The 71,686-nt window shown below is 42.3% G+C and overlaps 1 protein-coding gene and 1 long non-coding RNA gene across 4 annotated transcripts in view; both read left to right on the forward strand.

Moving 5' to 3' along the window:
- Positions 1-1,168: 1,168 nt before the first annotated feature.
- On the forward strand, positions 1,169-30,761 carry PTP4A2 (protein tyrosine phosphatase 4A2). 3 transcript variants are annotated; one of them, XM_080800119.1, is made up of 6 exons: positions 1,169-1,458; positions 17,020-17,712; positions 20,444-20,536; positions 25,124-25,254; positions 27,376-27,450; positions 28,269-30,761. In XM_080800119.1, exons 2-6 carry the CDS (start codon positions 17,617-17,619, stop codon positions 28,375-28,377), a joined length of 504 nt encoding a protein of 167 aa, XP_080656245.1. In that variant the 5' UTR covers positions 1,169-1,458; positions 17,020-17,616; the 3' UTR covers positions 28,378-30,761. The 3 variants fall into 3 exon arrangements, with proteins under 3 accessions (XP_080656245.1, XP_080656244.1, XP_080656246.1); XM_080800118.1 differs by lacking the exon at positions 1,169-1,458 and adding an exon at positions 1,761-2,137; XM_080800120.1 differs by lacking the exon at positions 1,169-1,458 and adding an exon at positions 13,313-14,289.
- Positions 30,762-67,816: 37,055 nt separating this feature from the next.
- The window catches only part of LOC308342408, an 8,163-nt gene continuing 4,293 nt past the window's right edge, over positions 67,817-71,686 (forward strand). The window contains exons 1-2 of the long non-coding RNA XR_013966782.1: positions 67,817-68,055; positions 71,336-71,412. This is a non-coding gene — a long non-coding RNA (uncharacterized lncRNA). The remainder of the gene's footprint in view (positions 68,056-71,335; positions 71,413-71,686) is intronic.

A 71,686-nucleotide genomic window follows, 5' to 3' on the forward strand; every position in this document is an offset into this window, starting at 1 on the left:
ATTCATTCATTTGTTCAACCATGTACTAGGTTGCCCCAAGTAGGTCAGTCTAAGGAGGGAAGAATCACGAAAATAGGCGTTTACAATACCCTGTGATGAGTGCTAGGATAGCCGATTGCATAAGGTGTTTTTAGACTTTAGTGGAAGAACCAGTGACCAGGAGACTCAAAAAAGTTTTGCGGAGGATGTAGTTTTCTGTTTCAAGTCCGTGCTTCCAGGAAGTGGAAAATGCTGCCTGCTGGAGGCAGGCAGAACGCAAGCAGCAGCTGAGCCGGTGCTCCTCATCCAACGGCCTTGATTCTGATCTGCAGCCCCTCCTTTCAGGGCCTCTCAACTCCCACACAGTCCTGCCAGCCAGCCTTGCCCTGGAATACCCTCTCCTGGGCCACCTGCTGGTGGTGAACATCTTGGGTTCTGTTCTGTGGCTCCATGTGGCTGAGTCATAAGACCTTTCTTTTTACTGCTAAGCTCTAATAGAAGCCTTCTGGTCAGGAGCAATGCCCCAGGTCTACCTTGTGGGGACAGCCTAATGATGTCTACTGACCATTGCTTCTTCCCACAGGGCCAAATGAACTTGTGTGTGGTCGTGGTGGAAGAGAAGCAGCCCAAGGGGCAAGAGCCCCTTCTCAATAGGAGCTGGTTCTGGGCAGGTTGACTTCCTAGGGTGGCTAGGAAGAGTTATCCCCCCACCCACAACTCTCATGGGTGAGCCTCCCCTCTTCCTCCCAAGCCAGCCTTCCGTGCCTCTTTCTGGCTGCCGTCAGACCAGTCAATGGCCCAGACCAGTCTCCCAAACTCACCGGTGACCACATTTTCCAAACCGAAACTCAAAACTCGTGGTCTGACAAAGAATTAAAGAATTTCTGGTCACCTTCCAAATGCTAGAGAGAATACTGGAATCTCTAGGATAATCTCTGTCGTTAAAGGGGACATTACGTTGGAAAACTTTAAATTCAGGATTTTCTCTTTATTGGGCATTTCTCATACACCCTATCATTGATACGTGAAAAGAGCCTCATGAAGTAGCTGGTAACTATTTCTATTTAATAATTTAGAGTACTAAAAGAGAGGAAATAACTTGCACAAGATGCTACGTACCGGAAGTTTGAATTTTGGTCTGTCAGGAAGGGTTCATGGGGTGTGTGTGTGTGTGTGTGTGTGTGTGTGTGTGTGTCGCGCGGGGATGGGACCGGGAGAGGCGCAGAAACAAATCTTCGCAATTGCAGAACTGCAGACGCACGCACGCACGCACGCTATTTATTTGGGGCCTCGAGGAAGGGCAGCCAAGAACTGAGCTGCCCTGGTTGTCACTTCTGAGTTGGAAATCCCCGAGCAAAGGGCTCGATCTCCGCCCAGTCCCATCAGGATCTGGCCCCAGTCCTCACGGCTCGGGATGCGGGAAAAAGCCCTTCGACCTTGCAGGTCACGTCGTGGCCGCTGGCCCTCGCCTCTGCCCAGGTGCGGATGGGATTGGGGGGGCAGCGGCGTGGGCGAACGACTCCTCTGGCCACGTTCCGCCCCCCCTTCCCGGTCACATGGACGCGCCTTCCGCAGCCGGGAGTGAGGAGAGGAACGAACCACGAGGAGGAGCGGGGGAGGCACCGAGGGCAGTGGGTCAGCACCCCGCGGGGCAGGTGGGCGGGCCCAACCGCCCCGCGAGCCGGCACGCCAGCCAGTCCGCGGGCGCGGGGGGCGGGCCAGTGGGCGCCCGCGCCGCGCCCCGCAGCGCCCCCTGAGGGGCGGCGGCGGGAGCTGGTTCCGGCTGCGCGCGCAGCGGTGGTGGCGGCGGCGCGATCGGCCGGGCTGTAACCGTCGTCCGTCCGGTAGCGGCTGGAGCGGCAGCGGCGGCCGGGCACGGCGCGAGGCGACGCCACAGGGCAGCGGCGGCAGCGGGGCCAGCGGCGGCAGCAGGAGACGCAGCGGCGGCCGCAGCAGCAGCAGCAAGACGGACTCGTGGACACGCGCCGCCGCCGCCGCCGGGCCGGGCCGGGTGTCGCGCGCCGAGGCTGGGGGGGAGTCGTCGCCGCCGCCGCCACCGCTACCGCCGCCGCCGCCGCCGCCGAGGTGACTGAGGAGAGAGGCGCCTCCTCGCTCCCGCCGCCGCCGGACTTCAATGCCCAGTCCCCAGCTCGCCAGCGTGAGTGCGCTCCTCCCGGGCGGCCCCCGAGCCGGCTCCCGGGGCCTCGGGGAAGGGGAGGGCGGGAGGCGCCGCAGCCATTAGTGCAGGCCCGAGACACGTCCCCGGAAGGAGGGCCGGGCCGGGCCGGGGGCGGGGGTAGCGCGGCCGGGAAGCGTGGAGAACGGGGGTGGGTGAGGAAGGGGGACGGTGCGTGTGGAAGAATGTGGAGTGTTGTGGGGGGAGAATGTGCGTGCCTGAGGGGGCCAGTGTGAGTTGGGGAGAGGCTGGGTGTGCATGAGGGATGAGAGAAGGCGGAGTTGGGGGGGTGTGGATGAGAGAGTTGGGGGCCGTGTCCGGGGGCAGTGTGAGTGCCAGCAGAGTGTAGAGGACAGTGGGGGTGTGGGGGGGCGGGGGGGCAGTGCGCGTGGGCGAGAGGGGTAAATGGGGGAGAGTGAGGTGGTGGGAGAGGGAGAGCGTTGAGTGTTCGGGGCAGAGTGGGGGAGTGTGTGGGGGGGAATATGAGTGCAGTGTGAGAGAGGGAGGCTGGGGAGGGGTGAATGGCAGATGAGGGAACGTGGAAAGGGTGTGCCTGCGATTGTCCAGTGTGTGAGCGGGCATCCTGGAGGCTCTCCGTGATCGTGATCGCTGTGTATGGCGATAGTGAACCCTGGGGTCCTCGGTTAGGGAGTTCTTTCCAAGAGCGTCGTGCCCCTGGTTTCTTGGGTTCCAGTATGAGGAAGCGGTATAGGAGTCTATCCCAGGGGCAGTATAGTCCTCTGGCTCTGGGATTTTTAAATGAAAGGTCATGCTTTTCGGGGGGAGGGAGGATAAATGTTTTCCCTATGTTTTATGACATCGATACAAATTTCTAAATTTACCAAGGACGTGGTGGCCATCCCATCCTCCTCTGGCGACCTGAGAGCTAACTAAAAGAATCTTGTCTATTGCCCAGGATCCTAGGCTCTTGCCCTTGGAGTGTTCAGAACCATAGACTGTTTTATAAAGTACTGCTAATATTTCAGGTGAAAGGTATTTTATCGTTAGGTAGGTGGAAAGAATTTTTATCAGATACTAACTCTTCTTTACCCTTCTGGAGAAGAAAAAAATAATGTAACATTGATGATGAAGAAGAACCAGAGGCTAGTTTATTATTCCCTGGAGTTTGTCAAGAAACATAAAAAGCGTGTAGCAGTTCTAGCATCACTGTAGGCTTGCTTGTCTGTTTGGAATCACCAGACTACAACTGCTACTGAGTTAGAATATGGTAGTTATTTGCTGCTGTGCTCTGTATTACAGAGTAGTTTCAGACAGGAAGTGAATGAAGTTATGCCTTGTTCAGCATGCAAAAGGAAATTAAGGCTAAGAATGACACATTTTTAAGGCTTCAGAATCACTTGCCAGCATGCCATTGTGTTGAAGATGGTGAGAAGTTGTTTGCCAGTATTCTAATCTTGACATTTAAAAAATTGTTTCATATTGGGTAGTGAATCAATATTGTTATGGACTTTTGCCAGATTCTTGTGTTGTGGAATTAGGGGCTCTTGATAAAAAGTACCTTGTTACGGATTTTACACTTTAATGATGAGAAGGTTCTTAGAAGTTGGGAGTCTTTCAGTAGGATAAGCAAAGATGGTGGTCCTTTTGGTAGTAGACATAATAGAATTATAGGCCAAAACATAATTAGAAGTCCAAAATTATGTTTTTCTTAGTGTGTCCTTTTCAATCATTAGCATGCTTTGTGCTTTTAGAAATAGTGAATACTATTGCTAATATTTAGTGGGAGACTGGATTCATTATTTTTTTTTAACTTTTTAAAAATTTTAATTATTTATTTGACAGACAGAGATCACAAGCAGGCAGAGAGGCAGACAGAGACAGAGAGGGAAGCAGGCTTCCCGCTGAGCAGAGAGCCCAATGTGGGGCTTGATCCCAGGACCCTGGGATCATGACCTGAGCTGAAGGCAGAGGCTTTAACCCACTGAGCCACCCAGATGCCCCGGATTCATTATTATTAAGGGCCTCCTACGCACCGGGCATTTTTATACACTCTGTATAATTCTCGCAGTTACTCTAAAGGGGGTAGGGGTCCTCATTTGCATTTATTTCCACATATTGAGTGGTTTCTATTTGCTAGGCACTTGGGATACAGTGATGAGGCCTCAATGATTTACAGTGATGAGATGAAGAGATACACGGGCTCAAAGAGCTTAAGTAACTTGTCCTAGGTCATAAGATAGTGAGAATTGGAAATGGATTAAAAACCCAGGTCTGTATGACTCCAAAAGTCCTTGATTTTTCCACTCTACCATTATGACCCTCACAGTAGGTTGTCTCACTTTGAGGTTTCTCAACCACACAGTGACCTAGCAGCTCATACAGATGAGAAACGTTGAATTTAATGCAGAAGACTAGATGGCTGGAGGCAAGGGGGTCATTTAGGAGATGCTGACTTGAGGCTCTTTGGGGCCTAAGCTAGGCTTTTATGTGGGTGGAGATTCTGCCTTGAAACTCTTGGGGCCCCAGGGTGTGTGCTTTGAGACATAGTTTTTATGAGGCACCTGGGATGTGTCTGGGAGAAGAAAGTCTGATTAAAGAAACCCAGCAGTCTTTTATGTTTTTTATTTTGGGGGAGAGAGAGGAAGAGTGTTATTTATTGGGGTAAGAGTCAACTAGGACTTGTCACTCCTATGTGGAAGTCTTTCTGTTCAGCAGTATGAGATACTTAAGAGATTGTGAAGATCAAGTGAGAAAATATCTGTAGAAGCACTTGTTAATTATAAATTGAACTACATATTCAAATTATTATTACCACTAAGACCTTTCTCCTAAAGCAACGGTTTGTTATATTTTGCAACTGGAAAAAGCTAACGTTTAGGACACCTATACAAATGAAAAATTGTTTAGAACTGCTGAACTGGGTCTATTCTGACTCAGAACAGCAAAAGTCAAACCACTCCCTCCATGAGTCAGTCAAGTAATATTTAATTTGAACTAACCAAATTTATAAGCAGAAACCATTTATAACATCATTGAACTTTGGTGGCACTAGGGAAGAGTAAATGTTTGAATGCTTTTGCATATAACTTTTTAAAAAAGTTTGAAAGCCCCATATTTGTATTTCCTTGAAAAGACATTTGTGTGAAGCAAGGTAAAATATTTATTTTTCTTAAGATTTAATTCTTACGCTAACATTTTGTCTTTTCAAGGTGGTATTTCTGTATGTAGTAGTTGTAGAATTTTGACTTGTAAAGTTTAAATTTAGTAGAGGTTTACTTAACAGGGTTTGTACTGTTCCTTTTTTTTGGAATGTGGGATTGGTGACCAGTGGAGTCTCTAGAAAAAGCATTTACAAATAACATGCAGAAGAGCAATACATAAATTTTTAGTTGTTACTCTTGCAAGAGCCAAACCTAAGTTAGAATGAAATCCAAGTTAGCTTGATTTCTTCATACACTGTAATATCGGCTATACTACTTATAGAAGTTGGAGATCTTTAAAAATTTTGAGCAACTGGAAGTCAACATCCAAAATTTTAACATGGTAGACTTAGTTATATTTACCAATAGGGCAGTGGTAGAGATCTTGAGGTCTTAGGACACCTTGTGAAATCCATCATTATACTTTAGGTTTCAATAGTCCCTTCTTGAGAATCTTATAATGCTGAATCATAAAACATCTTACTTAAAATTCATAATAATCTTTTGACTAAGTGGCACTTTCACTCGTACAGATAAGGAGATTGATTTATAGAATCAATTTGTGAATTCCAGGTTTTGAAATCCAGATTAAAGATATCAGTAAATAGATGGCAGTGGATAAAAAAAGTTTTCCCTTGGGGGTTAAGGTACTTAAATATCTTGCTAAACTTTATTTTTGAGTTAACTCTTGTTACTCTATAGGAGTTAAGTGGACATTAAAGAAGTTGGCCTTTTTGTCTGAAATTTAGTTTTTTTTTTTGTTTTTTTTTTAAAGATACTTCAGTTACTTGCATACTTTTTTTTGTTCTTTTGGGAATGTTGCTGTTTTGAGATTTTTCTTAGGACACTAGTTGGGTTATATAGAAACTGATGATAATTTGCTGAATTTATAAAGTGAGAGTCTCTGATGTTGCACTTCACATAATTTTGTACCTTGGGTTTGTTAGTGAACAGTGGATACCAGCAATTAAAATTTTTTTGGGAAATGGTGATTTGAGTCTGTTAATCTGGAATGTTAGAAGAGACTTTTATCCATTTTCATCTTTAGGGGTATTGTATGCGTAGAGGTGTCTGGTAGCTTTCTCTAGTTATCTTTTGTTTTATTGATTGAACCACATTTTCTAGCTCCTTTGGCCACTGTCTTGGGACTTGCAGCCCTATAGAATTGCTTGGTGTAGAGATCAAGTAGATATTATATGGTATTTTTGTTTTTTTTTTACCTCCTTGGAGTTGTAGAGGTCTAGGCTAAACCAGAAACTGTCACTATTCTAGCACCTCTAAGAAAGAAGCTACACAGCACTGCAGGCACTGTCCACTTTCACAGTTACCCTGTGGAGTTACCAGAACCCAGGTGGGAAAATGACCCTTTTGCACTGCCCGTGTTAACGTTGTTTCCCCCGAACTATCTCTTCAATCAGCATAGACTGACAGAGTACAAAATCTTTCCTGGAGAAATGACCATGAGGAGTAGACATATTATACCAATAGTTTTTATATGATTTGAATACTTTTTTTTTTTTTTTAAGTTAGAGAGAGAGTGTGTGTGCACGAGTGGAGGAAGGAGCAGAAGGAGAGGGAAAAGCAGACTCCTGGCTGAGCAGGGAGCCTGATGCAGGGCTAAGTCCCAGGACCCCGGGATCATGACTGAGCCTAAGGCAGACACCTAATTGACTGAGCCACCCAGGCACCCCAATACAAATGTTTTTTGTATGCCTGCACTGATTTCTTACCCATAGGTTCTGTGACACAGCATCCATTCCATTGTAAGTGGCTTAGAAACTAAATCTCATCATTTGAATATATATTTACATTGCACAACATTGCCTTTTTAAACTCTAGAGAATTTTAAGCTCTTCTGCGACCCTTTCTTTGCTAGTTGAGCCTGTTTTGAAAAAATATTTTGACGATTAGAATGGTCTTTACCTTTAGAGATATTTAATTCCTTTCATAGTATTTTTGGGTTGAAATTTCATTCTTCTCAGGAAATGTTAATTCTTTTGGCATAAAATGCACACATGATATATTTGCTTTAGCAGATCAGATAAATTGCTTTGTGTTTTTATTTCTGCAGTGGTCAAAAATGTTGGCTCTTAACTAATGTATCGTTTGACAGGAATTCAAATTCACAATCAGTCTGCTTTCTTGTAGTTGTCTTTTAGTTTTAGTTGAGATTTGAGCATAACTTTTTGGGGGGGCAGTCTTTTACAGGAGATATTCACTAGATTGTATCACCACAGTGTCTGTAAATTGGCTCTGTCTACATATGTTGATATTTATTGTTTTTAGTAGCAAAACAAATTAATGTGTTTTCTACTTTCCATTATTGGTGAAAAGTCTGTCATGAGGGAACAGAGTGACTGGTTAGTGCAGAAGGATATGAGTCATCGGCAGGATTTGTCAGCAGATTGAGAAGGATGTGATGGAGAAACAATAGATTCTAAGTGACATTACTCTTCATTCCACATGTGTGGTTACAAACAAGTTTCCTTTTGGTGATTTGTTTAAATTATTCCAATAACTTACATCTTTCTAGATGAGAAGCACTTCAAATTTAAGTCATAGACTATGTCCTGAATTGTTTTTCTAGTGAAATGAGATCTCTATTTGGAGGTTAGCAGCAAGTAGAATTTAGTTAAATTCGCATGTGTTTGCTAGAAAACAAATTCACCTATGAGGTAGGAGTTAGTAAGTTGAGAGTCTATTTTTATGAAGCTTGTTGTTAATTATGGAGCTGCTCAGTTGATCAGAAGATGCCCACCAGTGTGACATATTTGTTTTCTATCATTGAGCAAAGAATTGCTCCCTGACTACTGTTCATACTTTTAAATTCCTGAGAGTTTTTATTGCATTTGAATTGGTTTGAAATTCTCAGCATGGTCAAGGCCTCCTAGAGTTATCTAACCAGAGACTCCTTTCCTTTCTCTATAAAAGTTTTACCTTTCCTCATAGGTCCTAATCTACTCCATTCTACTTATATTTTTTGTCTTCAAAGTATATAGCATTATTATGAAATTTTAATGTCCTTCATTAAATATTTTTCACCCACATGGATTCTTTTAGTATCTTGATCCTGGATAGTGTTTGTATGGCATGCTCAAAGAGCTCCACAAATGCTTGTTGTAAGATTGGGTGTGCTGCATTTTAGTATCATTCAGAGGTGACATATTGTCCTCCATCTCACTAAGCATTTGGAGGAAGAGGACAAGAAAGATTAAATTTTGCATTCTTTAAATGGGAAGAGAATAAAGGCGAATTCATGTTGAACTAAGCTGGTGAGCAAAGAATAATTATCTCTTGACATGGCATTATAGAGGTATTTCACCATTTCCACCATTTTAACTTCACTTTTGTGTTTTTTTTTGTTTGTTTTAAATTAACATATAATGTATTATTTGCCCAAGGGGTACAGGTCTGTGAATCATCAGGCTTACACACTTCACAGCAGTCACCATAGCACATACCTTCCCCGATGTGTTTTAATGTAAAACAACTGCTTTCATTGTATGTCTTTTAAAGACTGTGAATGTTGTGTTTTATCAAAATAAATCGGACAGTTAGTGGGTAGACAGTATATATTTTAAAAGGCCACTAGCAGCTCCAAATAAAATGATTTGTGTTCTTGACTGTTTATCTTGTATTATACTCAGTACATAGAGAGATGGCTGTGAAGTGCAGTGTGATTTATAAAAAGTTTAGGAGAGGAAGTGAAGTGTAACTTAACCGGTTTTAGGGGAAACTTGGACCAAAATGCCCTAACAGCAGAAAAATTTCTGGGGCTCAAAGAATTTATGCTGACAAGATGTAATTTGGAATGTTTTTATTCTGTATCCTGTACATAGAGAGCTTCCTTCCCTCCTTGTTGGTGGTGGATATTTGAATAGGACCTTTAAATAATGCTCAATACACTTGACAAAATGGGGAAATGAAAGAGTTAAGCTGACCTATAAACTGCTCGCTCCAAAACATGTATTTTAAATAATGCTAACAATAGCCTGGAAGTTCTTACTTTGCATGCTGCTCCTGTGCTGTAGGTTATTTTGAAAGGTGATTCAAATAACCTTTTCCCAAGTATCTATTTTGCAACCTCAGGGAACTCACAGCTGTTACAGTCATTCTAACTGTCCTGATATAGCTCAGAAAATATTTCAAAGCGGTGTTGACAGGTTGAATCCAGGTGTCCTTTTGGATTTTCTTTCCTTTCCTTTTTTTTTTTTTTTTTTTTTAAGATTTTATTTATTTATTTGACAGAGAGAGAGAGAGAGAGAGAGAGAGACAGTGAGAGAGGGAATACAAGCAGGGGAAGCGGGAGAGGGAGAAGCAGACTTACTGGCCAGCAGGGAGCCCGATGTGGGACTGGGTCCCAGGACGCTGGGATCACAACCTGAGTGGAAGGCAGACGTTTAACGACTGAGCCACCCAGGCACCCCTTTCTTTCCTTTTCTATTCTTTTCTTTATTTTTTTCTGGATTTTCACTACTGAGTTTGCTTTTTTTACAATTGAAGTTCAGAATCTCAAATACATTTCTTTATTAATGAAATAATTGACTTAGTGGTTCTGGGTTAATGTATATATAGTGATGTTGGAAGCTAAATTAAAATGATTAAGACTTAAATTGTTCTCTGGGAAAATTACTTAGCCTTTTGAGGTTAAAAGAAGGATGTAAGAAAGGAAGAACACAAATATTAGAATTTAATTATATGGGAATGCTGCTGAATATGAGATAGTTTTTATCATGTAAAGGAGGTTACCACAGTTATTTAGGAAAATAACGTGCTTAAACTTTATAATAAAGAGGCTTGGGAATCTGAAAGTGCACATAAAGTAAAATCTTTAAGCATAAAGCCCATGAAGAGGGATAGCCATGATGTCTTTGCCTGGAAATGAAAAGTGTAAATGAATAGAATCAATTTAATAGAGCTAAATGTTTAGCTTAATTTTTTAAAAATTCACTGAACTCAATAATATTAATGCCCAATATTAGAATTGTGCTGGTAGGATTTTTTTTTAAAGGATTTTTAATGTTATTACTGGTATTCGAATAATTTTTTTTAGAAAAAGTGAAAATTGGCCATAGTCCTGTTACCTTCTTTTAAATTTTATTTATGGAAGGGAAAATAAGACTTTTGGTCAAGAAATTCAACTGGAGAATTGCTGATCTTTAGAGAAACAGTACAGAATTGAAAAGTAAATATTTTCAAGTGTGGCATGAAAATATTTAATGCAATTTTTGTCTTATAGTTATTTGTAGAGGTAGGAATTACTAGAAAATTACAAGTACTTCTAATCACTAGGGTACACATGAATTTGAAAACCACTCCCTTTTCATTTGAGTGGGAACTGGGCCCACAGGACTTCACTAACGGTCACTGTTCTCAGAAGCAGGTGCAATTGTTGGTTAATTGCTTTCCTTTCCTTTCTGAGTGGCAGGCCATGTATATCATGCTGGTTCTGAAATGTTACAGTATTTTCCCACAATCAGGGTCATAATTTCTTTTTATATAAGTGATTATTGATTTCTGTACTGGAACTTGATTTTCAAGTTCCCTCCTTAAATGAGGAAGTAGAAAAGTGGGAATAACCAAGAGAGTAACTATGAAACTTTTTTTTTTTTTTAGCAGTAAAGAAGCTATTTTTACCTTGTTTACAGATATTTTGGACCCTAATTTGTGTAGAATTTAATGATACCTCTATCCTTATCAGCTACCTGGAACTGTATAGTAGGGGAGGGGAATTAACATTAATTTAAATTGTCTAATAAATTCAAGGAGCCAGACGTATATAGTTTTAGTTTGATAAGTGGAACTACAGGGATGAACAAAAAGAGAGAGAAGAACTATTATTTCCACAGAACTCTGATAATTTGGGTGTAAGTTATGAAAGATGAGTAGCTTTCATTTTGAGACCAGTTAACTAGAAGATTAATTAGCAAAGTTAAGATCATTTTAATAAGTCTATAAGATACATTTTTTCCTCAACTGGTCAGAATGCAGTAGATACAGTAGTACTTTACAGATAAAATTCCCTTATACAGACAAATTCCCTATTTTTCTTCCTTGATAGTTGTGAGGATTTTATTCATCTGTTGTTTGAATAATTTCTGAATATTAAGTTAGGGTTCTTAGAGTTACTCAGGGCCTTGAGTCTTTTCATAGACCCCATATCCAGTTTGTGGACAAATTTACCTTAAAGTCTATCTTTTTTTTTTTTTTTTTAAAGATTTATTTGTCAGAGAGAGGGAAGAGAGAGGGTTGTTCATAGAACACTCCAAGCATGGCCCCACCTCATAACCTTTGCAACAGCTAATCCCTTTGCCTAGAATGCTCCTTCAAATATCTGTTTGGCTCACACCCCCAGGTCTTGGATAAAATGTCACTTTTTTCAGTGAGGCCTTTCCTGATAGCCTTATTTAAAATTAGAAGCCCTCTCCTTTCTGGCACTGCAGTGTCCCCTCCTTTGCATTTTTCTCCATAACAGTGGCATATTTTATCTTTTTCTGCCTACTGAGAATTTTCATTTACTGCTCTTGCTGCACTTTAAAGAGTATTAGGATGCATAGTATGTGTCTAATAAATAACTTGAATTATTAATAAATTCTTAATTAGCCAAATTGTAAGGAAGATGTTTTAACTCTTCATGAGAGTGAATTCTTTACTCTTGATAGGTTATTCATACTTATTTAAGAGAGGTGCAGGTGTCTTTGTTGAAGTGAGGTGAATTTGTTTTAGGAAAAACTTGTTGCAAGGTTTTAGCTGTATATGCAGTATAATGCTTTCATGTTGCCTGTTTGTACAAACCAAGCTGACTCAAATTTGCATGACTTCCTGTAGAATTTCTGGTAAGAAAAATAACAGTAAATGTATGCTTACTTGTTTTTCCAGACCTTTGCTTTGAGATTTTTTTCTTAGATCTAGACTTCTTTATTGTATATTTATATTATAATGTACTGTTTTAATTTGGTGAATCCTGGCATAACCCATCAAATTAGAGAGTTTATTTTATCATTTACTTTAACTCGGAAATAGAGAATTTCTCAGTGGAAAACTTGATATGAGTGGATTGACAGAATTTTTAAAAGGATGCCTAATAAGTTTGTGTTGCCCTCAAATTCTCTATATTTATAGTTGAACTTAGAATTACAGTTGCCAAAGAAGAACCTGAATTTTACTCAGTAATTTAATATCTTTAACAAAGAAGAAAACTGTCTGGAATTGTGTAGGAACAGGCCTGCCTGGGACTAAGAGTGACTAGCTCTCTCAAGGCTCTTTATAATCCTGTGGTTATAGCACTTTTGAGAACGTGGTTAAATTGTAAATCATTGTAGGGTTCTTTATCACCCTGGAATAAAAAGAAAAAGGTAATACATGTCCATGGGAAAAGCAAAATATTTCAGAAGCGATGTATTATGATAAAGTAAATCATGCTTCTGGCCTCCACCTCCGGTCCCCTTGACCCTGACAACCAGTTATCTCTTTGTAACTTTCCAGATAGTTGATGGGTATGAAAGCTATACATTACTCACAAATATTTCTCTATATACTGTTCATACCATCATGTGCTCTTTGCAGTTATTAGAGTCTCTTAGCCATCTTTCCATATTTCATACAGATCTGTTTGATTTTTTTTTTAACCTCAGCATAATGTTCCATTTTAAGAATATATCATGATTAAATGATGGTATTATATTATTTCATGCATTTGATTCTCATTTCATTTAGATGTTAGCACTGGAGTATTGACACAGGATATTTAAACTCTGACATACCTCTCTTCAAAGTTTAAAGTAGTCTCTGTTGTGTTATTGACTTAGTCTTACTAGTAGTACATTGTCTTAGCTTGGTTGGCCTCTTGCTCACTTGCTCTTCCAGCTTCCCCTTTCTTCATCTTTTTCCTCTTTCTCCTTCCTTCTCCTTAATTTAAAAGAATTTCTCTGTCATAGACCATTCCTTCTAATCCTGCAGTGAAGTTATCTTCTTTGGTTAAAAATGCAAATATTGTATAGGAAATGGGAATGTCCCAAATTCAACATTTTAAAAGTTAGGTTCTATAAAAGATAAAATTACTTAATGTCAGAGAGATGGGTTTAGAAGAAAATTTTCCTGTAAGATGTGTAGGTGCTGAGTTTATGGTAAACTATAGGGCTTTGTTATTTTGAGTACCTTCCAGCTGTGGTGGGTTATGGTTTTTTTTTTTTACAGACTGCTTTGTTTTCTTATGTCTCTTACACAAATTAACATTAGTTTATCTGAATAGACAGGTGCAAGAGTATTTAACTGTTGATGTGTAGTTGAACTCTTGGGGCTGGGAGATGGAACAGAAGCTTGTTTTTATCATACATCTTTTAACATTAATAGAACATACTGTTTGATTTGGCGGAAATTCCTTTGCTGGGGATTTTGTTATTTTTGTTAAGAATTGAAAAATTGTAAATTTTTTTAAGAATTGAATTTTGTTAAGAATTGAAAATCTAATAATGAATTATCCTTATCCTTGGAAGTGGTCCTTCCAAAAGGAATAAGATGGGATAAAACTTGTTCTGTTTGCTAAGTGGACAAACACTGGAGACTAGGTAGAAAACTTAATGCTAGAGCTGTAACCTTTCAAAACTGGCCATCACTACAAAGCCGGTCTTTCAGTGCCTTTATTCAGCTGACACACATATTAACTGCGATAACATCATTAAACCAAAGGGATTCAAACAGGTTAGAATTTCCTTGTGTTTTGCTTTTCACTGCATGCAAACCATTGTTCTTTGAGTGGTTACTTTAATAATCTTTTCTCCCCTTATTTAAGGTCACAGAGTTGCAGATCAGCATCCACGCAAATATTTGAAGAAAAGTTAGAGTTACATGAAAAAGATTATGACCTGAAAAATATGTGGATACCTCCATAGTCAAAATTGAAGGAAAAATGAATCGAGTTAGGAGACCTGGGTTCCTGTCTTTGATCTGCTACTAATTAGTGATGTGGTCTTAGTTAAGTCATTTTAACCTCTCTTGCTCCCAAACATCATTTTTTTCTTTTTTCTTTTTCTTCTCTTCTTCTTCTTCTTCTTTTTTTTTTTTAAAGGTCAGAGTCATTGCTCTAAGTTTCTCCTAGCTTTAAAATTTCTTGACTGTACAAGGAGTACTTTATCAAATGTGTAATCTAAGGTTTCTATTTTGGGGTTCCAGTTAGGAAAGTGGTGGTATATATTTTTATTTTTCTTAGTTTGAGTATTAGAAGTTTCATGATTTTACTGTAGTGTATAATTTCTGCTGAGGTATTGAAGTTCCTAGAATGCCGTTTTGAATTTCTAATTTCTTGCATATCTTTCGTATTTTAAGAACATTTGAGTTTTGTGCTTCTGTCCATGATAATATTGTTACAAGTATGTAACTTTAAAAATACAGTGTCATAAGAATATCATAAAAAGACTTGTGGATAGAATAGGCTTGAAAGTTTGTAGGCTTTGGTTCTTTCTTACAATTTCTTTTTTTTTCTTTTTTTTTAAAATATTTTATTTATTTATTTGACAGAGATCACAAGTAGGCAGAGAGGCAGGCAGAGAGAGGTGGGGATAGGGGGGAGCAGGCTCCCTGCTGAGCAGAGAGCCGGATGTGGGACTTGATCCCAGGACCCTGAGATCATGACCTGAGCCGAAGGCAGAGGCTTTAACCTGCTGAGCCACCCAGGCACCCCTTTTCTTACAATTCTTAATTGTATTTTTGTTTCCTCCTGAAATGGTTCTGTGGTACTTACCTTTCATGTCTTTTTCTATCTGGTCACAGTCATCTTTTCAGAGACTACTAAATAAGCATTTATTGGTGGATTAGAGAAAATGCAAGGGAAAGAACTTAGACGTTGTCCCTATTTCCAGAGCTGTTTATTTATTTATGAAGATTTATTTATTTATGTAATCTCTACACCCAACATGGGGCTCGAACTCATGACCAGAAGATCAAGAGTTTCTTGCTGTACTGACTGAGCCAGCCAGGTGCCCTCAGAGCAACTTATGATTTTGTTGATACTCTGACTGAGCTAACTATAAAGATTACTGTGTTTCAGTACAGCAGGCCCAAAATAATATTAAAAATTCTGCCACTTTTCTTTCTCACCTTGTTTTTGGTATGGGGAGGAGAATGCTGTGTTGAATCGATGACCTTTAGGTGCTTTTGTACTCTTGAGATAGTGATGTGATGTGAGAAATAGTAAAAAGGTAAACTGGACTAGGAGTGCCTGGGTGGCTCAGTCAGTTGAGTGTCCTATGCTAGATTTCTGCTCAGGTCATAATTTCAGGGTCGTGAGATAGAGCCCTACATCAGGCTATGTGCTGGGCTTGGAGCCTTCTTGAGATTTTTTTGACTCTCTCTTTCAAAAAAAAAAAAGAGGTTAACTGGACTAGAAATGAGAGGATGGGATTTATGCATTAGTTGAGGCAGTAGGCATTACTGTACATTGGAATAAAAAACCTTTGATTAACAAGATATTCAGCTTAGAAAAGTCACTTCTCTTTCTTCATTCCTTGTAGGTAGTAACAACTACTTAGAGTTGTAAGGAAAATAAGTTTTTTCAAAAGTACTTTATGGATTGGTGTTATAATTGGGGGCCAGTGCATATCCTTTGGATAGAAAGAATTAAATCCTCAAAGTGGAATTTTGGTAAATACCCTTCATCCATTTACAGATGTATCTTTTCTTTTTCTTAAGATTTTATTTTTTACTTGACAGCACAAGCAGGGGGAGCAGCAGAGGGAGAGGGAGAAGCAGGCTCCCCGCTGAGCGGGGAGCCCCACATGGGGCTCAGTCCCAGGACCCTGGGATCATGACCTGAGTCAAAGGCAGACACTTAACCACAGAGCCACCCAGGTGCCCCTACAGATGTATATTATTTTAAGCAAAGTGTCTCTATAAAGGACTGAACCATCAAAGCAGAAGAATAAAATCATTGTGAGCTTTATGAAGAGTCTATGGAGGGAAGCTTTCTTTAAGGATCTTTTAATAACTCTTTTTTTTTTAATTGAAAAATTTTTAGAAGATTTTATTTATTTATTTGACAGGGAGACAGCGAGAGAGGGAACACAAGCAGGGGTAGTGGGAGAGGGAGAAGCAGGCTTCCTGCTGAGCATGCAGCCCAGTGCAAGGCTTGATCCTAGCACACTAGGATCATGACCCAAGCTAAGGCAGACACTTAACAACTGAGCCACCCAGGCAACCCTAATAACTCTTTTAAATGAGCTTGAAAGGGGTGCCTGGGTGGCTCAGTGGGTTAAAGCCTCTGCCTTCGGCTCGGGTCGTGATCTCAGGGTTCTGGGATCGAGCCCCACATCGGGCTCTCTGCTCGGCGGGGAGCCTGCTTCCCCCTCTCTCTCTGCCTGCCTCTCTGCCTACTTGTGATCTCTGTCAAATAAATAAAAATCTTAAAAAAAAAAATAAAATAAATGAACTTGAAAATAAGGTCACTTAAAAATGACTTTAGTTACAAATAATCTTACTAATACAGAAATTTCATTGAACCCCTTTTTGAAAAAGAAAGACATACTTTTGAATTTCTGACTTTTAAAATTCTTGGTATACATTTTTATTATTGTCTTTGTAGATGACAGTAATTAAGAATTGGTGGCATTTCAGATGTCTTTGGGTTCATAGAGAACGTATTCTTGACTTTGAGTATGTTTACTGTGCTGTCAGTCTCCAGTTCATTTTACTTATGCTTTTCTCCTCTAGGTTTTTCGTTGGAATATACGTTGCACATTTATGGCGATTCTGAGCGTGAGGGCAGACTTCTGCCAGGCTCAGCACAGCGTTTTCGCTGACAAGTGAGCTTGGGGGTTCTATGTGCCATAATTAACCTTGCCTTGAAGACTCTGGACACCAAGACTGGCCTCAGAAATAGTTGGCTTTTTTTTTTTTTATTACAAGCATATTTCTTTTAATGACTCCAGTAAAATTAAGCATCAAGTAAACAAAAGTGGAAAGCAACCTACACTTTTAACTTGTCTCACTAGTGCCTAAATGTAGTAAAGGCTACTTAAGTTTTGTATGTAGTTGGATTTTTTTGGAGTCCGAAGGTATCCATCTGCAGACATTGAGGCCCAAGTTGAATTTGGATTCAAGTGAATTGAATACTTCTGCTTACCTTGAAGAGAGAAGCTTCTTAAAGAATAAACAAGTTGAATAGAGCAAACACTGATCGATAGTAGGCATTTTAGTGGTCTTTTTTAATGTTTTCTGCTGTGAAACATTTCAAGATTTATTGATTTTTTTTTTGTCATCTTCCCCGTCACACCCATACACGCACGCTCACACTTTTTATTTGCCATAATGAACCGTCCAGCCCCTGTGGAGATCTCCTATGAGAACATGCGTTTTCTGATAACTCACAACCCTACCAATGCTACCCTCAACAAATTCACAGAGGTAAGACTGCAGTTTGGTCTACTTTTTGGGTTGATTGATCGGTACAGTTATAAATGAACGGCATTTTGAAGGAATCTCTTAACACAAGGCTGTTTATTTCTTTGTTTGGAATTTGGATCGTCCTCCTACCAATCTTTGTTCGAATTGGGTTGAATTAGTTTACAGGTTTTTAAAAGAACATTTATGGAATTTGGGGAGACTTTAGAAATTATCTAGGTGTTTTTCAGTATCCTTTCTACATAGCAGTTCATCATATTTTTAATAATAAAAATAATTAACATTTATTGAACACTTAGTATGTATCCAACATTACAATAAGCAGTTTTGTGCATTATATCATTTTCCACTCAAAATAGCCCTATGAGGTATAGGTACTGTTATTGTCTTCGTCCTCTAGATGAGGAAACTGAGTTTCAGGGCAATATGGTCATTTAGTAATTTACCTCAAGGTATACAGCTTACGGTAGAACTGTCTCTGACTCAGAAACCCATGTCTACCTCAAATATTCTAGCCTCTTTTGATAAAAACCTACTCCAGAACTACTTAGCAATAGTCACCATCATATATAGGATTAGAACCTTACAGGGAGGAAAGGTATTTTAGATAACATTTTTATGTCAGTCAGATCCTTCATTTTCTCTGCTATATTTATGGAGTAGTCTTAGAGAGCTGAATGAACTCCTACGGATCCTAAATCCACCCCTCTCATATTACAGATGGCACAACAGTTCAGAAAAGGTTTTCACTTGCTTAAGGACACAAATATTTACTATAAAAATTTCTGTTATAACCTTTCAGTGAATGGCCACTGTGGAGTTCATTTTAATAGGATTTTATCTGTATTTTGAAATGTTTTAAAATTACTGACTCCATAGTTGTTAATACTAACAACTTTTCCTGAGTCTGTTTTAGAAGGCCTTTCTGTGAGAATTAAATTCCTTTAGCAATTAAAATAACTTTACTCTTTAGATAACCAAGTGATAGATGGACACTTCTTATAGGATAGCATTGTTCCTGCTCATTTATACTTAATTTCCAGAGCTTCTTAACTTTGTGTACACAGTGTACAAGTTGATTCCAGGCCTGTGTGCCCTTAGGTTGTTCAGTCACCTTTAAGCCTGGTTGAATTCTGTGATACTATTTTCAGCCTATGGATTCCTTGGCCATAGACTCCAGAAGTGGCAGAGGCCACTGTCCTTTAACTATAAAAAGATGTTGGTGGCCCACTGAAGATAGGTGGTCACTGGATTAAGCATGCAGTAGGAAAATTTTTAAAGGAACAAGGCTGCTGCCTTTTTTTTTTTAATGATTATTTATTTATTTATTTGACACAGAGAGAGAGATCACAAGTAGGCAGAGAGGCAGGCAGAGGGGGAGGGGGAAGCAGGCTCCCTGCTGAGCAGAGAGCCCTATTTGATGCAGGCTCCACCCCAGGACCCTGGGATCCTGACCTGAGCCCCCAGGCGCCCCAAGGAGCAAGGCTTCTGGCTGTGATGGTATATTTGTAGGCTTCGTAATAATGATACCACTTTTAAATCTTAATTTCAAAATTACCTCTGTTTCTCCATTTTATTTTATTTTTTTAAAGATTTTGTTTTTAAATTTGTATTTTTTTTGAAGATTTTGTTTATTTATTTGACACAGGGAGAGAGACAGTGAGAGAGGGAATACAAGCAGGGGTAGTGGGAGAGGGAGAGGGAGAGGCAGGTTTCCCACTGAGCAGGGAGCCCAATGCGGGGTCAATCCCAGGACCCTGAGATCATGACCTGAGCCAAAGGCAGACACTTAATAACTGAGCCTTCCAGGCGCCCCTAAAGATCTTATTTTTACGTAACCTCTATATCCACTGTGGGGCTTGAACTTACAACCTCAAGATCAAGAGTTGGATGTTCCACTGACTGAGACAGCCAGGTGCCCTACCTGTGTTTCTTTAAATTAAAAAAGCAGTAAGTACTTACTGTGTAAAAATCAGAAGATACACATAAACAAAAGATAGTTTGAAAATTCTTAACTCTTAATACCTGGCTCTGGATGTTTTTCTCTGCATATATGTGTATATTTATTTATATACACATAATAGGATCACACACACACCGTGTGTGTGTGTGTGTGTGTGTGTATTTAAAGATTTTATTTATTTATTTGACAGATCACAAGTAGGCAGAGAGGCAGAGAGAGAGGGGAAGCAGGCTCCCCATTGAGCAGAGAGCCTGATGCGGGGCTCCATCCCAGGACCCTGAGATCACAACCCGAGACAGGCGCCCCAGGATCACACTGTGTTTTAAAAAATCTTCCCCCAACCTTTTTAGTATTATTTTTATAGCTGTCACAGTATCCTGTATGAATGTGCCATACTCTGTTACCCTGTTTTTGGACTATTCATGTTTCCATCTTTTTACCATTCCAAACAGCCCATGTTGAACACACTGGTACCAGAATCTTTGGGTATATCTTTAATTACTTTGTTAGTATAAATTCTCAGAAGTAGAATTTCTAGGTCAAAGTGTATTGTGCTTCTATAGTTTTTGTGATATGTTACCAAATTGTCCTTTATAAAGGTGATTGTGTTGATGCTTCCAGTAAGAGCCTGAGTATTCATTCTATATGTTGCCACAATGAGAATGATTTTTTTTTTTTGTCTAAAAATGATGTCTCATTGCTTCAGTTTATTTTTAAAGTTTCGGTTGCAGATTCTAAAAGTATGATCCCTTATATTTGTCTTCTTTAAAGGAACTTAAGAAGTATGGAGTGACAACTTTGGTTCGAGTTTGTGATGCTACATACGATAAGGCTCCAGTTGAAAAAGAAGGAATCCACGTTCTAGTGAGTGTGTAGTGTTTTCATCTTTCACTACAAACAAGTAGTACCTTTTAAACTTAACTATTTTTAAAACCGGGCCCTCAGTAGTATGCTTTTTAAGCTTATAGGAGATACAGTGTTGAAAACAGTCTTTAAAAATTTTTGAATTGGCAGTTTTCTTCATTTGTGCCCTTAAAGTCTATGTATGTGGAGTATTTTCAACAAATGAAAAGCAAAATTGAGTGTACACTTATTTTAAGAAAATGGAAATTTACATTTTGTTTTCTCTAGTATATTATTGCAATATTTAGCTTTTGTATCTAGGCTGCTGGTTTGAATCTAACTGAAAGTAATTTCCATCAGAAATTCTTAAGTCACATGGAAATACAGTTGGCTCTTGAATGTGAGGTTAGGGGCACCAACCCCCCCACATAGTCAGAAATCTACGTATAACTTTTGACTTCCCAAAAACTTAACTACTAATAACCTGCTGTTGACCAGAAGCCCTACCAATAGCATTATATAGCAAAATACATTAACATGTATTTTGTATGTTACATGTATTATGTGCTATATTCTTACGATAAAGTTAGCTAGAGAGAAGAAAATTTTATTAAGAAAAAATAAGAGAAAATATTTATAGTACTATACTGTGTTTATTAGAAAAAAGTCTGCCTGTAAGTGGACCCACACAGTTCAAACCTGTGTTGAGGGCCAGCTGTATTCTTTCTGACTTTGCAAGCACTAATTAGTTACTTATTGTTTTGTGGATAAACCGATAGGGGACAGAAAAGCCTGGAGAAGAGGTTAAGATGGGAGAGGGCATCTTGCTTCAGAGTAATCAGCATAGTTTCTGACACTTTGTGGTAGGTTTCTAAGAAGGTTTTCTGTGATTAGGTTTCTTTTATTTTCAATTTGAACATGAAGTGATTGGAATTATTTTAAGTTCCTCCTTAGTCTCTAAGTACACTATTTCATTTATTGGAAACAGGAGCCTCAGATTAGGTAAAATTTTGTACCTTCTTGCCTATAAATAGTTTTCTGAACCGCAAGAGCATGTAATGAAATGACCTTGTAGTCTTAGGTGTTTTAGTAGAGTTCTTTGATTTAATTGTGGGAAGACAGTGTTGTAGGAAGAGAATTAGAGTTTTAAAGTAGTTGGTTAGGAAGAAAGTAATAAAGAAGATAGTGGTAGGAGGTTATGTTCCTTTTTTTTTTTTTTTTTTTTTGAAAGGTAGTTCTGTAGTCTTTATGCATTGGTGCATTGGTCAGTAGTTGGAAAGGCAGTTCATGCAAAGAAAATAAATGTCCTATTGGTAAGGCAGTGGTCTCATATCTGATCCATAAAGTTTTCTCACCTCCATTTGGTGAAACACAAAAACTAAATAGCCAAGCATTGTGTTTTTAAAAAATGTATTTTAATAGAATGGCGTGGTAATAATTTGCTTATATTCCCATTTCTAAAGGACTTTAAGGTGCCCTGGCTGGAAGTCATTGGGGATATGTATAAAATGTAATCCTGTGTTTAAAGATATAAAAACAAAATTTTAACTTCTGAAACTAGGCTGACTATGAGTTCTTTTTCCTATATTGGGAGTATGTTCTTACAGTGGGCAGATGAGAAATCACTTTGTTTTGACAGATGGCATGGATGAGAAAATGAACTGTGGGTTGACTATAGTTTGTTTGAATCAGTAATGTTGGTAAACACTTTTATGAAGTGGAAGTGAACTAAAGAACTTGAACTAGGTTGTTGAAGATAATGGCGAGTCTGGGATTTATTCTATGCCATTAAATCGACACTTTGGCTTAAATAGCTGTGATCAGATAAAATTAAAAATCTAACGTTTAGAATTAAGCTTGGAATTTCTTTCCTTTTTCCAGAGATTTTTTTTTTTTAAGATTTTATTTATTTATTTGACAGACAGAGACCACAAGTAGGCAGAGAGGCAGGCAGAGAGAGAGAGGAAGCAGGCTCCCCGCTGAGCAGAGAGCCCTAGGCGGGGCTCGATCCCAGGACCATGGAATCATGACCTGAGCAGAAGACAAAGGCCTTAACCCACTGAGCCACCCAGGCGCCCCCTTTTTCCAGAGATTTTAAGTGGATTGTTAATCTACTTCTGCTAGGTGAAGAAAGTTTGGAATATTTTGTGGTTTTATTTATTTATTTATTTTAGAGAAAGAGAGAGAGTGTGAGTGGGGGGAGGGACAAAGGGAGAGAAAGAATCTCAGGCAGACTCCATGCTGAAACCAAGTCAGATGCTCAACTGAATGAGCCACCAGGTGCCCCTGGAATACTTTATAAGAGGATATCCCCAAAATTAGACCTTTAAAATCTTTTGACTAATGTTCTTGCAAATCAGAGGCATATTGGGAAAGACTAATGGTGTTTCAGTTATGTCATTTTGAAGTTCAGACAGTTCTAAATAATTATTTTAATGATTTTTTGATAGAAACTGCTTTATATGAACAAGTGAAGCACATTTCACATTATTGTTACTTAACTGGGTACATTTTAGGGAGTATTAGAGGGAATAAGCTCGTATTCTAAGGTACTTGCTTACTGGTTTTACTGCTGTTTATAGTTAAACTTAGTGACATTTATAATGATAACATTGACAGCCCTTTAATTATGGGGTGTAGTTGACAAATCAAACATAATGTGTTGTCACGGCTAATGGGCTACATGAAGTGTTCTAGTGGTGCCCGTAATGAGTGCAGAATCAATTTAGTGCTTTGTCACTTTTTTTTTCTTTTTCTTTCTCTAGCATCTTAAAGTATCCTTATCCAGCCTCATTAGAGTAATCTTATGTTTTAAAAAAATTCCCAGTGTTTTTGCATTTCTGTCCTTGAAGCTGGATGGGAGTAGGGGAATGCAAAATGTGAATTCCCTTCCCCTCTTTCCTTAAAGCTGATTTATGTTGGTATCTTAGGCCCTTTTTCTAGGTAGAAAGGAAGATAAACCCTGCCTAGATGCTCATGGGGTTGGTCTTAATTAAAAAACAACCCAAGGGGGGTGCCTGGGTGGCTCAGTGGTTTAAGCTGCTGCCTTTGGCTCAGGTCATGATCTCAGGGTCCTGGGATCAAGTCCCGCATCGGGCTCTCTGCTCAGCAGGGAGCCTGCTTCTGTCTCACTCTCTCTGCCTGCCTCTCTGCCTACTTGTGATCTCTCTGTCAAATAAATAAATAAAATCTTAAAAAAAAAAAAAAACAACCCAAGGGGTGTCTGGCTGGCTCAGTCAGTAGACCATGCAGCTCTTAATCTTGGAGTCGTGAGTTTCAGCCCCACCTTGGGGGTAGAGATGACTTAAAAACACACACATAAACAAATTGATGAATGTAAAAAGAAAAAGGGATACTTGGAAAAAAGGCATTTGCTCAGGTGCCTATCCTGTGGCACTGTGCTCGTTAAATGGGATATGTATAATTTAGGCAGAGCTTCAAAAATATTTAGTACTTGGCTATTTATTTATTTATTTTTAAAGATTTTTTTTTTGTTAGAGAGTGTGCATAAGTATGGGGAGGGTCAGAGTTAGAAGTAGACTCTTCGCCAAGCAGGAAGCCAGATACATAGGCCCCTAGGTTCATGATCCAAGTCGAAAGCAGATGCTTAACTGACTGAGCCGCCCAGGTGCCTCCCCACCCCATTTTTAAAATATATAAGCACAAAGATGGTAGTATATTTCTGTTATGATATGCTAACTACTGGAGATTTCTTATGAGAGAGCCTTTCTCTAAAGAAAAGGCATCATAGCTTAGAGCTCTTTAGGGATAATCCTCAAAATATTTGTAGAGATCAATGAGATACTACTTGGTATACTTCTTTGCCAAAGGGGGCTTTTAAATTATATTGACAGGTGTTGTATTCTCTCATACTTTGCCTAGGCCTTAATAACAGTCTCCATTATGTCTAATTATTGCTTTATTCAAATAAAAAATATTTGAAGAACACTAGTTTTTTTTTTTTTACCACTCTGATAAGAGATTTCTGTAAGATAAAATTAGATGCTTACAGTGCTGACATGTCATCGAGAAGGTTAAGTTACTTGGCACACAACAATTTTGATCTTAGAAAAAACTTCAGTAGTCATCAGAATTGTGTTATTAAGAATAGGTATATATTGGGGCACCTGGGTGGCTTAGTCGATTGTCTCCCTTCAGCTGAGGTCATGATCTCAGGGTCCTGGAATCAAGCCCTGTGTTGGGCTCCCTGTTCAGCAGGGAGTCTGCTTCTCCCTCTGCCCTTCCCCCTGCTTGTATACTCTCTCTCTCTCTCTCTCAAATAAATAAATAAAATCTTTTAAAAAAAATGGAATAGGTATGTGGGGGCAACTGGATGGTTCATTCGGTTGTGTCCAACTCTTGATTTTGGCTTAGGTCATGATCTCAGGGTTTTGAGATTGAGCCCTGTGTTGGGCTCTGTGCTGTGCATGGAGCCTGCTTAAGATTCTCTCCCCCACTCCCTGCATCCACATCCCCTTAAAAAAAAAAAAAAGATATATAAAGTACAGTTAGTTCAGTTAGATCCACCCTGTTTCTGTGCAGCTGTTCTGCATTAGATACTATCCTGCAGAAAATAACAGTGTAATATAAAAGATCTTTTCTTTCCAGGATTGGCCGTTTGATGATGGAGCACCACCCCCTAATCAGATAGTAGATGATTGGCTAAACCTGTTAAAAACCAAATTTCGTGAAGAGCCAGGTTGCTGTGTTGCAGTGCATTGTGTTGCAGGATTGGGAAGGTAAGCTCTTACCTTTCTCTCTCAGAGTTCATTATCAAAAATTTCACTTTGGTAGAAGTTTTGTATTTATTACACCAAATACTAAATTACTTGGAGGAAAAGGAAATGAGAGCAGAAGCTGGTTTAATGGTTTCTTAAGACAGCTTTTTGTGTTTCGTGGGTTGTCTGCTTCTGACTTAGTGGATGGTGGCTCAGAGATTGTTTTGAAACTGATTTAATGTAATTATCTTATATTTGAGCTAAAAATTGGTCTTAATTCAGTATGAGTTTTTTTCCTCATTATTTCACATTCTAAAAGGCTTTGAAAATGGGTCTTTGAAATGGGCAACAAAATGGAAATAATTTTAGATTCTGAAGAATCTATATGTGGTTAATTTTGGATTGAGATGAATGGGAAGTTAATAGGTACAGAGCAGATGGCTGAACTTTAAACTTCTGAAAGGAGATGTACGGAGAACGAAAATTAACTTTGATTTTAAAACCTTTTTCCTTGAGCATTGCATGGAATGGTGTTGCAACATTCTCATCAACAGCAGATTAAATGCCAATTTATCATGTGCACTTTGACTCAGAACATTAGTGCAGGCTGCTCTTGCCTCAAGGTGGTGGTGACTCAGATTATTAGTCCTGCTCAGCCCTTTGTTTGCCCTTTTCCTTTTTTTGCAGTTTAGTGTGGTACAGTTTCTTCTTTCAGGGTCAGAAGTTCCAGTCCTTATTCTGAAGGGTGAAGGTAGTGTTCTAACTTGACTTGGGCAGTTTTATAACTGGCAGCTATCCTAGCAGGTAGTCCAGAGTTGGTACCATGTAGTGGACATTTTAAAACATCATTTCCCTTGCTAGATTTTTGTCTGTGTGTGTATTACTATTATTTTATTGTTAAGGAATCTACTTTTGTGACTGTCTTGAAACCCAGACTGGGTGTTAACAGTGATGAGTCCTGGAGGTAACTACACTTTACCTGGACTTTATGGTTATAACCACTGTCTTCTCTCTCTACCTCAGCTGTAAACCCAGACTCATGAGGCCTCAATTCCTGCCTTCCTGTTCCTGGAAGATGCCAGATCCAACTATGTTGGAGACTTTTTCAGAGGAGAAGACAGCTTTGTCTTCCCAGAAGACAAACCCTCTACTTTGCTTTATGAAGCAGATAGCATCCCCAAACCACAGACAGGTTGAGACCCGCTCAGGCCTCAGTGTCCCTTGTTAGATGTTAAAAAAACAAACCAAAAAAACTAAGCCCACGTACTTACAAAGAGATCTGTTCTTAATGATCAATTCTCTAACACCCTACTAGCTCCAGAAAGGATTTTGTTGAAGAACTTTAGCACCTTTTTAGCATTTGATGAGGAAAAGATATTAAAATGGGTTTGTAATGAATTTCTGAGACACTCAATATAGATGACACATTTGGTCCTTTTTTTTTTTTTTTACTGTGATGTTGGTTAAAGACCAGTGAAGAATTTTTGATGACATAAAATGTGAAAATTTGAGATAATAACGTGATGTTTTAAAGAATAAAGATTTTTTTTAGAAAGAGTGCATGCCTGCAGGGGAGCAGGGAGGAGCAGAGGGTTAGGGAGAGAGAATCTGAAGTAGGCTTCACACCCAGTATGGAGCCCCCCACAGGGCTTGATCTCACGATGCTGAGATCATGACATGAGCCAAAATCAAGAGTCCAACACTTAACCTTCTGAGCCATCCAGGCACCCCAAGAATAAAGATCTCTTAATGAAGATACAGAATTTAGTGCTTTACTAGAAGTGGATGACACCATAGACACTCTCCTTTACTGTATAGGGAAACCAGATATTTAGTATAAGGGAAAAAAGGAAAGCTCAAGCTTTGCATTATTTTGGTAGTATGTAATCCTGGGTTTTAAAAAAAGTCTTTCAGTTTGCCTGGGTGGCTCATTCGGGTAGGCGTCTGCCTTTAGCTCAGGTCATGGTCCCCAAGTCCTGGGATTGAGCCCCGCACTGGGCTCCCTGCTCATTGAAGAATCTGTTTCTCCCTCTTATCCCTCACCCCCTCTCAAGACTCTCTCTCAAATAAATAAATCTTTTTAAAAAAATTCCTTTAATTCCAAAGACTTGTGGATATTTACAGATGGGTTTCTCTCTGTAGGGCACCTGTGCTGGTTGCACTTGCTTTGATTGAATGTGGAATGAAGTATGAAGATGCAGTTCAGTTTATAAGACAGTGAGTATGAAGTTTTATGTTCAGAAACGCATAAAGCAAGACCATACAAGAAGAAGGAATTTTGGAAAGTACCCTTTGTGGTATGGAATAATTTGTTGGCTTAAAAGATTGTTTGGTTGAAGAAATCAAAAGGAACAAGTGATAGAGAGGCTTATATTAGTACTGTTGGCTCCCAGATTTAAAGATTTTCTAATTTAGGTGGCAAATTTGGACACTAGGATATGTCCAGTATATAACTTGAATATCTAGGAATCTTTAAAATGAATAGCTAGATAGTAGTCTTAAGTGATCTAGTGACTTTTAATGGATGTCTAAAATAACCTTCCAAATGTAACTATGACCAAGAGGCAAGGAAGAATCTATAAAGAAGCAGTTAATTGCTTAGGACTCTTAGTGACCTGTTCAGGCACAAAATCAGGATGGTATTGCCCAAACAGAATCTTGGCATCGGTCTGGACTAATGAGCCATGTTATTTTGTTGTCCATAATTCTTAAGCAGTCACTATCTTGTCCTTTCTCTTTCAACCTTTTCTTTAAAAAAAAAAAAAGGAAAGAAAGACTGTCATAAGAGGGCATAAAATGTATGGTAGCAGCTCTAGGAAGGTGACATATTTCAAGGAATGCCATCTGGGCCTGATGCTTCATATACTGCTTGCTCACTCATCAGCCCTTCCTCTGAAGAAGTGATACGGTATAGGAAATATGCCCTTTTTCAGCTGTGTGGAGTTAGAAAGGCCTTAGGCCATAAATAATGCATTTCAGGGAGTCAGACAGCTCTTTTTTTTACATGATCAAGTTTGTCATTCTTGTATTTTCAGAAAAAGAAGGGGAGCATTCAATTCCAAACAGCTGCTTTACCTGGAGAAATACCGACCTAAGATGCGATTGCGCGTCCGAGACACCAATGGGCACTGCTGTGTTCAGTAGAAAGAAGTGTAAACAAAGGCTGACTTGATTGTACATTTAGAGGGAACTCTTGGTACCTGGAAATGTGAATCTGGAATCTTAACTGTGTCACCAAAGTAGTGATGGATTCAATACTCCTCAACCACTTTCCTAATGATTGGAAAAAAGCAAACAAAAAAGAAATCCCTCTATAACATGAATAAAATGTTTAAGAAAAGAAAAAGAGAAAGAAAAAGGGGATTAATTCAGTGAAGGATGATTTTGCTCCTAATTGTTGGGAGTTTGAATTTCTGCCAGGATTGAATTATATCAAAATCTCCTGTCTTTTTTAACTTTTCAAAATAGGTCTCTAAGGAAAACCAGCAGAACATTAGCCTGTGCAGAACCATCTGTTTGGGGAGCACACTTTTCCATTATGCTTGGCACATAGATCTCCCTAATGTGGGATTTCTCTTTCTTTCTTTCTTTCTTTCTTTCTTTTGTTTGGTGGTGGTGGGTGTATATTTTCCCACTCTTCTCTTCTTTCCCCATCCCTCTTTTTTCCCCTAATACATGTTATAGATGGAATAGGAGAAGCCCTTGTTGCTGTAGATGTGTGTGCAGTCTGGCAGCCTTAAGCCCACCTGGGCACTTTTAGAAAAAACAAAAAACAAAAAAAGAAACAAAAAAACACCAAAAAAAAAAAAAAAAGCAGTGGCATATATATTATATGATCCAGGTGGTTTTTAGTCTTTACTGATGATGGGGTGTTCATGTTAGTTTCTTTTCTTGAAAACCCTATTCAACATTAGGCAAAGTAGCCAAGAGCCTTTTGTTTTGGTTTTTATTTTGGTAAATTAGTGGGGAAATGGCATTTTAAGAATAGTCTTTCTTCTCAAAGAACTTGGCTGAGAGTCGAATTTTTCTCTTTTCCAACCAATGAAGCTAAGTGGGTATCCCAGAAACTTCTGTTTTCTGAAGGGGAGCACTCCAGGCCATCACTAAAGATGTGTCCAGGCAGAGAGTTAGCACACCTTCTACACTTTCTAGAATTGTGGGTTTGTAGCATTACTCTGATTTTCTGTTAATGATGTTGGAGAATGCTGGTAGTTTAAAATTTTTATTTAGGACTTACTCGTACTATGAATTTTCAGGAACAGTAAAAGGAATAACAGCAAAGATAGGATATTTTGGACTTGAGAAATGCCTGGGATGTGTACTTTCCAAACCACCCCCTATATGTACAGTTCAGTTTAACCACTGATTGCCTTGTTATTTCCTTACTAGGTTCTTTTTGGGATTAAAAAACAAAATGCTGGTTTAAAACCAGCAATGCCTAGTGAGTGTGTGTCCACAGGCCATACAGGGTAGAAGAGAGACAGAAAGCAACCCAATGAGTAGCAAAGAGATTGTTGTTGATGCAATGGTGTACTGTCATTTTCACGGTTTCTTTGCCAGGTTCAATGTGCTGATCTAGAGAAGCTGTCTTCTCCTTTGCAGAAGGCAGTAGTGACCGGGCTGCATTGACCAAGCAAGTTGAAGTTCACCATCCAGGGCTCTTGCACTCGTCATCTAAATATTACTTAGTAGTGCTCTGCTTCTAAGGATTTGAATAAAGGCTTAGGGTCATCTTGTCTTGCTGGAATTTGCTATGCAGAGCCACAAACTTCCCGTTTTTTTTTAGGATCAGCTAGGCCAGTAGGAATGGACTGGGACCTTGTCTCACACTGATGATACCTCAGACGTTGGCTGGCTATGTGAACTGCCTATTTCCTATGCCGGAGTTGTTTTGATTTTTAACTAAATGAATATCTGTAGATTCTCTCCTCTCCCATCCCAGAAAACAAAACAAAATAATGCTTTTTGAAACTTTTTAGAATTTTATAGTGAAAAATGATGGTACTCTCCAAAATTCTTTGTTTTAGAACCTGACAATAGATTCCTTTACATAGGTTCAAGATCAAAACAGCATCCCTCTAAACTCAGACTGTCTATTGACTTCAAGGGTTTTGATCAATACAGTAACAAACTTTTTCCCTTTAACATGCTCTGATTTTTGTTTGTGGGGAGTGTGTGTGTATGTGTGTGTATATGTGTGTGCAGTGTCCAGCAGTATCAGTGCCTGCCTGAGATAGGAAAATTACATTCCTGGTTCTGTATGAGAAGAAGGGTGTATAAAGCGACAAGAAACATTATCCCTCATTTTGTTTTAAATTACATACTAATGTTAATTGTTCTCAGAACTGGATTTTCTTCCTCAAAATTAAAAGTTTTTTTTTTTCCTTTTGGATTTAATGAAGTATTGCTAGCTGAAGCCAGTTTGACATGGTGAGAGAGATGTCAGACTGATGAAACGTGTGCAGCCTGATTTAAAACCAAACCCCGAACCCTTTTAAAGAACAATAAAACTTATTTTACATGCTGTTTGTCTGTGTATCGTTCTCCTCCTCATGTTGAATTTCATTTATGTCTCCTTAGAAAATTTGGTATTCTCAAAGCCTGTTCTGTTAATTACTGCAAGGAGGTGAAATAATTAGAGGTTGGGAAGTTCAAAGATTTCATGCCACCCAGGTATTCAATAAGGGTAAACTTAACTAGAGTTGGGATACTTCTGGTACATTTTGTGGTTTAGTTCTTGGACACAATACTGTAGGAATTACGCATCTTATCTCATTCCAAGGGATTTGTTTATACCATAGATTGTGATGAAGCAGCTTTTTACTCAGACTTCTAGAGAACAGTGAGAAAAGAGGAACTTTGTATATCATAGGACTGGGGGCTTGAAAATTTCCCTTAGACTATGGGCAAGTGTCCATCCATCCATTCAGAAAACAAGCTTATCTGCTAAGGTACTAAGAATGAGAAGACACTTCCCACTTTGGCAGCTCCTAGTCTAGAAGAGGAGTTAGAGCTGTAGATGTTAAGAACAGGGTAAGTGGATACATGGGTGACTTACAGTTCATTGATCCTCTTACCTATTTTAAATTTCCCACCTCCTGTTTATTACCTACCTTAGATTCAGTGGTCCACTGTTAAATTCACTCATGGTTGCATAGCAAATTGCCCTGCCCCATCTCTTGTTTCATTATACTTGCCTGGCTAAACTCCATTCTTGGTTAAGTTCAGTCCGCCACCTTATCTGCACTTGTGCAACTGAACATGCCAATTCTGTCTCTGTGTTTAAAGTCATGACCCCAAATAGGCCTTAGAACCATCTGACAGTCCTGCTATTTAATTACTCTTCAACTTGAAAACACTTAGATGTTAATACTTTTCCCATTCTCTCAGTTTCCAGCCTTTTTTTCCCCCCCTAAACTTAGAAAAAAGAAGGAAATTTGCACAGGCTCCTGCCATCACATCTGCTTACCTACCTGCATCTCTGCTTACACTCTGTCTTTCCTCCAGTCACACAGATGGTCCATGCCCTCCACAAGGCAAGATCTTCCAGTTGTGTACTAGATTCCGTCCCCATTCGAGGGCACAGATTGAGACATTCTGTTCATTAACTTCCCTCTGCTAGGTCTTTCCCATCAGGCCACCACATACTGTTCCTTCTTCCATGTTAAAAATGAAAAAATATCCTGTTTGGCTCACACTCCTCCCCTTTGCTCTTTATAGCAAAACTCAAAACTGAGTTCTCTAACTGCATGCTGTACTTTTGTCTTTTTGAACCCACTCCAATGAGGAGTTTAATTCAACTGAAATGGCCCATGTAAAGATCACTAGAACCTCTATGGTACTTAAGCCAATGATTAATTCTTTATCTGTAACTTTTTTTTTTTTGACATATTAGCATGTAACATGGCTGAGCACTCCTTTTTGAAATGCTTTCCTCATTGACTGTAGGAGGAATGGTACCCCCACCCCCACCCTATGTTCATACTTGAAGTCCCTGGAACCTTTAAATAATGCTACATGGTAAAAGGGACTTCATGGCTGTGATTAAGGATTTTGAGTTGAGATTATATCATTATCTGGATGGGTCTAGTTTAATTACCTGAGTCCTTACAAGCAGAGGATCTTGGCTGAGATCAGAAGGAGATGGGACTAAGGAAGAATGGTCTGAGAGATGCAATGTTGCTGGCTTGGAAGGTCAGGAAGGGCGCCTCTAGAACCTGGAAAAATCAAGGGAACATTCAATCCTACTGTCTCTCAAAAAGGAGCTCAGCCTCCCAACAGGATTTTGGGCTTGATTTTAGGCCTGTGTGAGACTTCTGTAGAACTATAGAATAATAAATTTGTGTTTTAAGCCATTAAGTTTGTGCTAATTTGTTACAGCTGCAATAGAAAACAGATTTTTGCTTTCTAGGACAGACCTCATACCCAAGTTTTCACCTAGTTTAGCAGCAAACACCTCAGTTTAAAGTTCTGGTTCTTCATTACCTCCACTACTGCTCTATCTGCCTAGACTCTCTTCTCTGGACTCCAGACCCATTATCCAAAGCCTACTTGACATCTCTTGTGGATGTCCTGTTGTTCAAACGATTTCAATTCCTGCTCAACTGTAATTTCAGTGAGACCTTCCATGACCTTCACTTAAGAATTGCCTCCCCCGTGCCATCGGCCTGTCCTCCTGCTGTGCTTTCCTTTTCCCCATACCGCTTAACACCATTTCACAAACTATTGTTTGCCTCTTTCCACCAGACAGAAGCCCCACAGGGCACAGAGATTTTAGTGTGTCTGTTTCATTCACTATTATCTTCACCTAGAATAGTGGTTGGCATGTAGTAGGTGCTCAGTAATTATTGAATGAATTGGCGCTGATCAGTAAATGATGGTACTGTGGAGAAGCAAGTTACTAAAACCGTCCTGGAGCATGTTAGGAGGTTCCACAGTGGTCGTATTTGAGCTGGGCTGTTCAGTGTGATGTAGAAAAAGCTGATGGTGCGAGGTACCACTTCGCATCCACTAGGAGGGCTAAGATAAGACAGATGGACGATGACAAGTCCTGCTAAGAGTAGAGAAATTGGAACTGTCATACTTTGCTGATGGAGATGTAGAATGGTACAACCTTTTTTTGAAAACAGTTTGGCAGTTTCTCAAAGAGTCAAACATAGAATTGCCATGTAACCCAGCAATTCCAATATATCCAATAACCAATTCTAGATATGTACCCGAGGGAACTGAACGCTTGAGTGGTTGCCTGGGGTTGGCTTGGGGGTGAGGATGTGGAGTGACTGCTCATGGGTATGGGGTTTCTTTTTGTAGTGATGAAATGTTCTGGAATTTGTGGTGATGGTTGCACAACGGTGTGAATGTACTAGATGCTACTGGATTGTACACTTAGAAAAAAAGGTTGATTATGAGGAAAGCACATTTCAGGCAGAAAAACCAATAAAAGGGAGTGGAGGCGTGAAAGCCAGGTACGTTTGGGAGAAGTGGCACGATTTGATATCTCTGGAAGGCCTGGATTGCTGCTTTGGTCATCTTCAAACTCTAGGAGGTGTGCTGGACATTCCTCCCTTGTGCCTCCCTCTCCATCCCCAAGGCTACAACGAGGGTCAGAGCCAGTTGGCCCAAAGCTAATCAGGGACCAGCAGGTTCTGGTTTTTACTGAGGGAGACTCTTCGATGTAGAGAAGGCAGTTAGCGCTATACATATGTTGGGTCCTGTGTGAGCATAGGCCAAGGGGGAGGATGGAGTAGCAGCCTAGAGAGCAGAACACAAAGTCCACAGCCTGGGAGCCGGCGAGAAATGCCTTGGCCCAGCCAAGGTCCACTTGTCCATGAGGCCTTCTCAGTAGTTTCTGCCCCTTCCCCTGTGCCTTTTGTAAAAGACTTGGAGTCAGTTTCTTAATATCGAATAGAACCTAGACTTTGATTATACAGATAGCATGTTGAGTGTTGTGGGTAAAAGCCCCTTAGGACGAGTGATGATTTCGTGACTAGCCCTTACCGCACACTACACAAACCCTCCGCCCTTACAGGGCTTACCTTCTGATTGAGATGAAAGAATAAACAGGGACACCAAAAAGTGATGTATGTTCAGATAACGATGGGCGCTACGAAGATTGGAAGAAAGGAAAGCAGGTGAGGAATTAGTGACTGGAGTTACTAATTACACGTGGAGTTAGACGGGATGGTCAGGGAAGGTCTCTGAGGAAGGCGAAGGAGCTTCCTAGGTGCAAATGCTGTGTGAAGGTGCTGGAAACACTTCCCAAGTAGTACCTGCAGTGGTGTGTATAAACCTGAAAGAACGAGCTTGGTGTGCTCACAAGACAGCATGGCTAGTACGGCTGGACTATAGTAAGGAGGAAAGGCAAAATTCAGGCAGAGGCCAGATGGTGTTCAGTGAGCTTGGGGTCATGTTGCACAGGGTATTATGTAGTCAGAGCAAGAACTCTGAAAATTTTTTTCTACTGTTTCTCAATCAGGAGGAGCCATCAGACTCAACCATGGGGTTTATTCAAAATATCCACGTCCAGGCACCACCGAGGTCTTTCCAAATCAGGGTCTCAAGTTGGGAATCTCTGCTTTGGGCAATGGGGAGCCTTTGAATGTTGGTAAACAACAGCAGTTACACTGTCAAATGTGTGCTCAAAGAGGTTATCCAGAAAGCTCTTTAGAGACCGTCCCTATAAACCTGCGCCTGATTCGTATTATGCAAGCAGTAAATGCCAGCTGAACGAATGAAAATGAATTGCAGAGAATGAAAGCCAGAAGACCAGTTATGGCTGAAGGGCTGATGATGGGCTATGGTAGGCGAGGACAGAGATGAGAGCCTCATCTAAGGGAGCAGCGGAGAAGTAGGGTCGAAAACTATCCTTTTTTTTCTGCCACCAGAGCCTGGATTCCATGAAGAGATGACCAGTATGTCTGCATTCACATTTCAAGGGATTGGTTTACACCAGTTGGGCTATCTGGCCTTGGGAAAGGTTTGTAAAACAGCCTCCACCTCTTGATTTTCTCTGTAGATCCCACTTGCAAATGGAAACAAACAGAATACCTCGGGGCTTGCAACCTTGCTAACCACGCTGTGTAGCAGAGTTCAGCGCCTTCCACGCCTTTGCTGTTTTGGGTTCAGGGCAGTGAGGAAGACGAGCAAGGGGCTCGTCTGCCAAGTACAGCAATGCTCAGAATCTCACATACATTGTCTCAGGTGATCTCCATAGGCTTCCACTCATGGCTAACCCCGTTTTACAGATGAGGAAACTGAGAAGGGAAATAATAGCAAGGAGTGCTCCAGGCCAGTGTATGAGTTCAGGCCTGATTTCTAAGATGCCTGGTTCTACGGCCATAGCAGAAGGGGCTGACGTTTCCAGTCAGGAGGTTGCTGTGGGTTTTTGCCCTTAACAAGTCCCTGTTAATTGAGCTGCATCTTTATGAGAGAGAGAGAGAGAGAGAGAGAGAGAGTGTGTGTGTGTGTGTGTGTGTGTCTGTGTGTGTAGCATAGGCATGTGTGTGTCTAGCAAGCAGTTATGTCTAGTCCGTGGGTTTAACTTGTGCAAACTGTGTGTAATGGGCCCTACCAGGAACAAACCAGGACGTTTTAGCAGAGAGTTTCGTAGCTTATAATTGGCTTCCTATTGCTGTTGGCTGGTTCTCCACATAGAGTTTACTCCAGGATTGGTATTTGATTTAAGAAATTTTCAAATTGATTTTATCTTCAGTGCATTAATGCGTGGCCTAAATTCCTGCAGAGGCATTAGCTAACCAGCCTGGACATGCTTTAGCAATCGTAACTGGATCAGAGCTGCCAGGGCCACAGCTTTTATCCAGCATAGATAAAGCACTTTGCCGAAAACACTTTTCCACCTAAGCCCTGTGACTCATTTTTTTCGGGTACCTCAAGCATAGGCCCCTTGAAATTGGAATATATTCCCTTGAAATTGGACTAAATTCCCCAAATCATGCTAAAACACACAAATGGGAATTTGTTAACACGGGTAGATTTAATCTTTAGCTTCCTGTTGGAATGGAACACATAAATATTCAAGGAATGGTATGGAAATCAGCCTAATTTTCATGGGTACACAACTGTAATGTCTTTTTAAAATCAGGAAATAGGAAATGTGACTCCAGTAATGAACATGCCGTGGGTGTAGCTGAGTACATGAAACACTGGAGGTATTCTACGGCTTCATGAGGACTGGCATAGGTAAACGTTTTTAGGGGAAACATGATTTTTCAGCTCTAGAAGTGCAGAATGGATCACAGCTGTATGAAAATACCAATTAATCATCTTCTAATGCTTTTATGCAAATGACTATATTTGACTTTCATTTAGAATTGCCATTAACACCTGGAACCTTAAGATTGATAACAGGTAAAATTTTAATGAATACATAAATTAAAGATTTGAATCATGTTTAGATTAATTTATAACACTTTTATTTGTTTTAAGTCCTCCTGAAATGTAAAATTCACAGGATGAGTCAGAAAATAGAGAAGAGTAGACAGCATTTGAACTTAGTCCATTTTTTTATTGGGGAAGAAGAATAACTTGGAAATGCTAAACTCTACAAATGACTTTTCTGCCCTTTGCAATCATTTGCTCGGGTGATAGGCCTGTGTACTTAATATAGAAGACTTTAAAAATTTTTCTCACGCCCTGAGACAACGCTGGCCTTTTCTTTCTTTTTTTCTTTCTTTCTTTTTAAGTGAAGAATTTTCCAAGGTGCCTGGGTGGCTCAGTTGGTTAAGCATCTGCCTTGGGCTCAGGTCTTGATCCCAGAGTCCTGGGATTGAGCCCCACATCCGGCTCCCTGCTCAGTGGGGAGCTTGCTTCCTCCCTCTTCCTCTGCCTTGTGCTCTATGTCAGATAAATAAATAAAATCTATTTTAAAAAAATAAAGGAAGATTTTCCTTCCTATACACCTTCCTTGCTTTAAAAAATATTTTTTCAGAATAAACATAAAAATAGGGTTGTTGGGCAAGTTTTGGGAAGTATGGAGGAAGTAAAGAAAAACCCCATGGTCCTGCTATCCAGGGAAAAGTATTAACATTGTGATATATTCCTTTCATCTCCCCCTTTCTCCCCCATGTGTAATCGTAATTTTATAATTATGTATTTTGCTTTCTTTGCTTACATAGCCATGGTAATACTTACAATTTATTGAAACTTTACCACGTGCCAGGCCCTGTGCTTAGTGTTTTAGGTGTATTATCTTTTGAGTGTTAGGTCATATTATCTCCATTTTATGGCTCGGGAATTGAGAGCTCAGAGTGTACCTAGCTTGCCCAGTATTACATGTCTAGGAAGTGGCCAGAATTCTAACCCGAAATATCTAACTCAGAAATCCTGATCATATCGTGGCACTAAGCAACCCTCGCACTCGATAAGAGGAAGCTGTTATTATTAACTGAAACCAAGCAAGCTATCCCCTGAGGACACTGCTTTCTCTGGGACCTCAAAAATGGAAGCTACTCCGATCTTTCCATGTACTGCAAAGGCCGGTAGGAGAGGAGGGCTCAGCAATCCATGGCCATGTCCACACCATTGCTCTTGCACCCTTGGGTAACATCGGCTTGTGACAGTGGCCATCAGGCTGTTCCGTCCACTACCCCTCATTGCTGCTGTCTTCTGTTAACCCTCGCCATCTCTCAGTGCATGGAGTTCTTGGGGCCTTGAAGGCCAACCCTAGTCATTCTCATCCTGGGCAAATTCAGTGCATCTTCTAGCCCCTCAGCATGGAAGGCCTTTGCTACCCTAACTCCAGTGACCCATTCCCAGGAGGGAGACTGTTCTGCCTCTGCCGGAGTCAGGAGGTTGACTGACGTGTGTGTGTGTACCCACACATAATTATTTATAAATTTTACTGATACAAAGGATGTGTAACATACAATTTAAAAATAATAAAATATGTATTACTTTTATTGTAAATTCCATGTAGCCAATTGATTCTCTCTTTTTAAAGATTTTGTTTCTTTATTTGAGAGAGAGCATGAGGTGGGGGGGTGGGTGTTGATGAAGGAGGGAGAGGCAGACTCTCAGTCCAATGTGGGACTCGATCCCAGGACACCAGGATCATGACCTGAGAGGAAGGCAGACGCTCAACCGATGGAGCCACAGGCAAATGCTTAACTGAGCCACTCAGGTACCGCTCCCCACCTCTTTTTTTTAAAGATTTATGTATTTGTTTGAGAGAGAGACAGGACTCAGGGAGGAGCAGAGGGAGAGAGAGAGAAGCAGATTCCCCTAAGTGCAGAGCCCAACATGGGGCTGGATCTCACCACCCTGAGATCATGACCTGAGCTGAAACCAAGAATTGGACGCTTAACCAGCTGAGCCACCCAGGTGCCCTCAATTGATTCTCACGGAACGCTTTTGCTGATTTTTGCCAAACTCTTACATCCTAGCCAGTCTGGTTGCATTTGACAAACCCAACATGAATGTTGGTTGAAATTTTCCTCTATGTTAAAGATTCAAAAGTAAAAAAATGAAAATTTATGTTAAAGCTTCACTCGTCCATCAATGATGCGACTTCTTTGCAGGATTGGATAATAGCTTTTGAATACTGCAAGACTATTTCCTCAATTTTTGGCGCCATTTACAAGGTAATGGCTATAGGCACTATGCTCTTTTTTTTTTTTTTACGATTTTATTTATTTGACAGACAGAGATCACGAGTAGGCAGAGAGGCAGACAGAGAGAGAGAGGGGAAGCAGGCTCCCTGCTGAGCAGAGAGCCCAATGCCAGGCTTGATCCCAGGACCCTGGGACCATGACCCGAGCCGGAGGCAGAGGGTTTAACCCACTGAGCCAACCAGATGCCACGGCACTATGCTCTTTAAAGTTTAATATGCATTACTAACATTTTCTCTGTTACTTTTTTAATAGACAATCAACAAAAAATAATATTCTGATCTGCAGCACTCGCCAGTTTCCATGGTATAAATACCTCACCCCATGGCCAATCTCAAGCTATCAGTAGACTCACTGAACAGAGAACTGGGAAGACAGGAGCAGTGGTGCCCCTTTGTAGTACTTCTACCGTACAGAAACAACAAAAAAATAACACAGATAATAGTGAAATGTAGTAAATAATTAGGAAGAGATGAGTTGGAAAAGTTTATGACTTTATCTTTTTTTTTTAAAAGATTTTATTTCTTTATTTGAGAGAGAGCATGAGAGGGGAGAAGGTCAGAGGGAGAAGCAGAGCCGTGGAGCCGGGAGCCCGATGCGGGACTCGATCCTGGGACTCCGGGACCACGACCTGAGCCGAAGACAGGTGCCCGATCAACTGAGACACCCAGGCGCCCCTATGACTTTATCTTTAAATATAATTTATTTGATTATAACTTTTTACAACTTCATTTTAAATAATGGCTGTATTTAACAACCAGCTCACCAAATTCCTAAAATGTACCAGCAAAGCACTGTGGAGGGTCATCTCCGACCAGCCCATAAAGCCATGTGTCTCACTCTTTCACCAGCAGCTCATCGGGTTACCCTCTGGTTCACTTTTCTATTCAACTCTCACCCCCCCACAAGCTGACTTCTATGGCACACCCTATACTTGTAGGTTAAACTCTTCTTTTCCTGTGCTGGCCCCCTGAATCCCAGTTTTCCGTAGGGCTCTACGGTGGGTGTCTGCTTGTCTCTTCCCATACATCTTTCTTCGGCGATCTCATTCAACTCCCCGACATTAGGCACCCAGAGGGCTCCCAGATCTGTAATTCCCAACCACATCTCTCTCTGGAGCTCCGGATCCATTTGTCCAGCCGTCTACCAGACATCTTGCTTGCTTGTCTCACAGCAACTCAAACTCAGCATTCAAGACTATATTCATTCCTTCTGCAGCCTTCGACCTCCACCCCTCAAATCTGACTTTGCCCCTCTTTTTCCTGCCTCTACGGATGCAGATGCTTTTATTTACTAAGTCAACTGAACCAAACACCAGGGCTTATCCTCCCTCCCTCTCTTTTCGTCATTGCCCCCATTTTTCATGCTGGCACCATATTCAGATTTACTCATTCATTCATTCAGTCATTCACTCATTCATCCATCCATCCACTGAAACTTAGAGCAAATATTTATCCAGAATGGATGCGTAGCATATTGGGCGAGAGCAAAAAGAGCTTGCTTGCAATCAGCCTGCCAGGCGTCAAATCCTGGCTCCGCCGTGTACCTAGCTTTGTTACCTTGGGAAAATTTGCATGGCCATTCTGTGTTTCTGTTTCCTTAAATATAAAGTGAGAATCATAATAGAATCTTCCTCGCAGAGAGCTGAGAGGATGGAATGGGTTGCTCTGAGTAGGACACTTAAAACTCAGCCTGACAGAGGGGCGCCTGTGTCGCCCAGTAGGGTAAGCATCTGACTCTTGGTTTTGGCTCAGGTCATGATCTCAGAGTCATGAGACTGAGCCCTGCGTTGGTCTTACACTCAGTGGGGAGTCTGCTTGCAATTCTTTCTCCCTCCCTCAGCACCTCACCCCTGTGTCAGCAGCACCATGTTCCCTCTGAAACCTATAGGAGAACCTCTCTTTGCTTTTTCCTAGCTTCTGGTTGTTTGCTGCCAATCTTTGGCATTCCTTGGCTCACAGCTACACATCCCCCGTCTGGGCCTTCACCATCATACGGCTTTCTCCCTGTGAGCCTCTGTCTTCACGTGGTGTCTTCTTATCAGGACATGAGTCCTATCAGCTTAGGAGACCACCCTATGACAGGATGACCTCATCTTAATGATTACATCGGCAATGACCTTGTTTCCAAATAAGGTCATATTCTAGGGTCCTGGGAGCTAGAATTTCAACATATCTGTTTTGACGGGAGACAGTCCAACGCATATCACGCAGGAACTATGATCTAGGGATTATATCTGATCCCCAACCTTCTTACCTCCTCTCTCCCTATAGCCACTGTCTTAGTTCGTTCTGTCTTGGCACACCTCCTGACTAGCCCCTAGTCTAGCCCCACCATCACCCATCCTATATGTGGCTGTCAGAGTGATCTTTCCAAAACATAGCTGATGTTTGGAATTCACCTCCTTTGGAAGCTCTTTGACTTTTCAGGTAAAAGATCTAGCTCCTTCCTGGCCCACTGCACTGAAACTTATACCACAACCCCCAGAACTGTGGGTCTCCAGTTGTACCATTCTCTTTCATAGCTCTGGACCGGTGCCGACTGTCTGCATTGCAGACACCTACCCTCACATTTCCCTCACATTCTCCTGTCTGGGGAAACCTTCCCTGACACCAGCCCCACCCCTCTTCCGAGTTCCTTTGGCACTCTGCGCACACCCTGAATATAGGAATCACTGAATTTAGTGTTTTTCTTGTGTCTTGCTGACAGGACAAAATGCCCCTTGAGAACAGGGATTGTCTTTGTATCCCCCATTATTAGACATTAATGTCACTTTCAATCTTTTCCCTCTTGCAAATAATACTGTGGTGAATATTTTCATGTTTAGATATCTTTTTCAAATTTAAAATTATTTCCTCAGGCACAACTCAAAAACAAAAAGACAAACAACCCAATTTGAAAAAATGGACAAAAGACTTGAATAGACATTTTCCCTGATGAAAATAAACAAATGGCCCATCAGCACATGAAAAGATGCTCAACGTCACTAGTCATTAGGAAAACGCAGATCAAAACCATCCTGAGACACCACCTCGTACCCACCAGGATAGCCATAGTAGTTTTTTTAAAAAGTGTTGGAGGGATGCACAGTCGGAGAAATTGGAACATTGCTGCCGGGAATGTAAAATGGTGGACCGCGGTAGAGCTTCGTCAGTGACTTATACATAAGAGTGACTGCATGACACAGAAATCCCACTCTTAAGTAGATGCCCCAAGGAGTTGAAAGCAGGTGTTCAAGCAAAAACGTGTACACGAATGTCTGTAGCTGCGTGATTCGCGAGAACCGAAAGGTGGACATGACCCGGATGTCCATCAACAGATGAACGAACAAACAAAATGTGGTCTGTGCATGCAGTGAATATTGCTCAAGCACAGAAAGATACAAAGTACTGATATATACCGCAGTGTGGAGGCATCTCGAAAACATCATGTAAAGTGAAAGAAACCAGACACGAAAGGTCACACAATATATGATTCCACTCATGTGAACTAGCCAGACTAGATAAATCCTTAGATGCAGAAAGCAGACTGGTGGTTGCCAGGGACAAGGGGGAGGGGACAATGGGAATTAACTGCTTAATGGGTACAGGTTTTATTTGGGGGCAATGAAATGTTTTGGAACTAGGTAGAGTAGTAGTTGCACCAGATGGGGAATGTATTCAAAGACACAGAATTGTACACTTCAAATGTTTCATTTTATGTTACATGAATTTTACCTCAATAAAGAAGTTGGTTTTTTTAAAAAAAGATTTTATTTATTTATCTGACAGACAGAGATCACAAGTAGGCAGAGAGGCAGGCAGGGGCGGGGGAAGGGGGAAAGCAGGCTCCCCGCTGAGCAGAGAGCCCGATGTGGGGCTCCATCTGAGGACCCTGGGATCATGACCTGAGCCGAAAGCAGAGGCTTTAACCAACTGAGCCACCCAGGCACCCAAGAAGTTTTTTTAAAAAAGAATGCAGTACTGATGCCTGCTTCAGTGCAGATGAACCCTGAAAACATTATCTTGCGTGAAAAATCCAGACGTCTTGTATGATTCCATTTATAGGAAATACCCAGAATAGACAGATTCATAGAGACAGAAAGCAGATTCAGGGCTGCCAGAGGCTAGGGCAGAGGGAACTGGGGGGATGTGGCTATGTAATGGATATGAGGTTTCCCTTTGGGGTGATGGAATGTTCTGGAACAAGAGAGCGGTGCTGGTTGCACAACGTTGCGAATGTTCTCAATGCTACCGCGTCGCACACTTTAATGGGTAAAATGGCAAGTTTTATGGAATGTGTATTTCAGCACGATAAAAAAATATTTCCTCAGGAAAGATTCTCTGAAGTGAAGCCAGAGTCAAAGGATGTGGTGTGTCACCGAACTTCTCTTGAGCAGGGTCGCTTGCTGCCCTGCCACCAGCCAGCTTCGTGAATTTGATGTACCGTTGTTCCTCTCAAGGAAGTGCTTCCTAGCCTAAGCTTAAATCGAATGAGAACTTCTGAAGCACACAGCCAGAGTTAACAGATCGTAGAGCTGGGAGGGGGCCCAGAGGGCATCTAGGCCCCTGGGCTGCATTCTTAGCAGACAAATACTTAGTGCCCTCCCGAAGTAAACTTGGCAGAAAACCTGCCTAAAGTCTATACGATGTAGGGTTTGTACTGTAGATGATATAAAATTTGGAACAAACCTCCTGGGTTCCTAGGTTCCCAGCTCTGCTGCTTATTATTTGTGTGAACTGGGATCTGACTCTGTGCCTCAGTTTCTTCATCTATAAAATGGGGACAATGCAGTGGCTATCTCACAGGATTGTGTTACAGATTAAATGAGTTTATATGTGTAATATGTTCGGGATTGCAATCTTAACTAAAAAAAAAAAAAAGTAAAAAGAAAGTAATTTATAAAATGCATTTTAAGCCTATAAATACCTAGGCATGATTATTCTAGGAGACGCTGAGGTAGTTAGGTGTTTGTACCTACACACAGAAGTACCCTGGATGCTGCAGCTCTAAACATGGACGGATAGGGGCGAGTTGTGCTTCAAAGACTCCAAGCCTTGGGTGCCTGGGTGGCTCGGTTGGTTAAGCAACTGCCTTTGGCTCAGGTCATGATCCTGGAGTCCCGGGATCGAGTTTTGCATTCGGCTCCCAGCTCCATAGGGAGTCTGCTTCTCCCTTTGACCTTCTCCCCTCTCATGCTCTCTCTCACTGTCTCTCTCTCAAATAAATAAATAAAATCTTAAAACAAGACAAAAAAGCTCTGAGCCTCGCCATTAATGACATGCGCTTCCAAAACCAATTCTCAGACAGATCTTTTTTTTTTTTTTTTTAAGATTTATTTATTTATTTATCTGAGAGAGAGAGAGAGAGAGAGAAAGAGAGTGTATGAGCTGGAGGGGCCAAGGGAGAAGGAGAGAGAATCTCGAGCACACCCAGTGCTAAGCATGGAGCCCGATGTGGGGCTCGATGTGGGGCTCAGTGTGGGGCTCGATCTCAGGACTGCCAGATCACAACCTAGGCTGAAACCAAGAGGCGCTTAACTGACTGCATCACTCAGGCACCCAACTTTTTTTTTAAAAGTCATCTCTACACCCAACATGGGTCTCAGATTCATGACCCCTGAAATCAGGAGTCGCAAGCCCTACCGACTGAGCCAGCCAGGCGCCCCTTAGGCAAATCATGAAACAGATTAAATCATTTGGTTTTCACTTGAGTTGCATTCCTGGTAAATATTTTTTAAAACCATACTTGTATGTAAAACGGAGTTAGATCTGGGCTCAGATAGCTTGACAGGTTTTTCATCTTCATAAATGTGCAGTGGGGCATTTGAAAGTGGGACACGGGACCATTCGTTACTGTGTGGGATGTCCTACATATTTCTGGATGTGTAGAAGCCCCAGCCCCCCCCTCTAAATGTCAGTATTCGGTAGTGGGTGTTTCCACCCCCACTGAGAACCACTGAAGTTATTCCAACCATCTCCTCTTCCAGACCTCATTACGGGGACTCAGAGAGGGAATTTAAAATAGGCCCTTATGCCTTTGACGCTTGATCACCCGTCTCCGTCTTCAGCCACGTGATCACTGTGGGAAGGGCCTTGTCAGTACGCAGGACTCCGCCCTGGCCACATTTAGGCACTTTATTCCTGTCTTTGCCTACACACCATCTTTCTCCCCTCTCTCTCTCTCTCTCCCTCCCTCGGCCCCAGCACCCAAGCTGTCACCACTCCTGTGGGCTGTGCCCTCAGCACGGGCGACTACCGGTTCCCTGCTTCCGCCCTTGCCCCATGACAACCTGTTCTTCTCATAGCAGCCAAAGGAGCTTTAAAAAAAATCACATCAAGCCACTCCTCTGCTTTAGCTCCTCCAGAGGCTTTCCAAGACACTGGGAGTGAGATGCGGATTCCTCTCCTGGCCCCGTATGGCCCTCTGAGACCTGCCCGCATCCCTCTCTGTTCTCCGTACTAAGCTCTGGGCCCAGGGACTCACATGCCTGGCTCCGGGCTTGACACCTGCTCTGCCTTCTACCGGGACCTACGCTCTCTTCAGCCCGGTCTTTGGAGAGCTGACTTCTTATCCTTCATGTCTATCCATGTCACCTCCTTAGAGACCATCCCTGGCCACCTTGTCTGAAGGTACGCCACTCCCCATCACAATCTATGCCCTTCCTCTCCATTTTGTTCTTTAAAGTGCTTATCACGATTTGAAGTGGGAGTGTTGTTTGCTTGTCTCCTCACTGGATTACAAGCCACACCACAGTGAGGACTTTGTTAGTGTCGTTGTCCACGGGACCCCGGGCCTTGGCCCCATGCCTGCAAGCGCTGTTCCATATTTTTTGAATAAGTGAATTAAAGCCCACACACAACCTTGAATCCTTCCCATGAATTTTGTGGCTGGACTCAGAGAAAAGTTCCTTCCTTTTTTGGATGCCTGGACCTTAACATATAAAGTTCAGAAAGTATTGGCAGCTGAAGGTTCTACCTTTTAGACCAGAGAACTGGAAAGGGATCGATGGGTGAGAAGATTAAAGTAAGAGAGAGAGACTCGGAATAATGTGGGCATACGGAGAACTAGCGGTAAGAGACAAAGATGGAGAACGAGCATCTTTGCCGCAGTGGTAGGTGGGTACCAAAGGTTCCTGCGGTCCACCTGCTGACCCATTCTGTGTGTGTGTATGTGAGTGTGTGTGTGTGTGTGTGTGTGTGTGTGTGTGTACATGCTCACGTGTATGTCCTGTTGGTTAAAAATCAATTTCACAGGGGTAAAATTTATATGCAATGAAACCCTGATTTTTAAGTATGCAATGTAATGAACTTTAACGGGGCGCCTGGCTGGCTCAGTCACTAGAGCATGGGACTCTTGATCTCAGGGTTGTATGTTCAGTCCCCATGTTGGGTATGGAGATCCCCTAAAAATAAAATTCCCCAAACAGAACGAAATAAAAAACCAAACGTACAGTCATGTTACTACCACTACGATCAAGACACAGAACATTTCTTTCAACCGAAAAAGCATAACCTGTTTCTGGAGTTACACATGATACCCTGAGGCTCTTTTTAAAAAAAAAACAAAACAGCTTTGTTGAGGAATATTTGATAGAAGTGAATGGCGCATATTTCAAGTGTGGGATTTCACAAGTTTTGAATATGTGTGCCCCCGTGAAACCCTCACCACAATCCCCGTTTACCCCCCCAAAGTTTCCTCTTTGTAACCCCTCCCTCGCAGTCCCCATGCTCCTATCCCAGAGCAACCATGAATCTGCTTTCTGTCACTGTAGATTAGCCTGCATTTTCTAGAGATTTATTGAAATTATGCTGTGTGCCTTCTTCTGTGTCTGGCTTTTTTTCTCTCAGTGTAATTATTTTTAGATTCATCCGTGTCGTGAGTATCAATAGTTCATTGTCTTTTCCTGCTGAGTAATATTCTGTTGGAAGGAAGTGCCATGATTAGTTTATCTATTTATGTGTCGCTGGGTGTTCGGGTTGTTTCGTGTTTGGGATTATTACAAATAAAGCTGCGGTGGACGTTCCTGGACAAGTCTTTGTATCTTTCCTTTTCCTGTATATTTCCTTCTCTCTTGGGTAGATACCTAGGAGTGGAACTGCTGGATCATAGGTTACCCTTATGTCGTTCTTTTTTTTTTTTTTAAGATTTTATTTATTTATTTGAAAGAGAGAGAGAGACAGAGATAGCAATAGAGAGCATAAGTAGGGAGGAGAGGGAGAAGCAGTTTCCCTGCAGAGCAACTGAGCCACCCAGGCCCCCTCCCCCCGCTTATGTTATTTTAATAATATATTTCTTTTTTTTGCTTGAGCCAATCAATTTAGGATTGGTCAAGGTCCCTCAGCAGGACTGGAACTCAGTCCCCTCCCCAATCAATTTAGGATTGGTCAAGGTCCCTCAGCAGGACTGGAACTCAGTCCCCTCCCCGTGGCTTCCCTCGGAGCTGCCTCTGGTCCTGTGCAGACCCTGCTTTCGAAGTAGGCTGAGCGAACACCTTAGCTTCCTGGGCACGTCGCCTTTGAGAGCAATGTTGGCTTACATAAGCACACTGACCTCTTGCTCCTTGCCAAAATCTAACATCGGCGAATCCTTTTCAAGTGTGCTCTTGCTGCCTCTGGACTGGAATGCTAAGTGCTAACAGAGCTGTCTGTCCTAACAGTGCCATCAGATATGTCTGTGGATAGACCACGGCAGTGACTGACTCCAGGGAAGCAGAGCCTTGAAGGAAAAGATGGTCGGGGGCGTCTGGGTGGCTCAGAGGGTTAAAGCCTCTGCCTTCGGCTCAGGTCATGACCCCAAGGTCCTGGGATGGAGCCCTGCATTGGGCTCTCTGCTCAGCGGGGAGCCTGCTTCCCCCCTCCCCTGCCTATCTGCCTACTTGTGATCTCTGTCTGTCAAATAAATAAATAAAATCTTTTAAAGAAAAGAAAAGATGGTTGGAGGAACAAGGAGCCATAGGATGAGTCTCGAACATTCGGAGCTTTAAAGACACTGAGCAGCATGCTTTTACATTTGAGTTTAATTTATTTCTGAAAAAGGAATCCATTCAGATGGCTCAAAATTCAAGAGTGAGGGACGCCTGGGTGACTCAGTCGGTTAAGCCGCCGCCCTCGGCTCAGGTCATGATCCCAGGGTCCTGGGGTCAAGTCCCACATTGGGCTCCTTGCTCAGTGGGGAGCCTGCTTCTCTCTCCGCCTCTGCCTGCCACTCCGCCTGCTCATGTGCTCTCCCTCATTCTCTCTCTGACAAATGAATAAATAAAATCTTTAAAAAAAAATTCAAGAGTGAGAGTGGATATACAGTACCGTGAAACTGTATGGTGGCTCAGTCAGTTGAACGTCTGCCCATGGCTCAGGTCATGATCCCATTTTCCTGGGATCGAGCCCCACATCGAGCTCTCTGCTCAGTGGGGAGCCCGCTTCTCCCTCTCCCTTTCCCTCTACTTGTGCTTTCTCTCTCTCTCTCTTTGTCAAATTAAAAAAAAAAAAAAAAAAAAAAGCCCTTCTCTTACCCATGTCCCTAGCCACCGAGCTCCTGACCCCAGAGGCTACCACAGTTCTCTGCCCTCAGTCCCTTGTATGTTCTTCTGGATATCTGCATATACAAAGACTTCATCTCCAAGCACATATGTGTAAATATCTGGTGTGTGCACACAGCACTTTTTAGACAAGTCACTGTCTAAAACGTCACAGGCTAAACACATTCTGGTACACTTTGATTTTCTTCCTCTTTACATATCTCAAGGTTTAGTGCACAGTACAGTGGAAAGAGCCTGCTTATTCTTTTCTAATATTTACATAATATTCCATCACACTTATTCAACCGGTTGAGGAAGCATTGGACCACTGGTACTGGGAGGACAATGGGATGACAGGGCGAACAATTTCAGTTTGCGCAGTAAGTAATGACAAAATGCTCTCTGAACTGTGATATAATCTCAGTGAAAGCAGACTGAAGGGAAGGTAGCATTTCTAAGCTCTTGATATGCTGAAGGATTCATAAAATAGTGGCTCTTAAACTTCAGTGTCTTTAAGAATTATCAGGGGAGCTAATTAAAAGTGAGGCTAACCAGGCTCCCACCTCCTTCACTGCCCCAGAAATTCTGGTTCGTGGGAGCCAGCGGGGGCTCCAATGCAGGGCGGGGTGGGGGGGCACAGAATTCTAACACGAACGGTCCTTGGACTAAACTTGGAGGGAAACCATGTTCTGCAGAGGGAATAGAACTTTCCACTGAAGGAGAAACTGAATAGTTCATGAATTCAAATCATTAAAATAATTTCATGTCCATACTTTTAAACCTGAAAGGAATTTCTGAACAAGTCAATAGTCTTCTCAAACAGTTCAGAAGAATGTGAAGGCTCTTCTCCCCTGCGTCCCTGCTCCCTCTCTCTCTGGAGATGACGGTTTCCTGTCAGTCATTACCTCTGAAGAGACATAAGGTCCCTACCCCACTGTAGGGAGCACTATTCTGGCTGAGGAAGTAGACCCTGTCCCTAGTTAGAGACAGTGCGAGGGCCTGGGAAGAGCCCAGACTTGAGTTTGGAAGCCCTGGGTCAAGGGTCTTCTTAAATATCAGTGCCTCAGGTGCCTGGGTGGTTCAGTCAGTTAAGCGGCTGCCTTCAGCTCAGGTCATGATCCCAGGGTCCTGGGATGGAGTCCCACATCGGGCTCTCTGCTGAGCAGATGTTAGGTCCTTACACAGAGAGCCTGCTTCTCCCTCTCCCTCTGCCTGCCACTCTGCCTACTTGTGCTCTCTATCTCTCTATCAAATAAATAAATAAAATCTTTAATAAAAAAAAAATATCAGCGACTCGCTGCGTGCCAGGCACCGAGCTCAGGATTTTCCAAGCGTTATCTCAGTGAGTCTTACAACAACCCATTTTGCAGAGCGCAAAGCCAAGGCTGAGAGAGAGGTTTGGTAATTTGCCTGGAGGCCCGGGCCCGGTGGTGGGGGGGTGGTTTGCATGGTCGGGGAGTCACACGGCTAAGTTCAGGGAACCAGTATTTGGAATTCAAAGCTAAAGCTATTGATTGCGCTTTAACACTCTTAAGTGCTCTTAACCACTTAGTCACTGGGCAATTTTGGGAAAAGCTCTTCGCCATTCTTAGGTTCTGGAGAGTCGGTGACACATTATGGAAACCACTTGTTCATTGTCTTTCTTTCCCACTGCCAGAGCTCTGCAAGGACATGTCCCGTCAGTGCAGACCAGAATATCGCTTTTTCTAAATATCTACATATCCATATAATCAAAAATTTATAATTAAATCACCAGAAAAACAATCTTCTTGACCTTCCTCTGATCTTGTCTGCTAACATTTTATATACACACATATATTATATATACATAACAGTTATGTATTATATATTATGCTTAATATATAACATATATATCTCATATATAGTGTATATATATATATAATATAGTCAGGCAAGATCATTATATGTATGCATGCATTGTATCTATAAATAACGTATGTATATATGAGTAATGAATATCCAATAAAATAATGTATATACAATTATATATGTACCATACATACATTATATGCATGTATTACATATATAATTATTGGTTGATTTGGTGAGTGAAATGCAGTATAAACGGCCATGCCTCTTCTAAGCTAAGCCATGCTAAGGGTTAGCTTGTGGGCTGCCATCTTTTTTTTTTCTTTCTGTCATAAATCCAACAATGGCACTGAGAAGGACTGTTCTGTCAGCCTGGCATGAACGTCACTTGGAGGACAGACAAGCTGACCCGCGATGACATGTAACATGAGTGGGAAATAAATATTTGTCAAAGAAGAAAAATTGTCTCTGAGATTTGGGGAGCATTTACAGCTTAGAGCATAGCCTAGCCCATCCTGATACAGTGGCCTTGGACATGCTACTTCAACCTGAGTATCCTTTTCTATAAAATGGGAATGACTGTGGCTTACTTTACTCTCAGGGCTGTTTTAAGGCTTTACATAACATGATGGACTGCAAGCACTTAGCCTAGTTCCGGAGCTCAGCAGCCGCTTGTTAAATGTTAGCTGAATCTCAACCTTATCAGCAATTGGAGAGAAGCCAGGCAGAGACTGATGGATGGTGACATTTTATTTAAAATCTGCTAAGACAAAAAAAATAAAAATAAAAATAAAAAATTAAAAAAATTAAAAAAAATAAAATCTGGTAAGACAGGGGCACCTGGGAGGCTCAGTCAGTTAAGCATCCGACTCTTGATCTCGGCTCAGGTCATGGTCTCAGGGTCGTGGGATCGAGCCCCCATTCGGGCTCCATGCAGGGTGTGAAGATTTTCTCGCTCTGGGCCCCTGGGTGGCTCAGTTGATTGAGCAACTGCCTTCGGCTCAGGTCATGATCCCGGACTTCCAGGATCGAGTCCCCCATCAGGGGAGTCTGCTTCTCCCTCCGACCTTCTCCTCTTTCATGCTCTCTCTCACTCATTCTCCCTCAAATAAATAAATAAATAATCTTAAAAAAAAAAAAAAAGATTCTCTCCCTCTCCTTTCCCCTCTGTCTCTCCCACCTTGATCACTCTCAAAAAAAAAATAATAAAAATAAAATAAAATAAAGATAAGCGGAAAAAAAACCACAACTCTACGCATGTACTCACCATGCAGTGTTTTTTTTGTTTTGTTTTGTTTGGTTTGGTTTGGTTAAAGGTTTTATTTATTTGACAGACAGAGATCACAAGTAGGCAGAGAGGCAGGCAGAGAGAAAGGGAAGCAGGCTCCCCGCTGAGCAGGGAGCCCGACGTGGGACTTGATTCCAGGACCCTGAGATCATGACCTGAGCTGAAGGCAGAGGCTCAACCCATTGAGCCACCCAGGCGCCCCGTCACGCTGCAGTGTTAATGGAAACATCTTTCTAAGCACTAATACGTAGAATTCCACATATGTCTATATACAGTCATCCAAAGTTGGGTTTAAACATAAAAACAGGGGGCGCCTGGGTGGCTCAGTGGGTTAAAGTTTCTGCCTTTGGCTTGGGTCATGATCCCAGGGTCCTGGGATCGAGCCCCGCGTCAGGCTCTCTGCTTGGCAGGGAGCCTGCTTCCTCCTCTCTCTCTGCCTGCCTCTCTGCCTACTTGTGATCTTTGTCTGTCAAATAAATAAATAAAATCTTAAAAAAAAAAACATAAAATCAGGTTGATGTATATAAGCTGAGATGTAAACCGCTTTTTTGCTCTACTAAATTATATATACAGATCTTTCTTGACTTAAAATGGGGTTACATCCTTAGGACACCTGGCTGACTCAGTCAGTGGAGCATGTGACTCCTGATTTCGGGGTCATGGGTTTGAGCCCTACACTGGGTGTAGAGATTATTTACAAATAAAATCTTTTTTTTAAAGCTGGGGTTACATCCCCCAAAATCCCATTGTAAGTTGAAAATATTGTTGAGGGTCGCCTGGGTGGCTCAGTTGGTTGAGCATCTGCCTTCAGTTTGGGTCGTGATCCCAGGGTCCTGGGATCAAGTCCCGCATCAGGCTCCTTGTTCGGTGAGGAGTCTGCTTCTCCCTCTGCCTGCCACTCGCCCTGCTTGTGCTCTCTCTCTTTCTCTCCCTCTGACAAATGGAGGGGTGAAATCTTAAAAAAAAAAAAAAGAAAGAAAAAAAATATTGTTAAGTTGTAAACGCATTGAGTACACCTCACATACAGAATATCATACCTTAGCTTAGTCTACCTTATGATGCTCAGAATACGTACTTAGCCTATAGTCTGGCAAAATCATCTGACCCAAAGCCTGTTTTATGGCAAAGTGGTGACGATCTCATGTCATTTAGTGAACACTGTGCTGAAGTGAAAAGCAGAATGGTTGTGTGGGTACAGAATGGTTCTACAGGTACTCGTTGTTGACCCCCTAATTGTGGTGGTTGACAGGGAGCTGTGGCTACCCAGCATATCACTAGCCCAGGAAAAGATCAAAACTTAAAATTGTGAAATACACTTTCTACTAAACGCATACCTCTTTCTCATAATCGCAAAGTTAGGGGCCAGCTATACATGAATAGTTTTCCACATTAACAAGTGTAGATTTGCATCATAATTTTTTAAAAGATTTTATTTATTTATTTGACACAGAGAGAGATCACAAGTAAGCAGAGAGGCAGACAGAAAAAGAGAGGGGAAGCAGGCTCCTCGCTGAGCAGAGAGCCTGAGTCGGGGCTCGATCCCAGGACCCTGAGATCATGACCTGAACCGAAGGCAGAGGCTTAACCTACTGAGCCACCCAGGCAGCCCTGCATCATAATTTTTAAGGGCTATGCAGAATCCCCCTGTATATTTGGATGTAACATCTTTATTTAACCAATATCCCTTTGATAGACATTTGGTTGTTTCTATTCTCTTTTGTTATTATAAATAAACTTGTGGTGGAGCACCTGGGTGGCTTAGTCCCTTTAGCGTCTGCCTTTGGCTTAGGTCATGGTCCCAGGGTCCTGGGATCAAGCCCCTCATTGGGCTCCTCGCTCAGCAGGGAGCCTGCTTCTCCCTCTCCTGCTCCCCTGCTTGTGCTCTCTCTCTGTCAAATAAATAAATAAAGTCTTTAAAAAAATAAACAAGTCTGTGGCAAATATAATAATTATGGTACAATTTATTGATTACTTTTTATGTACCAGAGATACTTGCCAAGCACGTTAAAAGCATTATTTAAGTTAATCCTCACAAGAATCCTATAAGATAATACAGTTATAATCCCTGTCTCTTGGGTGAGCCAACTGCAGGTCAGAGAGGTTAAGCCATCTATCTACATCACCCAGCAAGTGACAACATTGGGACTAGAATGGAGCTCTGCTCCTTCTCCAGCCTGCCCTCTTTCCTCCCAATCATGGTGTGTCCTAACCACTGACATAGGGCTCCTTAAACTCCCTTTCTTGCAGCCACAGGATGGAAGAGGTAGGTGGGCAAGGAGCCTGGAAGTTCCCTCTTCTAGCTCTTTTGAAACATACATGGAGCTCCAAAAATTCCATTTCCCCTTAGGCAAGTGTATATACTTGTCAACAAAGATGCCCAGTCTTCCCTGGGGACTATCCAGAAAGTCTTCAATCTGGGCCACCCCTGTCAGCAAGCAGGCCCAGGACTGCCTAAAGCCTTGTGCTCTTCAGAAGCAGATTTTCCCGTTGTCCTCTCTGCCCCAAGAGAAGCACACTGGGCCCTCCAAGTCATCTCACCAGCTGAGGCCTCCAGGCTGTCCAGCCCAACCCTAAGTCTTGCACTTTCCTGTCGAACAGAGAGGATCCTCCCATGGGTCCATGTCAATGGCTTCCTTGGAAATAGCAGCCACTAAGGGATGGCTCTTGTGTCCAACAGCCACTTGGGTCCAGTAGCGTCTCTCTAATGCAGGGTCTGCTTCCCCCAGAAGCAGACCCTGAGACGTGGATCTTAGTTTACACGGTTTTTCAGGAAAGTCAGGAAACACCAGCAGGGAGGTGGGGAAATGACCCAGAGAAGGTAAGGCTGCCAGCGAAGGGTACATTATCACCAGCTACTACTCTGAGGAACCAGAGCTAAAGTCTGTGGGAACACTCTGGAGAATGTCATAAGGTGATCTCACCAGAGAGGTGAGGGAGCTGGGGTATTTATACACCTTCCCTGTCAGTCACTCTCAGGGCAGAGAGGTCTTTTTCTGCTTTGGGAAAAGCCTTCAGGTAATGAGATGCAGAAAGTGCCAGTTCACTGGAGCAGACAGAGGTGATCAGTCTGAGAGGGGAGGGTGGGGACATCAACAGTGTCTGCCACATCCTGATACCAACATTCCCAGGACGAGGCTTCTGGCAGGAACTAAGTCTTCCTACATCCCATCACCTACCCACCCAGTCCCCAGATACAGCTGGAGACAGTACTTTCATCATCCACAAGGAAGCCCACATGTATTCAAATCTTAGATGTCATTCTTAATAGTTTTGTTCACTTCTGTCAATGAGGAGAGGTCTATTGTTTTGTCTTGTTCTTTTTTTTTTTTCTCCCTTTCATCAGATTGGAAGAAATACTTTCTGTTCTGGGGTGCCTGGGTGGCTCAGTTGGTTAAGTGTCTGCTTTCAGGTCAGGTCATGATCCTGGAGTCTTGGGATCGAGACCCACATGGCTGGGGGGGGGGGAGTCCTTGCTCAGTGGGGGGGTCTGCTTCTCTCTCTGTCCCTCACCCCTCTCTCTCCAAATAAATAAGATCTTTTTTTTTTTTTTTAAAGAAATGCTTTCTGTTCCTATTCTTTTAGTAGTTACCCTCGTAATTTCACCTTGCTATCTGACTTGTCAAAGTCTAAAATTAATCAATGTTTTTTCTTTCCCTGAACTTTGTAACAACCTTAAAACGCCTTAACTCCAGTAACTAACCTCCAACTTGTATGCCATTGTTGCTTATGTATTTCACAATCTGATTTTTCTTTCTAACCCCCGGAAGACATTTTCTTTATGGTTTAATGTAAGTCAATGAATAACATGAATTATTTAGAAGCAGAATTCTTAATTTCCAAATACACAGGGGTTTTCTGGTTACCCTTTCTTTTTTAATTTCTAACATAAATTCACTGTGGCCTGGAAACATACCCTGTATGATTTCAATACTTTGACACTTGTTCAGACTTGCTTAATGGCCCAGTATGTGGCTGATTTCTGTAAATGTTCCAAGTGTCCTGAAAAAGATCATGAATTCTACAGTTTGTTGGATACCGTGTTCTAGAGGTAGGTCAGGTCAGCTAGGTCAGGCTTGTTAATCATTCAATCTTCTCCGTTCTTAATGTTTTTTGTCTGCCTGTCCTAGCAGTCACTGCAAGGGATATGTTGAAATCTTCTGCTATGATGGTTGATGTGTCTGTTTTTCCTTCTGCCATTTTTTGGCTTTATACCTTTTAAAGGCATGTTAGTAGGTACATATGAATTTAGAATTGTTATATCTTCTTTTTTTTTAAAGATTTATTTATTTATTTGACAGTGACACAGCAAGAGAGAGAACACAAGCAGGGGAAGTGGGAGAGGGTGAAGCAGGCTTCCCGCTGAGCAGGGAGCCTGAGGTGGGGCTCGATTCCAGGACTGTGGGATCATGACCTGAGCGGAAGGCAGACACTGAACCGACTGAGCCACCCAGGTGCCCCGAATTGGCATATCTTCTTAAATGAAATTTTTATCATTATGAAATGGCTCCCATGTCCCATTGTGAAGTGTTTTGGGCTTTAAGGTGTATTTTATTCTGTAACTAAACTAGCTATGTTAGCTTGTTTTTGTTTAGTATTTGCATAACATGCTTTTTCTACCTTCTCACTTTCAACGTTTTTTTTTTGGTATATTTACAATTTAAATGTATCTCCTGTAGATGATAAACATATAAATGGACTTTTATTTTCCAATCTGGCAGTCTTTGCCCTTTGACCGAGATATTTGGTTTTGAAACTTCAAGGTATTATTATTATTATTATTAACTATTACTATTTACACTCAATATTCATTTAGACTTTCTGCTCAGGATAATTTTCTATCTGTCTGAGATAAGATACTTAGAATGTCTTTAGAATGTTTAGATCTGCTAGTGGCACACTGTTTCAGTTTTTCTCTCTCTGAAAATGTTACCTTTATGGTTGTTTTTCTTCTGCAAGTCTACGATGATGAGAAAAATGGTCAATTCTGAACTCATCCAACAAAAATATCCTTCAAGGAGCGCCTGGGTGGCTCAGTGGGTTAAGCCTCTGCCTTCGGCTCAGGTCATGATCTCAGGGTCCTGGGATCAGGCCCTGCATCGGGCTCTCTGCTTCCCCCTCTCTCTCTGCCTGCCTCTCTGCCTACTTGTGATCTCTTTCTCTCTGTCAAATAAATTTTTAAAAAATCTTTTAAAAAAAATCTTTTAAGAATCAAGACAAAATAAAGTCCTATCATCATCCACAGAACTTTTAGTTCTTCCTACTCCAGACCTGCTGTTCCTTGACAATCCCCAGATTTGGACAAGAAGTACCAAAATATTGGAGTTTATCTGAGATTCATCTTCTTTTTCCTTCCTCTCATATCCTGTTCTTTGTTAAGTCTTGTAAACTCTATTTCCATCTAACCACTTCTTACTTCCTCCACTTCTACTAATTGGCTCAAACCACCATCATCTCCCCCTCCCCCAAAGTGTAGCAACAGCTTCCTAATTGGGCCCTCTGCTTCCTCTCTTACCACCCACATGATGTTGACACAATATAATGCAAAGGAGACATTGTTATTTCCCTGCTCAGAACCCTCCAATGCCTGCCCATCATATTCAGAGTAAAATGCAAACTCCATCCATACTTGATGGGGCTTCTACCTACGTCTCTAACTTCGTTACCCACCATGCTGTCCCTGTTGGCTGAGCTCCAGAAGCTGCACCAGGATCCTACAGCTCCATCTCAGGGCCTTTCCTCTCGCTTCTGCTGGAGTGCTCCCCCTAGACCCAGCCTGGCTCCCTCCCTCACTTCTCTCCCACCCCCGCTCAAATGTTAATTAATCAGCAAGGGCTTCCCCCAGTGCCTTTTCTAAAATAAAGTCCTATCACTCTACTCCCTTCTCTGCCTTAATGTTCTTCATAGCAACTGTTAACTACCCGACATGATTTCATATGTATTGGAGTGTAAACGCCATGAGGACAAGGACTTTATTTTATTCACTTTATTCATCCCTAGTGTCTCAAACCATCCCTGGCACAGAGGAGATTCTCCATAAATATCTGCTGAATGGATGAATCTGCCTCCTTGTCAATTTTACAATGAGATACACATCAAAAGATTTTAATGCAAATGTAGCCCAAGTATCTAACCTCATCAGCTTGTTACTACAAAGTTGAGTTTAATTTCCTGGTTGGCTTTTCATTCTCAACTTATAATGACTGAACACCCCGTCCACATGATGGCAAATCCTCTGTCTTCAAAGGGACCCTCCAGTTATTTCTGGGAATCCCCAAAGAAGGGCTCCTAGAAGTGGCAGGCTAGAGTTAGCATGTGCTGGTTCCTGAATGTTAAATATTCGGGAATTCTGTGAGCTGGTTGTTATACCGTAGTAGCTGGAAATTGGCCACACTGGGAGTACTTATACCATGGAAATCGGTGAATGCTACATATCAGAATGGTTTTTTAAATTAAAAAAAAAAAATTTAGAGCCAGTTTAGCAGTGTAAGAGTCCCCAAACTAATAAGTAAACTACTGCTTCCAGGTGGCATTAACCCTTCTCCCGCTGGGGCCCCACTGCAAGGGCTCTTGGAGAATGCTGCCCACTGTCACCGCCCATCCTGCAAAGGCCAATGTCCCTGCAAGGCTGCCAGATCGTATACTCTCTGGGAGCCAAGGATGAAGGTAAGGGCGTCCCACACAGTAGATACAGACATGGAGTGGAACCTTGAAGCTACAGGGTTTCTCCAAAACTTCCCTCTGCTTCTCCTCTAATCAGACTTTCAAAGCTCTTAGGCCCTTCCCCCTCCCCCTCTTTTCAATCAAGGGTCCATAGTGGTGGTGCCAAAGTGTGGCTTGGTGACTTTATCCCCCATGTGGAAGACTCTGCTAGTTGCATTTTCTATATGCATTTCCCCCTTCTTCCTTGTTGTGACTGTGCTATTGGAGAAGCAGAATGGCAGAGTGGGAGACACAAGAAGCCACTGTAAGGGCACTGGGGCCAAAATAAAATACCCTGACTCAGGTAAGTCTCTGTTAGCTGTCTTACCTCCTGCTTGAATCAGTTCCTAACTGAAACAGGTCTCTGTACTATCCATCAGCTCCTCCACGCCAGTTAAACAAAAACAGTTTTTTACAGCACTTGGATGCCTCATTTGGTTAAGTGTCCAACTCTTGATCTCAGCTCTGGTCTTGACCCAAGGGTCATGAGTTCAAGCCTTGCATAGGTCTCCACATGGGGTGTGGCGCCTACTTAAAAAAAAAAAAAATTAAAAAACTCTCATATTTTCTATGCAAGCACATCCAAACAAGATACCTCTGCTTTTTATTGTTTGACGGGAATGCTATTGATTTTTGTGTATTGATTTTGTAATTGGCCACGTTCTTGGACTCACTCAATATTGTTAATGGATTTGGGGAGGATTTCCAGATATAAAGTCTTATTAGCTTTAAATAATGATTATTTAGCCTCCTTCTGTCTAATATTTATACCTTTTTATGTGTTTTCCTAATTAAATCAACTAGAATGTTCAGAACTGTTAATTAAGCATGGTGGTAAGTATCCTTGATTATTCTTTATCTAATGGAACTCTTTCTAGAGTTTCATTGTGAAGTATGATACTTAAAGTTAGAGACCTTTGAAAATAATAATCATCATATCACTTCTATTTTACTAAGATTTGTAAAACTTAGTTATAGATATTAAATTGATGACATGCAATTTCATTATCTTTTAATAATATGGTATGGCTTTCTTTTTCTACTTATTAATAAGATAAATTATATGAATAGATTTTCTCATATTGGTCTTTTTATTTCTGCAAAGACTACCACTTGGTCATGGTATATTTTTCTTTTAAATGATTATTATTGTCCATTTTCTACAATAAATTATAGTAATAGATTTATTAATATCAAAGTATTTTAACTTTCCTATAATAAATGCCACTTATTCATGGCATATTTCTCCCCTAATATACTATTAGGTTCTCTTTGCTAATATTTTTTAAAGAGTATAAACTCAGTCTACAATCCCAGTGGTACAAGAAATATCACATTTCTCATTCTGCTGCGATTTTATTCAGGAGTTTTGCATCAATGTGAATGAGTGAGGTTGGTCTATTTGCTTTTCCTTTTCTGCACTGTTCTTGGGTTTGGGGCACAGGGTCTTCCTAAAGGAAACCAGAAATATTTCCTTCTTTATCCAACAGTTGTCCCTGTTGCTTCATGTAACTGCTCAATGTGTAGGCTGCATTTTTCCCATGTTCTACCTGAGAAGACTGAGATCTGCTAAGATTGCCCTTGTTAAGCCTGGTATCACGGTCTCTGGGAAGCAAACTCTGCCGATGAAAGGCAGTGTGGAATCATGGTTGAGTTTGGGCTCTAGGGCTAGACTAACCAGCTAAATGACCCTGGCCACCCACCCCCACCCAGAGTTCTTATGAGAATTTAACAAGATTGTGGCAGTGATGAACGATGAGAATGATGCCTGGCACACAGTAGACACTAAATAGACAGGAGTTGAAGAACAGAACAGAACAAAGCCCAGAAGGCTACTTGGTGAACCAGGAATCAGACCAAAGGAGAAGGATGGTCCTGAGGGTGGCTCCTTCCAAGCTGAGGAGAAGCCTCAGAAATGATCTCTACCTAGAGCAGCACCCCCTTCCTCGCACCCACACCCCACGTGCTGCACTTCCAGATTTCACACCCCTTGCCAGGACAGAGCCGCAAGGACCTTTTCAACAGTCAGCTAGCTTCCTGGACAGCTTGGAATTTCCTAAACCAAGGCCCCATGCTGTCCCTCTGGCCTGCGATTGTGTTGGAAGGAAAACTGTTCAGTGGCCAAAGTGAAAAGCAATTCACATTTTTTGTGGTGGGTCCTGAACAGAGTAAAAGGGAGTTCCATGAAGAGTACTCCCATCTGAAGCTGCCTCCTTTTCCTTTCCTGTGTCTTACCCACAACTTTCAGAGGCCTTGAAGATTTAGCCCTTCACTCTCAATTCCCACCCCGTCTCCTCTCCCAGTCCAGTCTCCCCATCCCCCCCCACTGCCATTCCCTAACATCAGCCTCCCCAGCAAGGTAGCTTATCTGGGGCTCTGATTGCTACTCCCATAGGAAGCAGCTGTCCCTGGAAATCGTTGATGCTGTTCTTTGGTGCCCTTGAGGATGATGGTTTATTTTTGGTTTTAAAAATGGAGTCAATTTGTTAAAATTACAAATCCAAAAACCTTAGTTCTTCTCAGACTTTTATGTTCAACTCATAAATCTTATTATTCTATTTATAAGCCTAATGCATCTTCAGAATAATTTTTAAGAAGACTTTAAATGTTTGGTCCCATTTACAGACTCAATTAAACACCTTCACATTGTAAAACCGTGCTGATAAATTTCCTTGTATTTGATTTCTAAGTGTTTAAATTTTCTCACTTAACAAACAGAATCTTTCTGAGCACAAAGTAATCCTTATCAATCTAGGAAATGAAACTAATAAATATGGTGAGCCCCAAATTCACTTAGCTCTTCCAATATCATGCATTACTTTAGTAAGATTTCAACTCGCAATCCTGTCTTAAGGGGTCACTCAGCCGATCAGTGGTGGAGCTGGGATTTGAACCAAGAATCCATGTGCTTAATCATTACTCTAGACTGCCTCTTTGTAGCTTAAAACATGGGAACCTTCACGTGGGCTACTCTCTGGATTCTAGGCACTCAGATTATCTAGCCCTCTTTCCTCAGAGAAGGCTGTGCTCCCACTCAGTTTGGGGATGGATTTTGCATTTCTATATCTTTTAAGATACATAAACATGGTTTTCCATTTTACAGTAAAGACATTTGAACTGGATGGGAACTTAAATTCTGTCATATTTTGGAGTGCCTGGGTGGCTCAGTCGGTTAATGTCTGCCTTTGACTCAGGTCATAATCCCGGGGTCCTGGGATCGAGCCTCCTCCAGGGCTCTGTGCTCAGCAGGTCTCCCCGAATGTTCTGCCCCTCTCTTTAAAAAAAAAAAAATTCTCTCATGTTTTTATGGAAACACAAGCTCCATGAGGACAGGAGTTCTTAGCTACTCTGTCTGTCTCTTTTGTTCTTTACTGATTCAGAGCAGAGCCTGGAGCCAGGTCCTGCCCCACACATATTTGTTACATGATGAGTGAATAATATCTGGGATACTATCTAGTTCCATTTTAGCTAGTCACATGCTTTGTCTGCCTCGAGGTCATGATTCATTACACTGCTCTCCAGTTTATTACCTGCTCTCCTCGGCTCCTCCCTGTTTCATTGTCTGAAAGTGCTAGATGGCTACAGCGGACTGTGGTCCTCCACGGTCTCTTGGGTAACTGCTCCCGGGCAAGCTGAGGGGAGCTGTCAGGCACGGTGTCCCGACACCACAGCCAGGGAGTCGGGGAGCGTAACCCAGCTGAGGCCGGTCCTGTGACTGATCCACGTTGTGACTACAGTTGGGCAATCAGCCAGGAGTTTTTATTAGTATTGTTATTTTTTTTAAGATTTTATTTATTTATTTGACAGAGATCACAAGTAGGCAGAGTGGCAGGCAGAGAGAAAGGGGGAAGCAGGCTCCCTGCTGAGCAGAGAGCCCCATGTGGGGCTCGATCCCAGGACTCTGAAATCATGACCTGAGCTGAAGGCAAAGGCTTAACCCACTGAGCCACCAAGGCACCCCTATTAGTGTTATTATTATGATAACAATGAACAGGACAACTGGTGGGCTTTCTTGTTCCACAAGGGGATGAGGGGTAGGCTGTCCAGGAGGTGGCTGCTGTGGTCGCCAGTGGGTCTCTCGCTGGTCACAAAGGGGCTGTGTAAAGGGTGGAATAAAGGTAGAGAGTTGAGAGGGTGGGAGAGAGCACATGAGGGAGGAAGGGAGGGAGAGACACCTTTGCTTCGACTGTTCAACTTTTCTACTTCTTGAGTCCATTTTGGTAATTGTTATTTTGATAGAGTGTCATCTTCCTTCGAATGCGTTGCCATAATGTTATTTTTAAACTCCCTTAGCCAGGGGCATCTGGGTGGCTCAGTGGGTTAAGCCTCTGCCTTTGGCTCTGGTCGTGATCTCAGGGTCCTGGGACTGGGATTGAGCCCCTCATTCGGGCTCTCTGCTCAGCTGGGAGCCTGCTTCCCCTTCTCTCTGTCTGCTGCTCTGCCTACTTGTGATCTCTGTCAAATAAATAAATAAAATCTTAAAAAAATAAATAAATAAATTCCCTTAGCCCTGTAGACCCCACAGCTCTATCTCCTTTCCCATGATCTCTATCTAAAAGCACTATACCTTCTGTTCTTAATTCGGCTTGCTAGCGGTTCTTGTACTTTACAAAATATTTTCAAAAGAAGCAGTTTTTCTTTACCTTTTCCACTGCTTTTTATTTCTTTCTCTCCTACTTCATTAATTTATCTTATTTTTATGAATTTTCTTCAACTTTTCTTCATCTTGTTTTTTTTCGGGTCTTAAGCTGCTTATGGAGTTTGTTCGTTTTCAGCAAAATTTGACAACGAAGGAATTGCAAATGATAAATTACCTTCTGAATGAAGATCACTGTGTGCCATAAATTTTGATATAAATTTCCCTTGATTTGATTACTGTGGTTTGTTTTTATTTCCTCTTTTTTTTTTTTTAAGATTTATTTGTTTATTTATTTGACAGACAGAGATCACAAGCAGGCAGAGAGGCAGGCAGAGAGAAAGGGAGAAGCAGGCTCCCCGCCGAGCAGAGAGCCTGATGTGGGACTCAATTCCAGGACCCTAAAATCATCACCAGAGCCGAGGGCAGAGGCTTAACCCACTGAGCCACCCAGGTACCCCATGATGGAATCTCTTAACACAAGACTGTTTATTTCTTTGGAATGTGGATGGTCATCCTACCAATCAGGTGGCCCTTTATTTCCTCTTTATTCGGGTATTTTCCTCCACCCACTTTTCCTGATGAATACCTACTAGTGCGTCAGACTTCAGCCTAGACATTATTCCTCAGGGTAGGCTGCCTGACCACCCCCATCACCTTCGGGCTTCTGGTTATAAACTCTCTGAGAGCTGATACTTCTGATACCGGTCATGGACGACTTTTCGTGTGTGTTCCTTCTCGATTCCTCACCAGAAGGCAAGCTCCTGAACTCAGGGACCGAGCTGATCTTTGTCACTGTTTTGATATGTGCTTATTGAGTGAATGACTGAAAATTAGTTGTTAGGGAGAATGTGAAATAGCACAACTCTTTGGGAGGTGACCTTGGCGATACCTTAAAAAAAAAAGTCCTTGATGACTTATGCATTTACCCTTTGGCCCAACGATCCCACTTCCAGGATTCTAGCCTAATGATACACTGGGGGAAATTAAAATGATTTATGCGCAAGGTTATTCATTGTGGCATAATTTGAGATAACAAAAGACTGGAAACAATCCAAATGTCTATCATTAGGGAGACTGGCTGAATAAGCTGTGATACATTCACACCAAGGAACCAAAGGATACTGTGGGCCGTAACACAATTGTGGAACATGCATTGCAATGCGACAATCTCCGGGATATATGGCTAGTGAAAAACACAAGGTGTGGAACTGAATATCCAGCATGCTATCTTTTGTGTAATAATGGGTTAGGAAGGGGTAAAAATAGGTATACAAATTGTTTATATTTGCCAAAAGAAACACTGGAAGAATAAACCAAAAAACCTTAAAAGCACCCAGTGACAATAAAAATGATTACTTATGGAAGAAAGAACATGACGGAGGGATAGCGATAGAAGTGAGATTTTTTTTTTAAGATTTTATTTATTTATTTGACAGATCACAAGTAGGCAGAGAGGCAGGCAGAGAGATAGGAGGAAGCAAGCTCCCCACAGAGCAGAGAGCCCGATGCGGGGCTGGATCCCAGGACCCTGAGATCACGACCTGAGCTGAAAGCAGAGGCTTAACCCACTGAGCCACCCAGGTGCCCGAAGTGAGATTTTCTAAATGTATATTGATATGTGGTTTTGGCTTTGGAATCAGATAAATATTGCACACATTCGAAAATAATATTAAATCAAGGGGCACCTGGGTAGCCCCGTTGGGAGTGTCTGACTCTTGGTTTTGGCTCTGGTCGTGATCTCCGCGTCATGGGATTGAGCCCTGCGTTGGGCTCCATGCTCAGCACAGTTGGCTTAGGATTCTCTCCCTCTCCCTCTGCCTTTCCTCATGCTCTCTCTCTCAAATAAAATGAATAAATAAAATATTTAAAAAAAAAATAAAGGGACTCTGGGGTGGCTCATTCTTTAAGCATCTGCCTTTGGCTCAGGTCGTGATCCTGCGATCAAGCCCTACATCAGGCTCCCTGCTCAGCGGGAAGCCTGCTTCTCCCTCTCCCACTCCCCCTGCTTCTGTTCCCTCTCTCACTGTGTCTCTCTCTGTCAAATAAATAAATAAAATCTTTTAAAAAAAAGGGAAAAAATTAAATTTAAAGGAAAGAAGAAAAAAAAACAATGTCTAAAATTCAAAAACAATCTGAAATGAAGGACCTTAAATGTGTATCAAATTGGTGATATAAACACTCAGTGGAAATAATTGCCTGAAGTGGCTCCACAACTCAATATATTGATGGTAGGTGCCTAAAAATATATATATATTTTTAAAGATTTTATTTATTTATTTGGCAGATAGAGATCACAACTAGGCAGAGAGGCAGGCAGAGAGACAGAGAGGAGGAAGCAGGTTCCCGGCTGAGCAGAGAGCCCGACGTGGGGCTCAATCCCAGAACCCTGGGGTCATGACCCGAGCTGAAGGCAGACGCCCAACCGATTGAGTCACCCAAGTGCCCCAGAAAATATTTTCTAAGGACAAAAAGAGCTGCAAAGAAATTTTAAAATTGCCTTTGGAAGTTTCACTGTCACTACAAATATTGGTGGTGTTTTTTTGAAACTCTTCTATATAAATCATAGCAGAATGGAAATAAGTGATTATGTTAATACTAGAATCCAGATTCTTCAGTGGAAAAGAAAAAAAACACGAGGATACAACCAAAGAAGTTAATGTGACATTTGAATTGGAAATATTAGCAGAAGCTCATAATTCTCTCATTTTTCTGTTCAAAAGTTATGTATCTTCCAGCTCTGAAAACTTTGGAAGCTGTGAAAACCCACTATCAATGAGCACACCTAGGGCCCAGATTGTGTTCTCCAACCACCCAGAATCAGGGCTCCTTGCAGAAGCGGTTGATTCCAGATCTGAGGCAGGAAATAGACCGCACAAGCCTGGGACATCTTGTGGAGTCAGCAAGTGAGGACATCGTCACGGTAATGGGATCACACTGAATATATTAGCCATATTGACTAAATATATTTGTCCATATTGACATTCAGAGAAAGAGAGAAAACCTCAAATCAACCAAATATTATTAAACACCATTGACAGTAACCAGGCCACCATCCTCATCCTGAGAATTAGCAGTGACAAGGAGATAATTAGGCCTTTATCCTGTCATCCTTGTAGTATTTCATCTCAACCTAAAGCTGTCGTTTATGACCAGTAGTTCCTTATTTAAAAATTCAAACTAATAAATGTAGAAGGATTGATAGGTTTAGAAAATTATCTTTTTTTTTTTTTTTTACAACGACTAATGAAATAATGGATTTAGGCAGTAACCATGGAGGGGTGAAATTATTGTATGAAAGGCTGATAGGGAATTTTATAATGGAGGGCATCAGGCTGTCACTGCCTGGGCCCGCTGACCCCTCTTAGCGCTGTCACGGGTGTCCCCTGACGTGATGTCCTATGGGGTGCACAGCCTTACCTGTGAAGTTCCTGCCTTAGTTTGGATTCCCTCAAAGGCACACCCCAGGAAAAAGATTTGGGTGCAAATGGTTTACTTGAGAGATGATCCCAGAGAGGACCTTTAAGAGTGGAGAAATGAGGCAGGGGAAGAAGAAAATCAATAAAAAGTGAAGTAGTGAGCGGCCACCACTCAGACAATGGGGGCCCAATTCCTCTGGGATGCTCTGAAAGATTGGGAAGTGTCAGGAAGCTCCTAGAAGAGGCCAGGAGGCAGGATCTTGAGCCACCAGCTCCCACCCTGCATTGTTCAATGGTTACTTCTGAGGCATTCTCTCCCCTGCCCCCTCGGGGTGCAAGACTTGAAAAGGCATTGGTCTGGCCTGTCTGCAAGTGGCTTCCAGGGTTGGCCCAGAGGATTTGGTGAAGCAACCCCCCCCGCCCCCCCCCCCGCCCCGCCACGTGGCGGCCTGACAGAGCGTTGAATTTGGGGCTGCCTTCTATTTATGGGAAACAGGGGTGGGGGTGGGTGGGGAATGGAGAAACAAGGTAAATAATAACACAAAGAAGCATGTAGACAAATCCAGAATGGGGGGGACATTCTACAGGACAAATGATTTCTTGAACAAGGATGTTGGGTCCATGGTCAAAGGAGCGAGACTGATACAAAGCGAAGGTCAAGCAAAGCTTTATGTCGCGCCAAGCATCGAGAATCAAACTGACCAACCAGGGCCGTCTCTTGCAAAGAGGCGACCTCTCTCTGCCTTACAGACTAGCTTTTAAGGGCAAAGGCCACGTGGTTGGGCCTGGCCACGCACAGGTGGCCAATGAGATTGTAACACAGAGAAAGGTGCATAGTCCTGCTAGGTCACACATCAGTGACCAATTGAATTACAATTTACCCTATAGTAGATATTTGAACCAGCCTATCACCTTGGTCAGAATGGGCGCCCAAAGGGCACCCAAAAGGCGGGGCCCATACTCCTTGGTAGCTAAGAGACAGTATGCGCCCCCACTGATTGGATACCTCCACCTGGCCTGACCCACCGTTATATTTGGGCTTTGTTACCTGGGACTAGTTTCCAGGACTTGTTTTTAAGTAAGTTCCCTGGGTGGGGTGCGGGGTCAGGATGGAGCTGCTCTGGCTAAATAGGCCCTTACAAGGATATCCTTTTTTTTTTTTTTTTTTTAAGATTTTTATTTATTTACTTATTTGACAGAGGGATAGACAGCACAAGTAGACAGGTGACAGGCAGAGAGAGGGAGAAGCAGGCTCCCTCCTGAGCACGGAGCCCGATGTGGGGCTCGATCCCAGGACCCCGGGATCACAACCCGAGCCCAAGGGAGCCGCCCAACCGACTGAGCCTCCCAGGCGCCACGAACAAGACTATTCTTGGAGTCGGTTACCTCTGTGGGCAACGGGGCTCAGTTTGGCTGGGGCCCTTCTGAGGACTAAGAAGAGCCTCAGAATCGTCCCACTTGAGGCCTGCATGAAAGCGGAGGTGTTTCTCCAAGATTCTGGGCCCCCTTTGTTAACGGTTGCCCCAGGGGCATCAGCTTCCTGTGTTTCTAAATTGTTCCCAGCTGGTGGGCTGAGAGGCCCTCCCCGGTGAAACAGAGAGCAGAGAACACCAGGCAGTTTGATGTGGGGAGGGGGAAGGCGCCCAGAGAAAAACGGTCTCCCCAACTGCCTCCAGTCAGGGGTCATGGGGATGTGGGAGGGGCACCACCAGCATCCGGAGCCATTTTGGCCGATGCCCACAGAGCCTCTGAAAAGAATTCCTGCTTTCAGGTGCTGCTGCGGCCCTCCCTGCTGGGTGCCTCCAGCCCAGACTCCCGGCTCTCACCAGGTACCAGAATTTCTCCGTGCAGGCTGTGGCAGACTTGTGGGCCCTCCGCGGGGGGGGTGTGTGTTTTGGGGGTGTGTGTGTAGGTGTGTGTGTAGGTGTGTGTGTGTGTTGTGTGAAAGCGCTGTGCAGCCCCTGCCTGGCTCTCAGAAGTACCAGCTGCTTCTCAGAGGGCTTGTCCCGGTTCCTGCTCACAGAGAGGGGCCCTGTGAGCACTCAGGTTCCTTCATGTGGCTTCCCTGCTTAGGGTCACCCAAGCAGCCCTGGGGCCTCGTGAGAGGCTGGAATGCGGCTCAGCTGCCCAAGTCCTGGTGAGGCTGTGGTGGGCTGGGCCTCCTCTCTGACCCATGCTGGTGACCATCTCTCCTCTCGCCATCCGGCCTACCCAGTCCTGTCTCTCCCACCTCAACGCTGCTTCCTTCCATGTCTGCCTCCATCTTGGCCTCTCCTCAGCCTCTAACTCTCTGTCTTACTCTTTTTTTTTTTAAAAGATTTAATTTGTTTATTTGACAGAGAGAGACACAGCGAGAGAAAGAGAGAGAGAACACAAGCAGGGGAGTGGGAGAGCGAGAAGCAGGCTTCCTACCGGGCAGGGAGCCTGAGGCAGGGCTCAATCCCAGGACCCTGGAATCATGACCTGAGCCGAACGCAGACGCTTAGTGACTGAGCCGCCCAGACGCCCCTCTCTGTTGCTCTTTGCGTCCTCCTCCTCCGGCCTAGTTTCCCCCTCTAGAGCCAGTGTTAAAAAACGACTCTTATAAAAATGTTCTAATTACAAACACGCTATAAAGGGACATTAAAAGTTGGATCAAGGGGAAAAAATAAATAATCCCATCACTTAACTCAGCAGCTGTGGTCAATTTTGGTTATTTCCTTTCAGTCTTTTTTAAAATGAGTTTCTAAACATATCATCCTGTACTTTGATCTTATATTCTGCTTTTTAATTTTAATAAGAAATCCTTCCACGGGTTTCCAATCTCGGAGCAAATATCAAACACCTTTACAGTGACCTACGAGGCCCTATGTGACCTGCCTGCCCACCCCGCCTCCCCCGGGTGCCCGGTGTGCCCTCCTTCCAGACACGGCTCCTGTCTGCCCATCGCTCTGCTCCAGCCCCAGTCGTGGTTTCCTTTTCCTGAAGATGCTGCGGCCTTAGGGCCTTCACTGGCTATTCTCGTCACTGGCTGCCTGGAATGTCTTCTCCCAAGCCCGCATGGGTCACTTCGCACTTCCCACATCTGAAGAATCACTCTGTCCATCAAGGCTATCATGCCCACCCTCCTTAAATGGCAGCACCCCAAACTGCACTCCAATCTGTTACCCAATTTCTCACTCTAACAACATGGCTGGGAAACAACTCTCCTGCTCTCAAGTGGTGGAGACCCCTTGACTCGTGATTTTCTCAACCATCGCCTGGAAGGGGCATTTTGGTTGGAGTGGAAGTTGCAGGGTTTAAAGGCATGCACGTTTAGAATTTCTGGGTCACTGGCAACTTGCCTTCTACTAAGGTTTTCGTCAGTAAATACTTCTACCAGTGGCACGTGATTGTGCTTTCTCCCCTTATCTCCCTCTCTAATTTTTGCCAGTGTGATAAGCAAAATGCATCCTATGGTTTTAATTTGCCTTTTCCTAATTAGAGCTCACACTGAGCATCTTTTCATACACTTATCAGAGGTTTGTATTTCTTCTGTGAATTTTATTTTTCATATCTTTTGCCCATTTTTCTATTGGATTATTCATCTGTTTTTTATTGATTTATAAGAGTTCTTTATATATTGTGGCTCTATTTAGCCAGAGTAGATTTTACCATTCATTAGCGAGTTCTAGCCAAGTACAGGTTGCCAGGGATCTTCACTTCCATAGTACCACCTCCTCTATGGTGTCAAAGATCCCACCCCTGGGTTTAGGAGACTGATAAAAGTCCTAAGTCATTTAAATCGGGGTGGGCATTGATAGGGATAAATGTGGATGGAGCTCCTCAGCAAAATCTCAGGATGGGGTGAGCATCACTCCTTTTGAGCACTCTAGACAACTGTCAACCAAGGCCCCATCTGGAGAGTGAAGAGCTGAATGCCCAAAGTGGCCTGCCCACGTAAGTGGCCATAGAGGATCCAGCCCCCAGGTAGCCCCCTGGCAGCGATGATGGAGGGCTTAGCTGTCTCTGGGCACTGACTCCTTTCCCCTCCTTGTGGCCCCAGAGGTCTGGTTCCCTCATCCCAGTCCCCCTTGCCCTCTTCCAAGGTCATGTCTGATCCCACTCCCTTCTTCCCTCCCAGCCCAGTGTCCTCATTGATTTCTCTAGGTGGCACATAGTCTGGGTCTTCTCTGCCCTCTTTTCAATCTATAGTTAACACGTAAACTCTGTCTCTAGCTTCCTTCAGGGTCTACCCTTTTGATTTTCAAGAGCATTTCCCTTCAGCACAAGCAGCCTCTTGCAGATCAAAGCTTCTGCCTCTCCAAAGTGTGGTTTCTGATGCGGGCTTCAGCTGACTATCCGGGAAGTTAAAAAACAATGACATCTGAACGTTGGCTGTTTCTCTCTCTTTTTATTCCTGCTATGAAGGCACTAATTCTCCCGGAGGTAAAGTGAAGCCTCTGATTGACAGGAGGAAGTGGAAAACCTAAAAGCAAAACTGTTATTTTGAGATCTGTGTTTTCTGCCTTCCTGCGTGTCTAAGGCAGGTGTGTTTCCCCTAGTCCGTTACTTGTCTTTTAACTCGGCTCACGTAGTCGCAGTTGTTCTGAAGGTAAATGTAGTCGAGTCTACCCACCTTTCCTACTTTTCTTCTAAAGCTTTTATGGGGTTTTGTTTTTTACATTCAGTTCTTTAAATCAAAGGTACTTTGGATGTGTGTCTGGTGTAAGGCAGAGTTCAAATGTTCTATCTTTCAAATTGGAGAGCCATTTGTCCTAATGCTGTTGATTAAATACATTTTCCTCCTGGATTTGAAATGCTCCACTTAAGATAAACAGGCAGACAGTCTCTCCTCTGCTGTCCTGCCTGACGCTCCCTTGCTGTGTATTTAATAAACTCCCATCTCCCTGGGGCGCCTGGGTGGCTTAGTGGGTTAAAGCCTCTGCCTTCGACTCAGGTCATGATCTCAGGGTCCTGGGATCGAGCCCCGCATTGGGGTTCTGCCACATCAGGTTCTTTGCTCAGCAGGGAGCCTGCTTCCTCCTCCTCTCTCTCTGCCTGCCTCTCTGCCTACCTGTGATCTCTGTCAAATAAATAAATAAACAATCTTTAAAACAACAACAACAACAAAAATTTCCATCTCCTTAGGAAAAAAAAAAGATAGATGATGGATGGACGGAAAAAAGAAGAGGAGAGAAAGCGAAAGAGAAAAACTCTCTTGTTTTGTAAGTACTTCTATTTCTGCCTTGATAGCTCCCCCTCGTTTTTATTCAGTAAAATTATTTTTTCTCACAGAGAAAGAGGGAAATGGGAATTATTGCTTAATGGGGACAGAGTTTCAGGGGCGCCTGGGTGGCTCAGTAGGTTAAGCTTCTGCCTTCGGCTCAGGTCATGATCTCAGGGTCCTGGGATCGAGCCCCGCATCAGGCTCTCTGCTCAGCGGGGATCCTGCTCCCCACCCCCACCCCCGCTGCCTGCTTCTCTGCCTACTTGTGATCT

The sequence above is a fragment of the Martes martes genome (assembly GCF_963455335.1).
Source record: "Martes martes genome assembly, chromosome: 4".
Taxonomy (NCBI): domain Eukaryota; kingdom Metazoa; phylum Chordata; class Mammalia; order Carnivora; family Mustelidae; genus Martes; species Martes martes.

What these genes read in the sequence shown, in the direction of transcription:
- PTP4A2 (XM_080800119.1), top strand. Translation starts at nt 17,617, where the DNA reads ATGAACCGTCCAGCCCCTGTGGAGATCTCCTATGAGAACATGCGTTTT. An exon ending in CCCTCAACAAATTCACAGAG is followed by an intron (nt 17,713 to 20,443) that starts GTAAGACTGCAG and finishes TCTTCTTTAAAG; the next exon opens with GAACTTAAGAAGTATGGAGT. An exon ending in GCAGTTCAGTTTATAAGACA is followed by an intron (nt 27,451 to 28,268) that starts GTGAGTATGAAG and finishes TTGTATTTTCAG; the next exon opens with AAAAAGAAGGGGAGCATTCA.